Source organism: Myotis myotis, unplaced genomic scaffold (assembly GCF_014108235.1).
Source record: "Myotis myotis isolate mMyoMyo1 unplaced genomic scaffold, mMyoMyo1.p scaffold_m19_p_19, whole genome shotgun sequence".
Classification (NCBI taxonomy): Eukaryota; Metazoa; Chordata; class Mammalia; order Chiroptera; family Vespertilionidae; genus Myotis; species Myotis myotis.
In genome coordinates, this window is record NW_023416323.1 from 27,720,116 (window position 1) to 27,792,204 (window position 72,089).

The 72,089-nt window shown below is 38.0% G+C and overlaps 1 long non-coding RNA gene across 1 annotated transcript; it reads right to left on the reverse strand.

The window, feature by feature from the left end:
* Positions 1-4,355: 4,355 nt before the first annotated feature.
* Positions 4,356-36,941, reverse strand: LOC118674205. Its single transcript, XR_004973600.1, has 3 exons — positions 36,778-36,941; positions 31,488-31,594; positions 4,356-4,446 (listed from the first exon to the last, which is right to left on the reverse strand). It is a non-coding gene; the product is annotated as an uncharacterized LOC118674205 (long non-coding RNA).
* Positions 36,942-72,089: the final 35,148 nt, after the last annotated feature.

A 72,089-nucleotide genomic window follows, 5' to 3' on the forward strand; every position in this document is an offset into this window, starting at 1 on the left:
ATTTTACCTCAAAGTCCAGGGTATTTTAAATACCATAACCCAATTCCCATCCAATTTACTTTTACTGCTTTATTTGCCCTTACTTAATCAATAGCCAGCAAATGTCTATGTGCAGTCTATTTAATCTTGCTAGTTTTAATATCCATAGCCATGATGCCAACAATTCCTAAATTACTTTTTTCCAACTTTAGCTTCATATTAAGATCCCAAGTACCTCTGTAAATGCCCTAATGCTCTCAGTACTTATCTTGAATCATTTGCCGTTTTTTTTCTTTAACATAAAGGCAGAAAGGCAGATGACCAACCTTAAATGTGGGTAACAATCTGTCCCTTTGCAATATGTCATGAGAATTCATACACCTAAGGGGAAAGACCAGATGCCATATTCTTCCATTTTTGTTAAAGGTTCTAACACTATTGATAATAAAGATTTTTTTCAGACGACAAAAGTCACTAGTTCTGCTGTCAGCAATTCTTACAACAATTCTCTGAACTATTTTTCAATTGATAAGACCATTATGTCTAGGCTAATGCAACAACTTGTCTGATCTCCCTATATTCAGAATCTTTTCATTTTAAAATATACTGCCAACTATGGTTACATGTGGGTTTGATTTATTTATTACACCTCATGCTATTTGAAGGTTGCTCAATTGCTTTCTATTTGCTAAGAACAGTATTTTCACAGGGTAACTAATCTTTGTGAATCTTTTCCTCAGGCAGGTGTTTTGAGTCACATTGTAAATGTATCCCGTGAATCATAGTTAAAAAACTTGAAAAATAATGACATAAAGAATCTAAAATTCTATACTAGACAATCAAGATCGATCACAATCTTTCCCCTAACAACAGGTATATGCTTACCGTCTACTACTGGCTTCACAAATACATCACCCCTCTCAAATTAACCTACTTGCCCTGCCTTAAAAAAACACCCAGTGGTTTGCCAACTACATCTTTTTGCAAATAAGCCACAGTGATTACACTAAATATATAATGAAGGGAAAGGGACAAAATAGAACCTTAAACACAAGTCTATCAGAATGAAATGCTTCCCTCTCCATGAAACTTCTTTGTATTACTGTAACAGAGGTGTTGTTCACTTAGCTAACATCTTACAATACCTGCTTTTTTTATGGTGATTATGTAATATCTTTATTTCTCAAATCCCTCTTTATAAATTTATGAATATATGTTTTATGAACTTCATTTAGACTAGTATAATTTCCTCACATTGATTACTATAGTGGTCCTAGTAATCCTCCCTGTGGATCTGCCAGTAATCTTTTCAACATGAAACTCTTACTATGTCATTTTAATGCCAATGGACTTGCAAAAATCTTATTTTGATCATTTTTAATGTCCTAGACTCGTTTATTCTTTCAACAATATACTCAACTATATTTTCTACTAAATAAGGCAGTGTCAAATGTGGGGCACATAAAACTATTCTTAATCACTTGTTGCTATTACTAGTATATTCTGCTTTATTCTATTTTTAAATATATATATTTAAAATACATATTCTTGATTTTTTTCCAGAGAGGAAGGGAGAGGGATAGAGAGTTAGAAACATCGATCAGTTGCCTCCGGCACTCCTCCTACTGGGGATGTGCCCGCAACCAAGGTACATGCCCTTGACTGGAATCAAACCTGGGACCTTTCAGTCTGCAGGCTAACGCTCTATCCATTGAGCCAAACCAGTTAGGGCTTAAAAATATATAGCTTTTTATTGATCTCAGAGAGAAAGGGATAAGGATAGATAGAAACATCAATGATGAGAGAAAATTATTGATCGGCTGCCTCCTGCATGCCCCACACTGGGGACTGAGCTCACAGACCAGGCATATGCTCTGACGAGGAATTGAACCGTGACCTCCTGGTTCATAGGTTGATGCTAGATTTTACATGAAGATTTGTTTTAGTTTGCAGAAGTAAATATAGAAATTTCTCCCTATATACTCTTTCATCATATTTCTGTCACATTCACATGCATTAGGGGTATACCATATATCTGCTCAAAATATCCATCCATGTAATTATCCAATAATTTTCTTCATATTTATATATGTATAAAACTATATTCACACAAATCCTCTCCCTTTTATACCTTAGCCCACCTCTGGATGTTATATACCATTGTTTATCGTCAGTAAAATCTCTGTAAAACCTAGTATAATGTCACGACCCAATGGACATTTAATAAATATTTATTTGTAACAATAATGATCTCACACAGACTTTTTGAAAGTGATTTTGGAAAATCATCAGCTATTCTTTAATATAGATTAATCAACATCTCCCCAGAAGAGATGATTGCCTTCAGTCAGAAAAGAAACAAATATACAGAAAAAACAAGTGAGATCAAGTCTTTAATAAAAACATTTTTTTTAAGTTAAAGATCCAGTATAACATAGCATTAGTCACCATGAACACTTTGGATAAATAAACCTTATGGAAACTCAAGTTAGTGACACAAAATTATACAAAAAATATACTGTGGTATGCACTATGAATTTCAGACTGGTGGTTTTAAATCACTAGCATCTAAGCACTGGTGCAGAGGTGCAATTATGTCAATGGACAGTCTATGAACATCAGTATTGAAGATACAAATTCACTGCAGTAGGCTGATTAGCAATGCTAATGGGCACACTACACAGCCATATAATTAGAAAGAGTTTTACTCACAGTGGTGTTGAGGTTATGGGGTTAGGACAGTTTCCATTTCAAAAGACAGGAGAATCCAGGTTACCATGATGGGGAAAAGTAAATCATTTAATTTTAGCTATTGAAAATAAGATGGCTTATTTTAAAACAACAACTTTTACCTTTGCTTGTGAAAATTAAGGTAGATTATGAGTTAATTCTTCCTCAGCTAAAGAAGATTTTAAAAGGAAAAAGCAAACCCTCAATAGACAAGATAGCTAAAGAATCTCCACATGTGAGACTACATTAGTACAACTGGGTTGTCACCTCATTGTTCACATAAGAGAGTATGGAGCTTGATTAGAGAAAAAAATCATAATGGTGTTAACTCCTTCTCCTGAAATGGAGAGATGTACAGGCTGATGGAAGGTAGAGAAGAGAAGAGAAGAGAAGAGAAGAGAAGAGAAGAGAAGAGAAGAGAAGAGAAGAGAAGAGAAGAGAAGAGAAGAGAAGAGAAGAGAAGAGAAGAGAAGAGAGAAAAGAACAGAAGGCAGTCAGTAAAAAACACTTGGTTATAATGATGAGAATCATTTTCTTTGTGCGGAATCAAACCTGGGACCTTTTGAAAATCCATTTTCATATGTTCTTTATTTTATATTCCTTCTCAGCTACAATGACCTACAAAGAATCCCTAGGTTTGACAGTCTGTAATTAGCCAAGACACATAGTTATCTTTGCTTTCAATGGAGAACGCATTAGGTGATCACTTATACTATTTGCAGATGATTCCCACCGTCTCAAATTTTAGGTGCAAATACACTTAAAGTTTAGAGACAAGCTATTTTATTTCTGACAACATTTATCACAATTGTAGTGAATCACCCTCATCATGATACTTTGTAGTGGGATAAAGATGTGTTGTCACTCTGCTTTAGAGTAAAACTGAATCATTTCTTTTAAGTGTTGCGATATTTGAATTTTATATATATGCCCTGAAATGAAAAAGCATTCTCACAAATCCTTGCATTAAACAGGAAAATTTTGACTACAGTTTTAAGTAATATTCTTAGAGACAAAAGGAAGCCCAAAGTATCTGCTCTTCAGAAGGACTAAAGACTGTGTGCACGTGTGTACACACTCATATATGCGTGCGCGCACACACACATACACACATACACACACACACACACACACACAAACACACCCCACTCCTGCCTCCTTAGAGAGTTATTTTTATTTTCATAATATGGTTAAGTTAGGATTACCCAAGGAAAAAACTTCAAAGGATTTATCATTTAACACTTCAATGGAGTTACTAACAGGAATTATATTGAAGTAGGTCATGCCAAAATCCACCCTCAAACTACAAGAGATCCTACATAAGTCAGCAACCATTTCAAACAACAGTCACAAAAACCTGCAATCATTACCAATGTATGTGGTCTAGTAAACTGAGAATCAAAATATTTGAACTGCAACCCAGACTTCCAATTACAATCCTAATATTATCTCGGCCACCTATAAAATATGTAGATGGTTCATATCATAAAGGCTCATACATTCATATTAACAATAAAGTAAAATTTTGCTTTACTCTTAGTCTATGATGCACCCTCCTACAAAATAAATAAAAGCTAGAGAAACATTAATTCAAGCTGAAGACATTAAACAAAGGAAATTTCTCTTACCTAAATGGAACATAGAAATAATTTCCCAAATTGCAAATTCCTGGAGTTCGTGGAGTGTATTTCTCCTATCTTTTGGAAAATGCTTTCATAATCATTCACAGAGAAGACACTGTAAAGTGTTAATTAATATTAATGATGAAATAGTTTTTAAAATCCAAAGGGGGTTATTTATCAGGTCTTCCTCATTGACCTGTGCATACATGCTGAAAGTTAATTTTTTTTTGTGGGGGGGGGAGGTGTAATACTATTCTCTAATGGAGAGGTATTATAAATATGAATAAAAATATGTAACGCTTCTTACAGAAAATGTTATTTATGAACTAAGCACACGATGTCAGAAGGTACCTATCTTGCTTTCTAAATTTCATGTCAAAAGTTCTTAGTTTATGATTCTTAAAATTGGAAGCTGGACAATGCTTTTTGTTGTTTCAAGAAGTCACTTATCCCTATTTTTGGCTGACAACATTTCTATAAGAAAAAAGCAAAGCATATGTCGTTCTTTTTAAAAAATAATTTTACTTTATATTACTACTAAGATAGTAAGGTTTGTTATCCAAAAGCCAAAATACAGGCTAAGATGTCTACATAGAATATACAGGAAATCTCTCTATAATTCTTTCAGCAGATAAGACTTGTGATGTCCCCGTTCTAAGAGCTTTGACTCCATTCTCCTGAGTGAATAAAAACTATTGAAATTCCTGTTTTTCCCTTAAATTCATGAATTGCCTTTAATTGTGGGACCTAATAAATCCTCCTGTTGATTGAAAATATACTTGTATCTTCATTCAATTAACACTTCTCAGCAATGGAAAGGAGAAAGCACAATTGGATACTTTTGTGCATTTAATCTCATAATAATGAAAAAGTATATATAAAGGAATATCTATATCTATACAGATATATATTACCCTTTCTATACTTCCTTATCTTTATCTTTTCAATAACTCTATCATTTAAGCAGGAGAATAAGTACTATTTCCATATTATAGGTAAGATACAGACGACACTCAGAAAGGTAAGTACCTTAAAATCTCAAAGCTATTAAGTGGCAGATTAGAGATTTGTACTAGCCAGACATGCTTTTCAGTATGCTTCACTGTGACAAAATTATAAGCACAGCTAGAAATATTTAATAATTTAATTTCCTAAAGTATATGTTCCAGTAACAATTTTTAGCAATATCATTATCAGCTAATTTTTGTAATAAATACAAATATTTGTTTACAAATACACTTGTATACAACAAATGAACTTCAGAGAAAAAGTCATTTACATAGATTGCAATATAAATCACTTTTGTAAATAATAAGCAAAAATCTCCCTTAATAAGAATTATTAAATAGTACAAAAGCACTGAGACAAACTATATTAAAAATTGAATTTCTCCCCTTAAGTTTGTGTGTGTGAGGGGGAGGGAGAAGTAGAGTGACTTCAGAAATATGTTGATTTGTCTTAACTAAAATACACAATTTCTATTAAGGTCAAGAATGAAAAGTATATTTTATAGAGGGCATTATGGGATCATCCTAGAGGGCTCCACCAGACCTAATTTATGAAGTAGATACCTATGTCATCTCTTCTTTTGTTCATGCACACATCATCAGCATTGGCTTCCAGTTTTTCTACTATATGCTTTCCAAAGGGTTTTATGTTGTTTTCACTTTACTACTATTTTTTCTAACATCTGTCTATAGTATATAACACTCTATCCATTCTTGCCTGTAATTATCTCTCCAACATTCTAAGGAGTCCCAAGTTTATAAAGAGACTAAATAAAGGGGTAAATATAGCTACAGCCCAATTAAGCCCAGCAATACTTAGAGGTCAAAGTATCTCCAGGAAACCAAACTGGAAGTAATAACAACAACATATATTTGGATAACATTTTAGAGATTATTCTTATGTATTTAAATTTTATTAAAGCTTATTTAGTGTATTAGCCTTAGAAAACATTACATTAACATACAATATCTACTTTTATTACTTAATCGATTCTATTCTATTAAGAAATGATAACCTTCTAAAAATAGAACCATGAATATTCAGATGTTTAGTAAAGTGTGATCCAGTTTGTAGGTTAAATCAAGGCCCTTTGATTTGAATACCCCTACTTGAGTTTTAGACAAAGGAAGAAAGAAGGTGGCAAAATATCAAATCGAGAAAAGCTACAAAAAAGAATTTTTTCGATTCTGGAGAAGAGAAAAAAATCACATGAATAAGACAATGTGTCAAAAATAATCCTGCCTATTGTTCTTTTTAGCCTGACTTTAGTATCTTCTCACTGAAGTATGGATAGGGCCAAGTAGAATGGGTAGAAACGCTGTCTAAAAAGAAATGATAAGCTGGGGATCAAAAGAAATGCTCAATATCATTTCCCAACATCATGCAACTCTTCTATTCTTTCAGATCACCATCTTGCCATATGTACACACACAAACACACATATACACATAGACACACATGTAAAATCATTAAGTTGGGCAAATGTAATAATAAACTTTACTGTTGTCTTTCAGGATACTTAATTTATTCTATGACCATGCAAGAAATTTAGGGCAGATACCATGTTTTTGTTCATATACAGGTACTTAAAATACTCAACAATTAATACATCCAGTCTAGTCGAGTAATAAAAACTTTACATTTCAAAGTGATGGCTACTTTTCTTTCTCAGTTTAGTCCTGCTGTAGGCTGGCAGCTTGCAGTGGGAATGAGGGTGTCTCTCATTTGCAGATCATTTGACTTGGGCGAAGCTCTCTGCGTAAAGCTCCTGAGAAGATGGCAGTTCTTTTCACTATTGGGATCACTGAGCTCCTGTCGGCTGTCTCTACCTGTGATCCATGACATACACTTAAAGCAAACACATTTGCTCCAAAAAACAAACAAACCTGAGAATGTAGCTACCTTCATCATCACGTCTTCAGAGCAGTTGGCCAATCAATTTCAAGCTCCATGCTTTCCAGGCATGAGTCACAGAGCAGTTCTTAAATGGCAACTCCTTGAAGTCTCTTTCTCTCTTGGATTCAGATGAAGAAATATGCTTCCCTGCTCCTTCCCTTTGGAGGTGTGACTGGATACTCAGCACACCAACTCTCCAAAAACTTCCTCTCCTTACTTTCCACTCTCCCAATTCTTTTATATCTTTGACATGGTTAAGAAGCTTAAGAGCCGCATAACTGATTTTATCCCACCTTTTCATTTAAAAACTGGAGGGTGTTTTCATATCTTACTTTGAAATCTTTTATTTTAGGGTTCCAGCTAAAACAACCAGGGAGAGTTCTGTTTCCAAGATCCTAATACCTGTACTTCCAAAGCTGCACCATATTTAGGAGAATTTTTTTTTATTTTTATTTTTTATTTTTTTTACCAAAAAACCAATTGCAAACACTAGCAAATGAATTTTTACTTTAAGATCACCAAATGAACAATACTTACTTACTACCATGTTTTCATTTGTCAATCATATGTTCATCTTCATAACAAATAAAAATGTAGTTATTGGTGATTATCAAGTACCAAGAATAAATGATGGCTCAAGAAAATAGACATACTAGTCTGTGCCCAAAACTGCTAACATTTCCACAGAACAGGGAATCTAGGACATAAACAAGAGCCAGGAGAGACAAATGTCTTTCTTTTGGCTATATTGTCTTAGGGAACTTATAAGCTCTTTAAGAAATAAATAACATTAAATAGGTCAAATGGAGATGTTATATCAAAGAAGATACTGGCTCTTAAAAAGTCACAATAAATAGACTGCATAGGATGATAAATCAGGAGCTGAGTTTAAATCAACAGTTTTAGATTATGGAGAAAATTTAAAATGGACTATCAAGAATTTTCAATGGTGCTTGATAAGAATAAAACTTTGACTTCGGTGGCATTTGGGATTAAAATGCCTTCGGGAGCATCAAAAATCTTACTATTTCAACATTACCCTTTTCTTTATTTCTGAACACTTGAGATACACTAGCCATACCACTATGGAACATTTTTCATACAATTTGCCATTTTAATGAGTCTTTGCTTTGCCTTGTTTATTTTACTTGCTCTTTTACCATTACCTGTTTTTAAGGTAAGCTATAATTAGTTTAAATTTTAAGTATTTGTAAAGGTTTATCTAGAATGAATGATTTCTAAGAAAATATTAATAATAATAATTAAAACTACATTTAGTAAATTCCCATAAAATCCAGAAATAATATAATTTAGGATGAAATCCATCCAGAAACTGGTTTTTGAGCAGTTGTTTTGATTACTGATTGTTCTATAGACAAATTGAGTATACAGTGGGAATGTTAAAACTAAGAGGCAACATTAACTTAAAATTCTTAGCAGAAGTCTTTAATCATGATTTGACTATAGATTTTCATATCTGATTTAATGAATTAAATTTTTTATTTTTTTATTTTTTGCCATTCTCACCGCCTAACATTACTGTGTTTCTGTATTCACTTTCATAGCCTATGGTCTTTAGTACAGATAAGGAAAGACAAATATTTATTAGCCATGGATTTGCCATAAATTTGATCCAATCAAATGCTTAGTAGGCACATTCTTACTGCTAGTTTTCTATCTCTTTTGAAAAAGCACTGGTAAGTTTCATTTTGTTAATTTCAAATCAGCCAATTTCCTAGAATGAATTGAGGGTCCAGTGCCCAATGGAAAAATAAAGGAATCTAACATTGCTCCCTTTTTTTTCACTTCTCCCTTTTGTATGTGTATGTATATGTGTATATATGGCTGTGTGTGTGTGTGTGTATGCGCGCACGCACACACACACACACACACACACACACACACACGAGTGTAAAGAAAACATTATTTTTGCAGTTTTTGGTCTGAATGCTTGTCACTCTATTTGCTATCATTCAATTTACCCCCTTACAAAGAGATAGATGTTTCAGTTGCAATCTCTGCCTCTTCAGAATCTTCATGCAGGCAAGTTTAGCTAATAAATTTTTATTAAATTATCAATTAAATACCAACTCCTACCTCAAGCCTCCTTTACTTAGAATACCATCACCAGATTAGTTTATATAGAGAAGGAAATAACAATAAGGTTGCGAGGGATAAAGATAGGGGTAAAACAGCAATAAAAGATAATTATATAAAAATGCTAAAGATATAACATCTTTTTTTTTTTTTTGCTTAGCTCACTGAGCGTGACAGTTCCAGATTTATGCTATTGTTCATATTTAAACAGATACAGAAAAGAGAAAGAAAAAAGAATGTTTATGTGAGATTATTAAGTAGCACAGGAAAAATAAGAGTTGTTATTACACTGGTTAGGAAAAAAGAAACTCAGTGAATTTTCTTTTCACAGATTTGCCTTTGTGATCTGCAAGGTGCTGTTCCCCTGCTTACATTCCGTTACCCTGGCAACACACTCCTGTAAAATAAAGATTATTAAAGCGCATATGATTATTTTGCTGCTGAGTGAATAAGACAAGCCGCTTCTGAAATGCCTTATCAGAGAAATTCAATTTTAGGCCAAATTGTGTTTTTGCTTCCTTCTAGCTTTCTCTCCCCTCCCCCCCACCTCAAATAAAACCATCATCTCCACAGTTACTATATGTTATTTTGTTACTCATTCACACTCTTAGTATTTTAAACTAGCTTTATTTTAACTTCACAAAAGCATTTTCCCCATGTTTTTATAGCTCCAGTCTATTTTCCATCTATACCATATGTTTGCAAATCAAAACTAGAAGGCAATGTGTCCTTGCCTTGACTTTATTATCTAGTAGTAATAGGAGTATTGGGTTCTACACCAAATATAAATTTATATATTGTGTAATATTTGACCAAAGAATGATGCACAGAGCTAAGATAAGGCATGTAAAGCCATTTTAATGGCTGCATATCCAATTGTACCAGTTGTCTTTGCCTTTAAGTTTAGAGCTTTGTGCTTTTCCATTTGACACTGCCCTAAGGGTAATTTTATAAAGATGGGTAGTTTTATAACCACTTTGACACAGTCACACCTTTTTGCCAGATACTTCTACCTTTGCTATTCAGTTGTTGAAGATAGAGAAAATATTCTTGAGATCTCTAAAATTGTTTAATAACAACCTTCATAAGGTTTGCTAGATCTAGTGATTTTCTTAGAAACTATAGCTTTTAGCCTGTTCAGTGTCAGAACAAAGGTCAGTAAAAAAATAAATTGGTAACAGTAAAATTCTTACTGTATTCATGCTGTCTGTATATGAAAAAGCTATAATTTAAATTCTTTTAAACCAGGAGTTAAATTAGCTTTGAAGTAGAGGTGGAAGAAATGAATTCTGATCAGAAAAAGCAAGGTTCCAACAGAGGCTACACAGAAGACTCTTTACATGTCTTTTTTCTCTTTATTGATTAAGGTATTACATATGTATTCTTATCCCCTTACTGCCCCCCACCCCTCTCACTCATGCCCTCACATCCCCTGGTGTTTGTGTCCATTGGTTAGGCTTATATGCATACATACAAGCCCTTTGGTTGATCTCTTCCCCTTACCCCCGCCCTCCCCTACCTTCCTCTGAGGTCTTTACATGTTTGTTTGTTTTAATTTATGAGGTCTGAGTGGACAAAATTGGCTTTGGAAAACCTTCATACTACACTCACAGTCATGATAGATGACACTTTCTATCAGAGCATGGAAAAAACAATAGTGTACAGTGTTAATATTCTAATAACATGCAATCATTAATTTTTTCTCCATTAACATTCATTTTCAGGCCCAACCAAGTACCACATCCTTACATTGATTAAGCAGGCAGGCTCCCTGGCCTTTTTTTTAAGCTAACGAAAAGTCCTTGCTCATGACATCAATATTTAACAAGTTTTAGAAACTCTGAACAGAATAAGAATGCTGTATGGGTTCTTCTGACAAAGCAAACTAAATTTAGTAGTATACACCAAATCTTTGGTATGCTAACACCACCATGAAACTTATGGCTGTAATTCACTCCCGGCACTGCCCAGAAGGTGTCACCACAGCCTCATTGGCTTGAAGGACTTGGGGACATGTGGGGGAGCAGAAAGCAAAGGGAGAAAAATAGACACAAAGAAAAAAAAAAATCTTCATGCAGACAAAGGAAAATAAGACAATTAGCAGGCAGTAATATTTCCAAATGTAGAAACCCAAACATTTACCCCATGCTAAAGCTACAAATTACTACAGGGGACAGTGAACCTCCACTCCTCAGTAGGAGTAGAAAATGGAAGGCTCAAGGAAGGCTCCTTGAGATAGATATTTTGTGGAACGTAAAGAGTAGGGGATGAATAGGAAATATCCATGTACTGGGCCAGGTCTAAGCTTCTTACCTAAACTGGTTTGCTGCATTATCATACTTAGTTGTATAAGCTGCACTGGACCTCATGTAAAGGAAGATAAAAGAATAGCAAGGAAAAGATGCTTGGAAGAATCAAAGAATCTAAAACCAAGAGTCTTTTATTGAGAAGCTGCACAAATTAACTCCAAATTACTGCCACACTCAGACAAGAGGAAGCTTCAAGGCACAAAACTTGTTGCTACACTCTATCTTGCTTTATTGTGGTGTCTTCACTCGTGTACTAGTAGCTAAAAGCCATCCCCTTTATAGTACTACATCTTTTAATCTCTGCTCTTCCCCCTGTAGTTTAATTAAAAGATAATGAACCTTTTAAAGTAGTCAAATGGAAAATATAAAATTGCACCATTCTATCAAAGCTTAAGATATTCCTGTTCTCTGAGCATGAGAAGAATTCAAAATAACACACTTGGTACTTTATTACACTCCAGTCCCTCTGTGCCATTTCCTCATCAGAAGACTCTTGGAACCAGAAAAGCAGTTCAACCCCAGAATGATAAATAGAGGGGAAAATTTTAAAAACAACAACGATTGAGTTAGATCAATTTGATCTATTCTCTAGGTGTATTGCACTTGATTTTTAATTTATAAAATAATATTGTTGTAATTCTGTATTCCTCCTATGTTTAACTGATATAGGTCTAAAAATCAGTACCCTTTCGTATTTAGGTAGTACTTACTTAATGTGTTGTCAGTTTTAGGGAATATTGGCTAAAAAAACAAGAATATAGCAAATATTAATGGATGATAAGTAAACACAAATACTTAGCTTTCTTCCAATTCTGCAGCCCAAATCTATTAATTTTGACAAAGGGCACCAAGACAAATCCATGCTGTTTGAAATGTTCCATGGGAGTCTTTAAAAATGAAGGTCTTGTCTACTCTTTATAGACATTAAAATGCTTCATCCCAAGGACCCCTTTATAGCAAATTGCAGGCTGTTCTGTTTTATCTGCTTTGACAGGATGAAGGGCTGAGCTGGCCCTAGAGGGAAGGGAGACAGAGTCTGAGTAGTTCAAACTTGAGATTTCCAATAAACCATCTACTACAATTAGAAGAAAGGCATGGAGGAGATTCATTTCAGCAGATAGTTTCAATCCATTAAGACTTATTTTATTCCTCCTTACTTATTTCATCACTAAAAATCTAACTAAAAGCATGTTCCTCCAATGCTCTACTCCATAATCTGCTTAGAGGAGCACTAGCACACACACGTCCTTGGTCAGCTGATTCTTACACCTACTATCTTAATTCTTGACTTCTTGCACATTAAAATCTTTTATAATACTAATCTTGCCCAGTCATTATTATTCTTTATCCTTAAGTTTAATTATCCAGTATTGGGTGAGAACTTTTGTAGCTTCTTTTTTTCTCACTGGAGACAGCTGCATTATTTCAGTTAATAAGAGCTGGCAGGATATAAAATTTAGGTTTAATCCTTTACCTACAATTTCCTACTACAGAAATCTTGCCAAAAACTCCCAAAGACACCACTAAATTCATTAATGCAAACTCTCTACCTTTCTTTTGTCCTTCTATAATTGGGTTCATTCCTTATTTCTTGTACTTCTCATACATTGTAAAATTATGAGAATTAGTCCTAAATCAAAAATTAAGTTCCCAAAGCCACATAATCACAAGTATCCCTCTGTGTAAGTGATCTTATAATATAAAATAAGAAGAAAAGATGGAATAAAAATCTCTTACCATCACTTCCAAAAGTTTCAACAATAACAGAAATGATAATTTATTGGGAAAGATCCCACTATTTAGGAAATGCCCCTCAAACATATTCTAAAACCCTATACTATAGTAAATAAAAAATAGCTAAAAGCTCTGACTAAATACTATTTTGTTCTCAGAAAGTTTCCTGCCGGAAGCCGGTCCATCCTTGCTGTTTCAAGGGACCTGGCATATATGGCATTAATATGTTTGCTCACCTTCTTGGCACTATGTGTTTTAACCAAGGTCTCTGAGAAAGGTTGTTTCCCCAGGTAGGGATTTTCCCCTGAAGTTAGGGAGGGAATAAAACCTCTTAACTAAGTGCCAGGCGGGTAATTAATCACTTTAACTACAAACAATCATGCTTAAGCTACATAATCTTTACTCCCTGGAATGGAGATAAGAAACGCCCTAACCTTTGGAATAGAGATTGATAGGATTGGAATCAACTGGTATAAATACAGATGTAACAAGACAGAACTTAGAAGACAGAACCAAGAGAGACAGAACCTAGGCACAGAACCTACACAGAACGTTCTCTAGAGACAGAAGAACTTCGCTGGAGAGAACATGGCAAAAGATCCTGGACAGAAACTGGCCTCAGAACCTAGAGACAGAACCTAGCGAGAGAACATGGCAAAAGATCCTGGACTGAACCTGACTACAGAAATTGGCAAGAGAACCTGACTAGAACCTGGTGACTGAACCTGGCTGGAGAACCTGGACAGAACCTGGCTGGAGAACCTAGCGAGGGAACATGGCTACAGAACCTGGCTGGAGAACCTGAAGAACCTAGCAAGAGAACATGGACACAGAACCTGGCTGGAGATCCTAACCAGAACTTCGCTGGAGATCCTAACCAGAAATTCGCCGGAGATCCTGAACAGAACTTGGCTGGAGATCCTGGCTAGGCTGCTGATCGACTGAACGCTGTCTCCGTGTCATTCCTTCTTCGCCGACTCCATCCACACCTTTGGGGACCCCTGGACCCGCTGGGGCAGGACCCCAGCAGTTTCCTTTTAAAATTTTATTTATCAATTATAATTTATATTCAATATTATTTTGTTTTAATTTCAGGTATATAGCACAATGATTACATAATCACATACTTCATAAAGTGATCCCCCTGATGTTTCAAGGACCCTCTTGGCATCATATCTAATTATTACAATACTACTGACCATGTTCCATATGCTGTACTTTACAGTCCTATGACTATTTTGTAACTACCAATTTGTACTTTTTAATCCCTTCACCTTTTTCTCTTAATCCCCAACCTTTCTTCCCTCTGGCAACCATTAGTCTGTTCTCTCTGAATCTGTTCCTATTTTGTTTGTTTATTTTATTCTTTAGAGTCCACAATAAGTGAAATCATATGGTATTTGTCTTTGTCTGACTTATTTCACTTAGTATAATAACCTCTAGGTTATCCATGCTGTATCAAATAGAAATGTTTCATTCATTTTATGACTGAGTAATATTCCATTATATACATGTACCACAACTTTATCCACTTGTCTACTGATGGGCATCAGTTGCTTCCATATCTTGGCTCTTGTAAATAATGCTGTAATGAACATAGGGGTGCAGCATATGTTCTTTCAAATTAGTGGTTTGTGTTTCTTTGGATATATATCCAGAAGTGGAATTTGTAGGTCATAAGGCAGTTCCATTTTTAATTTTTTGAGGAACCTCCATACTGTTTTTCATTACTGGCTGTACTAATCTGCATTTCCACCTACAATGCATGAGGGTTCCCTTTTCTCCACATTGTTGCCAACACTTGTTTGTTGATTTATCAATGACAGCCATTCTGACAGGAGTGAGGTGATACCTCATTGTGGTTTTAATTTGCATTTCTATGATGATTAGTGGTGTTGAGCATCTTTTCATGTCTATTGGCCATCTGTATGGTCTCTTTGGAGAAGTATCTATTGATCTCCTCTGCCCATTTTTTAATTGGATAGTTGTTTTGGTGTTGAATTGTATGAGTTCATTATAAATTTTGGATATTGACCCATTATCAGATGTATCATTGGTGAGTATGTTCTCCCATTCAGTATGTTGTTTTTTCGTTTTGTTGATGGTTTCCTTTGTTGTGCAAACACTTTTTAGTTTGATGTAGTCCCATTTGTTTATTTCTTTTGCTTCCCTTGCCCGCGGAGATATATCAGAAAAAAATATTGCTAAGAAAATGTCAGAGACTGTACTGCCTATTTCCTTCTAGGATTTTTATGATTTCGAGTCTTAAATTTAAGTTTTTAATCCCCTTTGAGTTTATTCTTGTATATGGTGTTAGAGAAAGTTTCTTAATTTTCTATAGCAAAACAGCACTCAAATTGTACTAATTTATTAAAAGGGATAAGCAAATGCAAACTTCTTAACAATTAAAATACAAAAGCATAAAAAAGTGAGTTAAAGCACCAGCTTTCAAATCAGACAAAGTTGGATTTGAATATTGGTTCTATTGACTATTGACAAGTTTTTGAGGTTATTTAATATCACTTTTGTAAGATTATTATGATTAAGATAATATAGGAAAATGCTCAGCATAATGTCTGTAATAGATCAAATAAATATTCAATGATAGTTATTACTGAGACAATTTTCCTGGACAAGGGGAACCTATTTGATGATGTAAATATAATGTTCACTTTATATGACTTGTTTTATAATAACAAAATACCATTCCATGTATGAGAACAAATACATTAGGTTGAACCTACTGACAATTTAAAATTAACCTGAAGAATAAATATTATTGGGTTTTTGATATTGAAGATATAGTAACTTCACAATATGATGTAAAATTTTGTATATACCTTTTGCTCAAAATATAAAATGTGGTAGATAAAATATAAATATGGCTAACTAAAGTCAAAAGACATCTATAGGCTTATAAACAAGAAATATGTCTCCATGGACAGATGGAAAGATACATGCAAAACAGTGTGCAGTGCTGAGACCTTGCTTGCTGTACTCTAGAGAGAAACAGTGGGTAGCTAGGAGTTAGGCTCCAGTGTGTAAGGGGGACTAAACAGGTTTCATAGAAATAAGGAATAGACAGGTATATGGTTTGTATTGGGGGATGGTGTGGGGCTACCACTCACATGAAAGATGGCTCACTGGCCAAATCTGTAGAATTTGTACTGTCAGACTAGGCTGAACACCAAGTTCATTATAAGATCTATGTCTTGATAGAAGCCTTGGAGAGCCAGATGCAGGTAACTGAAAGACCATCATAGGGAGGAATGAGTAGAGTCCAAAAGAAAGAACAAAATACTCACAACATCCCTCACTCAAAATAGCCCTGCAAACCCAAATTCACAGAAATCCTATATAATAAAAGCTCAATATGCTAAGTGTCCGGTTGTCCAGTCATCCATTCAACCAATCAAAGCGTAATATGCTAATGATATGCTAAGGCTGCTCAACCGCTCACTATGACATGCACTGACCACCAGGGGGCAGACGCTCCGACAGGTAGGTTAGCTTGCTACTGGGGTCCGGCAGATAGGGACTGAGCGAGATGGGACAGACACACCCTGGAGCCCTCCTGCGTCCCTCCTGCATCCCTCCCTGGCCCCGATCATGCACCAGTGGGGTACCTTGGTGTGGCCTGAGCCCTTGCACAATCCGGGACCCCTCAGGGGATGTTGGAGAGCTGGTTTTGGCCCGGTCCCACAGGCCAGGCAGAGGGACCCCACTGGTGAACAAATTTGTGCACCGGGCCTCTAGTCTAATTATAACAGAGGTATCCAACAGAATCAACAAATAAACAGTCAGAAAATGATTCACTCCAAATAAAAGTTTTCTTGAAACAGTTTGAAAAAAGTTTTAAAAGAAGTCTGCTTAGGATGTTTGAAGACATAAATGAATAATAATTTCCAGTGAAATAAAATAAGAAATTATAAAATGAAAGAGGCAGAAATAAAATAAGAACAGGTAGATGTGAAAAAAATTAGAAGTGAAAATAAAGTCACTGAGATTAAAAACTCAACAGTGTGGATAAACTCTAGGCTGTATATAAACTCTAGGCTGTATATAACTCAAGCTTGTATATAAAAACCTAAGGAATAAAAAAAAAACACCTGTTAGATTTATTAAGTGAGTTCAGCAAGGTTCCAGAATATGAGACCAATATACAAAAATCATTTGTATCTCCATATACCACTAATGTGTAAAGAACAACTTGAAAATAAAATTAAGTAAATAATTCCATTTATAATAGCATCAACAAGAATAAAATACTAGGGAATAAATTAGCAATAGAAGGGTAGATTGTACACTAAAAACTATACAGCATTGTTGAAAATAATTTGAAGGACCTAAATAAATAGAAAGACATTCAAAGATCATGGATCGGAAGACTTAATATTGTTAAGATAGCAATACTGCTCAAATTGATCTACATATTTGTTATAAATCCTAGCAAAATCCCAGATGCCTTTTTGCAGAAGCTGACAAGGTAATCCTAAAATTCATGTGGAAATGCAAGGGACTCTGATTAACCTGAACAATATTGAAAAAAAAGTATAAAGTTGTACAACCTACACTTTCCAATTTCAAAACTTTCTAAAAAGCTATAGTAATTAAGACTGCATTGGGCCCTAGTAGGTTGTGCTCATGGTTGGAGCAAAGGCCTGCGGACTGAAGGATCCTGGGTTCTATTCTGGTTGAAGGTCCATGCCTTTGTTGCAGGCTTGATCCCTGGCACACCGTGTGTAGGAGGCAACCAGTCCATTTGCCTCTCTCACATCAATGTTTTTCCTCTCTCTACTTCTTCTCCTCCCTTCCACTCTACCTAAAAATCAATAGAAAAAATATCCTAGGGTGAGGATTAACAAGAAGACTGTGTCATATTAGCATTAAGGATAGATATGTAGTTCAGTGAAACAGAATTTCACGTAGATCAGTGAAATAGAATTAAGATTCTAGGAATAAACCCTTATGTTTATGGTTAATTGATTTAAAGCAGGGTGCCAAAATAATTCAATGGGGGAAAGAATATCTTTTACAAAAAACTGTGCTGTGACAAAGGAAAATCCACACGCAAAATCATGATAGTCCCTACTTCATACTATGTATAAAATTAAGTCAAAATAGATCAAGAGCTAAATGTAGGAGCTAAAATTACAAAATTCACAGAAGAAAACATAAGAGTAAATATTCTTGACCTTGGCTTACACAATTATTTCTTAGATATGATACCAAAAGCATAAGCAATAAAAGTTTAATGAATTGGACTGCATCAAAATTTAAAACTTTTGTAACTCAAAAGTCACCATCAAGAAGATGAAAAGATAACCTACAAGAAAGAGAAGGTATTTATAAATCATATATCTGATTTATGTATTCAAACTGTAAAAAGGACACATAAAATTCAATAATAAAAATAACAAAAACCCAATTTTAAAAATGGATAAAAGGTTTCAATAGAAATTCCTATAAATATAAAGTAATACCAATAAACATGTGTAAAGTTTCCCATTAGTCATTAAGAAAATGCAAATCAAAACCACAATGACATTTCATAACCTCTAGATTAATTACGATAAAAGCCAAAAAATAACAAATATTAGCAAGGGTGAAGAAAAATTGAAAACACTGGTACATTGCTGGTGGGATTGTACAATACTGCAGCTTCTTTGGGCAGTTCCTCAAAATGTTAAACATAGAGTTATCAGATGACCCATGCCCCCAAATTCCAAAATATACCCCAAATAAATGAAATATATATTCATACAAAAACTTGTTCATAGCAGCATTATTCACCATGACCATAAAGTGGAAACAAACCAAATGTCCATAAAATGACGCATGGGTAAGTAAAAGATAACATTATTCAGCAGCAGAAAAAAGGGAATGAAATATTGACACATACTGCAATATGGGTAAATCTCAAAACTATTATGGTAAGTGAAAAAAAAGCAGCTACAAAAGACCACATATTGTATGATGGCAAATACTGGTATACAAAAGTTCAGAAAAGACAAATCTATAGAGACAGAGAGTAGATTAGTGGTTACATAGGGCTGGGGCATGAGAAAATGGAAGGATGAGTAATGAAGAGTGACCACCAATAGGTACAATGCTTCCTTTGGGAGTGATAAAATAAAAATATCTATAATTATATTTTAGTGATGGTTGTAGGATTCTGTAAATATATTAAAATCCACTGAATTACATACTTTATATTGCTGAGCTTTATGGCATATGAATTATATCTTAAGAAAGTATTTATAAAATGACTGAGAATGGGGCTGACATGAAAACTGGCACAAGCACTTTGAAGAATTATTTGGCAACATCTAATAAAGTTCAATATTCACACATACCTGGCAATTTCACTCTTAAGTATATAACTAGGCACAAGGAGACAGGTCCAAGAATCTTCATTGTAGCATGACTTTCAATAGTTGAAAAAAAACAGAAACTATCCAAATGTTTATGAAGAGATGAATGGACAAATTGAGGGCATATTCTTAAAATGGAATACCACATAAAATGTATCAATGAAAATAAATCTCAAAAATAGGATGTTAAGGTAAAAACAAACTGCAGAATGACAAACATAGTGTGATACCATTTGTAGCTCAAAACCATGCCATACAACATCACATACCACTTTTGGATAAAAAAATGTATAATAATAACATAAAAATTCTTAGGAATAAAATTCATTAATTTCGGGGTACACATTACTTCTTTGAGAAGGAAGGTAATGGGATTTGGTAAGATGTGAATTGTATCTATAATGTGTAATTGTTATTATTTAAAAATTCTGCAGCAATCATGACAAAAAAGATAAATTATTGATAATAGGCATGTGGGTACTGCATATTAGTCTTTTTCAGTATGTTTAAAATATATTTTAACACAGACACAGTGGCATAATCCAATAAATTTAAAGATTCCCTAAACCGGTGGTTCTCAACCTTCCTAATGCCGTGACCCTTTAATACAGTTCCTCATGTTGTGGTGACCCCCAATTTCATTGTTACAAACTGAACATAATTAAAGCATAGTCATTAATCACAAAAACAGTATGTAATTATATATGTGTTTTCTGATGGTCTTAGGTGACCCCGTGAAAGGGTCATTCGACCCCAAAGGGGTCGCGACCCACAGGTTGAGAACTGCTGCCCTAAACAGTAAAGCTTCTCCAAAGGAGTTTTCTATTTTCCAATTTCTACAGCAAGGGCAAATATTACTTACTTGAGCCAGCATTAAAGTACTACTAACAGTCAAAGTACTCACTTAGTCAAAATGTTAAATTTTTTTTAAAAGGTGAAATTATTATGCATGAATTCAAACACTTTGAAAATCAGATGCTCTCTGGCCTTCCCACTAAGTGTCACCTGACAAGGTCATTGTTTCAAGAATATAATAATTATTCAGGAACGAGAGAGAATATTCAGTGGGGTATTCTCCTTACTGTTTTCTCAGTAGAAACCACAGAAATGACAAGTGTAATTAAATCTTTTTAAAAAATTACCTATGAGCCGAAACCGGTTTGGCTCAGTGGATAGAGCGTCGGCTTGCGGACTGAGGGGTCCCGGGTTCGATTCCGGTCAGGGGCATGTACCTGGGTTGCGGGCACATCCCCCAGTGGGAGATGTGCAGGAGGCAGCTGATCGATGTTCCTCTCTCATCGATGTTTCTAACTCTCTATCTCTCTCCCTTCCTCTCTGTGAAAAATCAATAAAATATATTTAAAAAAAAAAAATTACCTATGAGTTTAAGTTGGGAAGAAATCATTTCTAACCTTGTGAACTTTCACACTCCACTGCACTAAAAAAAGTTCTTTCAGTTTTCCTTCATATCAGCAATGTATCTGACAGCTAAATAAATAGAAATTCTTTACTTTCTACCTTTCATAGCTACTCAAAAGCAGTAATTGTGTTTGCCATTATTCCACTTACCAAAGATATGAATGAAGTATAATATTTAACACTAGTCATCACTTTTCTAAAAGAGCACAATGCTTTAATAAAAACATTGCTACATATGAAGGGACTCATACAATGTATGACCTCTTATGACTGACTTCTTTCACTTATCATGCTTTCAAGATTCACCCATGTTACCAAATGTATCACTACTTCATTACTTTCTAACGTCAAATACTGTTTCTTGCATGAATATATTACAGTTTATGTTCCCATTCATCAGTTGGTGGATTTTTAGATGATTTTCCTAATGTCCCTTTAGGCTTATCTTATTTTCCGCTTCTGGCTTCCAGTATACTCTCTCTTTTCTTCTGGTTATTCCTGCTAAACTTTTTGTCAATTTTGTTGATCATTTTGAAGAACCAAATTTTGGTTTTGTTGATTTTCCCTATTACTTTTCTATTCTGTATTTTTATTTCTGCTCTAATCTTCATTATTTATTTTTTTCCTGCTTCATTGTGTTTAGTTCTTCTTTTTATCACTTCTTAAGATTAGGTTATTGATTTCAGCTCTTTTCTTCTTTATTTAATACTAGAGGCCCAGTGCATGAATTTGTGCACAGATGGGGTCTGGCTGGCCCTCCCTGATGGGGAGGCAATTGAGGGCCAGGCCGGCCAGGAGGAGGGGCCGTGGGAGGTTGGCTGGCCAACTCCACCCCTGATTGGGGTGGGGGAGCCAATCAGGGGCCGGGCCGGCCGGAGGGAAGCTTTGCAGGAGGTTGTGGGGGGCTGATTGGGCTGGTTGGCAGCCATAGTGAGCAGTCATAGGGACCAGTCATTCCGGTCACTTGGCATTATACCTATAAATTTCCATATAAGCATTGCTTTAGCAGCATCTCATATAAATTTTTCTATGTTTTGTTTTTCTTTCATCTCAAAGTATTTTCTAATTTCCTTTGATTCATTGGTTTCTTAAAAGTGTGTTATTTTACACATATTTCTGGATTTCTCAAATTTCCTTCACTTGTTCGTAATTTTATTCCAATAAGTTGGAAAACATACCTTGTTTAAATTCAGTCATTTAAATTTAATAAGACTTGTTTTATGGCCCAATATACCATCTACTCTGTAGATATTTGGGTACACTTGAAAATAATGTGTTGGATAGAGCCTTGTTTTTTTAATCCTCACACAGGATATGTTTTTATTAATTTTTAGGAAAAGAGGAAGGGCAGGGAGGGAGGGAGGGGGGGGAGAGAGAGAGAGAGAGAGGTGTAAGAAAGGGGGGGAGAGAGAAACAAACATTGATGTGAGAGAAAAACATTGACTGGTTGCCTCCTGTATGCAGCAGGAATCCCCACAACCTAGGTATGTGTCCTGACAGGGAGTCAACCCGCAACCTTTTGGTGTATAGGACAACGCTCCAACCAATGGAATCACTAGGCCAAGGATGGATGGAGTGTTTTATAGAGGTCTGTTAATTCTTGTTAGTTGGTAGTGTCATTAGGACTTCTATTTCCTTGTTCATCTTCTTTATAGTTGTTCTATTACTGAGAATGGGATATGAAGTCTCATTTTATTTATTTATGTATGTATGTATGTATGTATGTATGTATGTATGTTAATCCTCACCTGAGGATATTTTATCTTTTTTTTTTAGGGAAAGTGGAAGAGGGTGGGAAAGACAGAGAGAAACATCGATGTGAGAGAAACACATCAATTGGTTGCCTTCTGCATGCACCCTCACGTGTCCTTGACCGGAATTGAACTCAGGACCCTTTGGTCTGCAGGTCAATGCTCTATCAACTGAGCCAAGTCGGCTAGGGCTCTATTATTTTATTTTGGAGAAAGAAACATCGACTGGTGTCCTCTTGTATGTGCCCCAACCGGGGATGGGACCTGAAACCTGGGTATGTGCCCTGACAGGGAACGAAATCCTCCACCTTTGGGTGTATGGGATGACACTCTAACCAACTGAGTCACACTAGACAGGGCTATTATTTTTGAATTGTCTATTTCTCTCTTCAATTCTGTCAGTTTTGATTTGAGTATTTTGGGGTTCGTTATTAGTTCATATATGTTTATAATTTTTCTATCTCCTGAATGGATTAATACTTTATTATAAACTAGATGCCTAGTGCACGGATCCATGCACTGGTGGGATCCCTAGGCCTGGCCTGTGGCGATCGGGCAAAATCGTCTCTCTGACATCCCTGAGGGGTCCCAGTTTGCGAGAGGCCGCAGGCCATGCTGAGGGCCTCTAGTATGCATAAAGATCTTTGGTTAATCTCTTCCTGCCCTTCCCCCTCCACCTTTCCCTCTGAAATTCATTAGTCTGTTCCATGTTTCCATGCCTGTGGTTTCCCCTCCTGGTGATCAGAGCGCATCATACCTACCAGTCAGCCAGTTGAACAGTTGGGCACTTAGGCTTTTATATATATAGACTAGAGGCCCGGTGCACAAAAATTTGTGCACTCGGTGGGGAGGGGGGTCCCTCAGCCCGGCCTGTGCCCTCTCGCAGTCTGGTACCCCTCGGGAGATAACGACCTGCTGGCTTAGGCCTGCTCCCAGGTGGCAGAGGGCAGGCCCAATCCCTAGGTGCAGCCCCTGGTCGGGCTCAGAGCAGGGCCGATTGGGGAGTTGGGGTGCCGCCCCCTGTCATACACAGAGCAGGGTGATCGGGAGGTTGTGATTTCACCCTCAGTCACACTCAGGGTAGGGCCAATTGGGGGGTTGGGGCACCATCCCCTGTCACACTCAAGGCAGGGTCGATGGGGAGGTTGCGGCGCCACCCCCTGTCACCCACAGAGCAGGGCCGATCAGGGGGTTGGTGCCGGGGTCCAACCCCAGCAGGTCCAGGGGTTTTCAAAGGCGTAGACGGAGTCGGCGAAGAAGGAAGGACACGGAGACAGTGTTCAGTTGATCAGCAGCCAGCCAGGATCTCCAGCCAGGATCTCCAGCCAAGTTCTGGTGTGGATCTCCAGAGAGGTTCTGCATAGGATCTCCAGCCAGGGACTGTGTCCATGTTCTCTTGCTAGGTTCTCCAGCCAGGTTCTGTCCAGGTTCTCCAGCCAGGTTCAGTCACCAGGTTCTAGTCAGGTTCTCTTGCACATTTCTGTAGTCAGGTTCAGTCCAGGATCTTTTGCCATGTTCTCTCCAGCGAAGTTCTTCTGTCTCTAATTCTGTGTAGGTTCTGTCTTCTTAGCTCTGTGTTCTAAGCTCTGTATTCTAAGTTCTGAGTTCTAAGTTCTGTCTTCTAAGTTCTGTGTTCTAAGTTCTGTGTCTTGCTGTCTTGTTACATCTGTATTTATACCAGTTGATTCAATCCTATCAATCTCTATTACAAAGGTTAGGGCATTTCTTATTTCCATTCCAGGGAGTAAAGATTATGTAGCTTAAGCATGATTGTTCGTAGTTAAAGTGATTAATTACCCGCCTGGCACTTAGTTAAGAGGTTTTATTCCCTCCCTAACTTCAGGGGAAAATCCCTACCTGGGGAAACAACCTTTCTCAGAGAGGAGACCTTGGTTAAAACACATAGTGCCAAGAAGGTGAGCAAACATATTAAGAACAGTATGCCATATATGCCGGGTCCCTTGAAACAGCAAGGATGGACCGGCTCCCGGCAGGTTGGGGTGCCGCCACTCTCACACTCAGGGCAGGGCTGATGGGGAGGTTATGGCTCTACCCCGTCACACTCAGAGCAGGGCGGTGGGGGGTGGGGGGTGGGGCGCCGCACCCTGTCACACACAGAGCAGGGCCGATCAGGGGGTTGGGGCGCCGCACCCTGTCACACACAGATCCGCAGGGCGATCAGGGGGTTTGGGCGCTGCCCCCTGTCACGCTGATCCCGGTGCCGGGAGGCCTCGCGGCTCCGCTGATCCCGGTGCTGGGAGGCATATTACCCTTTTACTATATAGGGTAGAGGCCTGGTGCATGGGTGGGTGCCGGCTGGTTTGGCCTGAAGGGTGTCCTGGATCAGGGTGGGTGTCCCCACTGGGATGCCTGACCAGCCTGGGTGAGGGGATGATGGCTGTTTGCAGCTGGTCACACATCCTTCAGGGTGGGGGTCCCCACTGGGGTGCCTGGCCAGCCTGGGTGAGGGGATGATGGCTGTTTGCAGCTGGTCACACACCCTTCAGGGTGGGGGTCCCCACCGGGGTGCCTGGCCAGTCTGGGTGAGGAGGTGAGGGCTATTTTCAGGCTGGGGGTGACTGAAGCTCCCAACCGCTCCTTTTTTTCTTTTTCTTTTTTTTTTATTCTGGGCCAGCTTTGACTTTGAGGCTTGGCTCCAGCTCTTAGGCCTCCGCTGCTGAAAGTAGGTTTCTGGCCTTTGCTTACAATGTTGCGATCCTGCTGGCTGAAGCCCGGCAGGTTTCTGGGGTTTTGTTTAGCTTCTATGTTTGTTACATAGTTGCTTGCAGCTCAGAGGCCTGCAGCGGCAGGCGGGGAACGTTGGAGTCCTCCGTCACTGAAGCAAGCAAGCCTCATGTTAGTTTCAAGCTGCCTGGCTGCCGGTCGCCATCTTGGCTGACAGTTAATTTGCATATTGCCCTGATTAGCCAATGGGAAGGGTAGCGGTCGTACGCCAATTACCATGTTTCTCTTTTATTAGATAGGATTGTCCTTATTGACTCTATAACAATTTTTGTTTTAAAGTCTATTTCGTTAGTATAGCCACTTCAGCTCTATTTTGAGTACTATTTTTCTATGGTCTATATTTTTCTATTCTTTACTTTTAACCTATTTGTGTCTTTGAATCTAAAGTGTGTCTCTTATAGACATCAAATGATGGAATGATTTTTAAAATTCATTCTGCAAATCTGTCTGTTGATTAGAGTGTTTAATCTACTTATTTATATTTAATGTAATCACTACCAGTAACATAGGATTTACATCCTCTATTTACCTATTTGCTTTCTATAGGTTTCACAACTCTTTTATTCCTTTATTCCTCTATTACTGTCTTCTTTACTTCCTGCTTATATAAAACATCAAGTCCACACAGAGATGAGATCTTAAGGTCTGCTCAGGTATTTCTGGGGCCTATGGCCTTCTAGATTTCCAGGAATAAGCTCAATTTTTTAAGACCTCCTATAGATGTGTCAGTCCTCAGATTTCCAATTTATGTACTGCAATCACCCTTTGTCAGTCCCAACTTACATCACCTCTTAGGGCAGCAGTGATATTAAAATTTTTTCCTATTTTCAATAATTACCCCAGGAACAGAGTTTTGTTTACTGACTAAACTCTGAATCAGATCAACTAAAGTCAAGTCCTGTGAATAGGGCTTATTCAGGGACCTGCTGGGGATGAGGCTTGTTGGAGAGCTCCAAACGCATGTGCCCCTTTCATAAGCTGTTAGGCTTCTGGTTTATGCAGCTACTGTGGTTCTGAGGGTGATGGTTTTCAAGGATACTGTGGAGCTCGGGTGAGATTATAGGAACAAAGCAGGTCAAAACACCACAAAGCTTGTTCATATCAAGATTTAGCCATTTTTTCTTAAGTGCTCCTTAGATTGTTGAAAGCCTTTGATTAAATTCCAAAGTTCTCAAAAAGTTGAGCTTGACATATTTTTGCCAGAATTTCTGTTCATTTAATGGAGAAGCAGATTTTCGGAGGTCCTACTGTGCCATTCCAAAAGTGCTTTATACTATTCATCTTAAATGTATTATTTCATTTTTTTAAATTTTTAAGACATATTCTTTGCAATCTAGTGTTGTTTCTGTGTCTGCTTCATTTAGATACTTAGCGTCACTCTCTCATCATTTTTCCCTAGCTCCCCCTTATCAAACAAAGTCACTAAAAATATCCTGTGTCCAAATTGTACTCTTGGTATACTATTTATCTCTAGTCTGAGTACCTAAAAAGTACCTGGAATGTGTAGGTATGAAATAAATACTTAATTGAATATAAGAATGAATGAGCACCAATGCTAAAATTTTTAGCTGGGATGCCCCTTACTCATTAATACACCAACATATAAAATGCCTGTATATGTAGAGAAAATAGGTGCCCTGAATCTTAGATTGGTCAAACCATTCTTGGAACATTGAGATTTATTCTGGGCACCACATATTCAGGAGAGGCAGTGATGAATGAGAGTGAACCTAAAAAAGGAAACTAGGAAGATGAATGGGACAAAACCCAGATTATAAGAGGAAATGTTTAAGTAACTTAGGATGCTTAGTCATTAGAAGATAAGATTAAGAAAAGTGATTAAGGTCCTCAAATATGTGAAGACCTTTCTGACTGGGGGGACGAGGTTTGGGGGGGAAGAAGCTATGGCATTGTTCAATAACTTCACAGAACAGAAGCAGAACTGATGGTAAAGTTACAGAGAAACAAACTTTGAAAAGAATTTCTTAACAATTAGAATTGTACCAATAATAAAATAATAGGCAGATTCTAAAAGTAGTAGGTTCTCACTAACTTCTCTCTTAAATTTCTCATCTGTAAAATATGGATAATTAGTATATACCTACATTCAACAGTTATTTATACGTATTAAAAAGGCTTAAACCACATTACCACTCATATAGTACCTGGTTCATAATACACATTCAAATAATATTAGTTCTCTTAAAAAACTAGATGGTCACCTTTGAGAATGAGTTAACTTCATTTTTAAGACAAATTATTTCCAACTCTAAGATATTTTTTGGGGGGGGGGCAGGATCTAAATGGAACTTATCACATTTTATTTTAAACTGGCCATACTATTGCTATGCTCTTATAGCTCCACACCTCTGTCCTTTTTATTTTCTTTCTTTTTTTTTATTCTCCAACCCAGGTCAGTCATCACATTCTCTCCCATTCCATATTCTTTCAAATCTTCCTTTCTGTTCCTCTGTCATTATTATAATTCTGACTACAGATGGTCCAAAACTGACCTGTAGAAACACCTTCTGAATAAGTCTCCCAAACTAGACCATCCTAAATGTTCTAACCATTTTGTCATATAAAACTCCCTAACATATCATTTCCCTTCTCAAAGTCTTATTCTTTTCCAAGTTATTTTTACCTTCTTTTAGTCCCTCTTACAGTGTTTATCACATATTATACCTGAATCAACTGAAAATTTTACATAATTTGTAAGTGGTCTTCTACCCTTGTACATGACATGTTTATAAAAATTTGAGTGTAAGTGGAATTTGCAAAAATGAAATCATAAAAATAAAATGTAGTATTATCCACACAATAATATTACTCAGAAATACAAAGAAATGAAGTATTGATTCATGCTATAACATGACTGACCTTTAAAACATTGTTAAGTGAAAGAAGCCAGTCACAAAAGACCATATATTATATGATTCCTTTATATGCAATCTTCATAATAGAAAAATCCATAAAGACAAAGAAGTAGATTAAAGGTTGCCTGGGACTAGAAAGATTAGGGGGAAATGGGGAGTGGCTGCTAATATGTATGGGGATTTTTCCTGGGGTGATGAAAATGTCCCAAAATTTATTGTGGTAATGGTTGCATAACTTTGTGAATATAATTAAAATCATTAAACTATACTTTCAATGGGTGAATTGCATATTATGTAAATTGTATCTCAAGAATTCTGTTTTAAAAGTAAAATCATAGTTTTATGTTTATGAAAGGATTCTATTCCTCAGAATTAAATAGAGATAATGAAGTACCTATTATTAAGTATATAATATTAAATATATACTTATATATTTAATATATTATTAAATACAATTAATTACCATTCCTTTTAGGCATAACTTTGACAAAAACAGCTCTAATATATTTAAGAGTACTGTGAAATAAAACTGTGCTTTTCAAAATTGTTTTTTCAGGAGTGAACAAAATAAATTCTTTTTAGAAACCCAATAAAGCAAAAATAATCTGAAGTTGCCCTGGCTGAAACAGAGTGAAAAATCAGAACTCTCCCACTCCCACTCCTGCCCTTTCTTCAATATTGGCATCTAAGGAACCTCTACAGGGTTTGGGGGGGTGGGGGGAAAGAAGTTGGAAGTTGCAACAAAAAGCAACACAAATCCTACATAATAAAAGGCTAATATGCAAATTGACTGAACAGTGAAATGACCGGTCTCTATGATGCGCACTGACCAACAGGGGGCAGACACTCAATGCAGGAGCTGCCCCCTGGTGGTCAGTGTGCTCCCACAGGGGGAGTGCTGCTCAGCCAGAAGCTGGGCTCACAGCTGGCAAGCACAGCGACGGTGGCAGGAGCCTCTCCCACCTCCGCGGCAGCACTAAGGATGTCAGACTGCCGGCTTAGGCCTCTTCCCCGCATCAGGGGGACATCCCCCGAGGCCTCCCAGACTGCAAAAGGGCGCAGGACGGGCTGAGGGCCTCCCCTCCCTCCCCAAGTGCACAAAGTTCATGCACCGGGCCTCTAGTAATTGAATAAACACAAAGAAATAAAAACCCTGCAAACTAAATTGTTTTCTATCCAGCAGGCTACCATGCCATAATAGCCCAGAATTAGTATTATAGAAACATATAAATTCTTTTTGTGTAAGTTTGAATTTTGCCTCTATGATTAGAGTTAAGGCATGTTGTTTAAAAGTGTGAATTGTTCTAAAGTCAAGATTTACCTTTAATTTATGTATGTGTTTTTTTCTTATATACATGGATTAGGAACTTTAAAATTTTATTTATAACAAGAACAAATATGTAAACATCCCCAAACTAAAAAAACAGTTGCTCTAGTTCTGTGACACTAGAAGAGTTGCTTTCTTGGCACAATACCATCTATAATAATAAAAGAGTAATATGCAAATTGACCAAACAGCCGAACAGCAGAACGGCCATCCAGACGACCTTCCGGACAAAGTTGGGGCAGGGTTGTGAGGGCCAAGGCAGCAAGGGCTGCAAGGGCCGAGCCCCCGGGCATGAATTTTGTGCATTGGGCCTCAAGTTTAGTCAATAAGAAAAAAAGGGCAGTTTTCAACTCACTTGTACTTATGTAACTCATTTCTACTTGTATGGCTTATCTTACACACTATATTATTTATGACATATTATAATTTATACTAAGTTCTAATTATAACAAAATAAGAACTGATCATATATATGTCCCTCAAAATTTTTAAATATATTTAAGGGTTAAGTAGAATAAAATTGTGGTTTCAACATTGTTTTTTCATAGGTGGACAAAAGAAATCATTTTGGACACCAAATAAAGCCAAACAATCTTCTCAAGTTCCCCATTTCTACTTAACAACTCGAAATCACCAGACTGGCACATATACTGAAAATTATATTTGTCTTTCTTTACACTTATAGATTGTCCAAGTTATGTTCTTTCCCCCTTAGTAATATATTTTGGATCTTCTTCCTTTCTTGTTCCACAGCTACTAACTCTTCTTGAATCAGGTCTGCTTCTCCCACCTTTTCTATTTACTGCTTTTAGAATAGTCCTCAAGTGCTATTTCTATCATGTTATTTCTCTATACAAAAATTTACAACTGTTCTCTATAATTCAAATTCTTCTCAGTCTCTGTGTGACTATTAATTTTATATCCACTTGATAGGGCCATAGGATAACTGGTTAGACATTATTCTGGGCATTTTGGGATGAGATTAACAATTAAATCAGCAGACTGAGTAAAGCAGATTTTCCTCCATAATGTGGGTGAACCTCATCCAATCAGTTGAAGACCTGAACAAAACCAGGAACAAGTTAAGACAGAATTTTCCTAGCTAACAGCCTTCAAACTGCCATATCAGCTCTTCCTGACCGATGGCCTTTGAACTGAAACATCAGCTATGTAGATTTTGGACATGCCAGCCTCCACAATTACAACAAATACATGATATCAGATTATTATTCCCGGAACCTCCGATCCTCCATCCTATTGGTTCTATTTCTCTGGTGAACTTGAATATTCTCTGTCTATTCCAACTCTGAGGTCCCATTCCACCAGCTCGTTTCTTATTAGATCTCAATATATTCTCCATTCCACTGAATCAAATTTATTTGTCACATTCTACATAATTTACACAATTCCATCTAAACTTTATTAAATAACTGATATGTATCTACACCCCTATATTTACTTTTTACATATTTCTCTCCAGCTAAGCTGTTAAGCACTTCAAGGACAAGGGCCTCTATTTTCTTTACTCTTTTACAGACAGATAATAACAATGGCAAATCATTTGAAATATAGTATATATATATGTACCTTAAAACATAAATATATGTATATAAAACTTACCTCTTAAAGTCTGGTACATATTTTAATTTGTTTTTGCTTAGAATAATCACACTTTGTGTTAAAACTGCCATTTAAAAGAATCCTTCTTCCACGTTCAATTTGCTCAGCTGGGACACAGAAGAAAGTTAAAGACAAACTTTAGCCTAAGATAATTTAAAAGTATAATTGACAGAATGTTTTAATGTTGGGATGAAGTGCATACTTTAGTCTATATTTTTCAAACTCAGTTATATTGCTTTGCTAAAAGTAAACAGTACCTCCAGGATACCATCTGGTAAAAATCTCTTTGTGGATTAACCTAGAAAAGGAAGTGAATGAATTTTTATATATTACATAGTTGTGGTTGCAAAACTGCAGCAAAAATATGTTTTCAATGCACTGGTGTAAGTGAGACTTCAGAATTCAGCTACCTCATCTGATTTGATCCAAAAGGCTTGAAATATTTAAGGCCATATCTCATCAACATGGAAAGGAAGGTGGTTTTTTTTCTGCTAGCATTCTTATGATTTGGGGACAAACATAATAATCCAGGAAATTAAAGTCCATGAGCTGTAAAATATGAATTTGGTCTTTCAAAATTCATTAATTAAAAAAAAAAAACATGCGGTCCCATAATGATAGGACATAGCAAGACAGGGAAGTCTGATACCATTTATCACAAGTGGATGAGACCCAACGATGTTATTGTGTGCATCTCTCCCAATGCAAGACGGTCAGATTAGTTTTTACTATTTAAAAAAAATAATGTGGCATCCAAGCCTTGATCTAGTCCAATGACTAGAGCAATGGAACTTCCCCTCACCTCTCTAGGGAATCCATTTCAGAGACTAATAGATTTCACTGTCAGGAAACCTTTCTCGGATTCAGTCTTAAATTTCCGTTACTTAATTTCATCCCATTACTTGACTACATAAATCCCTTATTTTACCTTTAAAAATGACTTGGCTTCCATGACATTTGCATCTTTCAAATATTTGTGAAATGTTATCATAACTAGACTCAGTCAGAGGATGGACAAATGTTCTATGTTTTGTTATTTTAAACTCTTCCTACAAGTTAAAGTCTGAATTCCATTATACATTTATTTTCCAGTTTGAATGCTACTCAATTTACTTATTTGAGGCAGTTATGCCCTAAACTGCTATTCTCATTGCGATCTCAACAGTACCATTTAAATAACTTTTATCTTCCAGCCATATGATGTGAAGCTTTTGCATATACAGACTAAAATCTCATTGACTGATTTTACTCATATTGCATTACAAGATCATATATTATTTGCTACCCACTATCATCTGAAAGTCTCTTGGTATTATTGCTTTCCAAGTACTGTATATCCTGCCAATTGAATGGCTGTGTTTCTGATTATTTTCCCCCAGATGTATTAGCTACATTTTTCCAGGTTGAATCACATTTCATTTCCTGCACATATTTCTAACCACTTTAGGTCCCTTTTATCTGCCCTCACTGGTTTTGTCAACACTATCCAATTTAGTATCATCTGCAAATTTAATTAACATGATGTATATCCTCTCTTATAAATCATTAATGAAGTTTTTTTACAGTTTGTTTATTTTTTAAATTATAATGCTGCTTAATGTTTATAGTCTTGCTATATTCTTAAGAACATACCACTTTCTTGCCACTTAATATTTGTTTCCTTATTTTAGGAGTGGCTGATGGTGGACTAACAGAATCATGTTCAGTGTCACTGTTTTCCTTTTTTGAATATTAGTGCTAAATTATCCTTATGACTGTTCCTGTGCAGAATAACAATGCTTTTACTGGCATATTACTATCCTTCTGAAATTGCTACATTCTAACATCATGACAGCCTTACTATGATGTTCTCATGTCCATGCTATAAAAATAATCAGATCTCTTACAGCAAATTCTGTTGTGGAATGAGTTGTTTAAATTTTAGATACAAATTTACCAAGACAATATTCTATTATAGTAAATGAGTGAAAATTAATTTAGAATGCTTCTATTTTAAGTATTTTGGAATTGGTAACTGAACCAGTTACCAAGATGAATATGTTTCATATGAGTTGAGCAAAACTATTTTGTTCCTCCTTTACATTTATAACTGTAATTTCTTTTTAATATATTGGTTATTTGTAATTCCTTCCCTGTATTAAAACCTATTTTAATTTTATTTTTATGAGGAAACATATCAGACTTCTAAAGGTGTGTTTTGAAAACATAATATTAGAAACAACATGTGTGTACCTACCACCCAGGTTAAAAAAGGCCATTAACAGTAACCTTGGCAGCTACCAGTATATATCTTTCCAATTGCAGCCCCTTCTCTCCCTTAGGTGAATTTTATGAAAATAGTTAATTATTTTTGTTTATACAACTATGTGTGTATCCTAATAGTTAAGATGTATTTTTTCAAAAGTTGAATATCTGAAGCATTTTAGTTATCAATTTCCATCTTATATGAATTCATTCTTTTTTTCTTAGTATTTTTTCCTATATAAATATCTTGTGATATGGTTTCAATAATTTTGGACGAAAGCATACATTTTTTTCTTCAGTTTTTCCTTTACTTAAATCCCTAGTGTTAAGCTTTATATACACTTTTCTTTTCTTGTTCTTCTTATTTTTAAATTCATTCACCCTAACATATGTAGTTTTGGACAGTTTCCTGTGCTGCCTCTTTCTCACTTATAGATGTATACATAAACATATTTTTTATGGCGTAAGTGCCAGGAACCAATTCCAGCATGTCATAATTTTAAGACTTCCATCAAAAGGTTGATGAAACTTAGGGACTCAACAGGGTTGAGTCACACATATAGTCACCTGTTGGGAATGGCTGAAGGCATTTCCCCAAACCTGAATAGGAAACTGATTGTGGCTGCCAGACAGTTAAAGGGCATCTTAATCTACATGTTATTGCCTCCTACTAGCCAAACACCTGAACAGCCAGTAGGCTATTCCCCCATTCTGACAATGGACTCTGTACCCTTTGATACCTTACCCATTGAAGTGTATTATCTCCACCTTGCCTTAGGACAAATTGTGTTAATAAAAGCAAGGGTCCTAGACAAGGAGATGCACTCTCTTCAGTTCCTTTAGCTAAAGGTCCTCTGACCCCCAATGCCTTTCAAAATTACATCTCGTCTCCGGACTCTTTATTAGTCTCTGGATTTCTATGCCATCTACGCACAGCCCCTTTTCCAGATTCCTGAACCCTTCTTGATGCTGGGACATGAACCCCGGCACTTAAGTATGGCATACAGGTCTGATTTTACATACTTAAGTCAATCAGAGGATCCCTCAACCTTCTTTTCAGTCAAGTCTTACATTTCAGTGTATTTGTTAAGGGATTCGAAAATTCATCTAAATATACAAACTATATTTATTCCCTAACCTTCTACTCTTTTTTAGTTATCAAAATTTTCCTTGTGTAGTTTTTGGTTCCATTTTAATTTCCATTTCTTATGTCTATAGCCATGAACAACTTTAACATATTCCCATCTTTAAACCAAACTTAACTCAAATTTCATCCTTAAATTGTAGAGATATGACACAGTAGAAAGCGGATGAGTCTAGGGTTCTTTCATATTCTGCCCATTATTTTGTTACTGCTTTTTAAAAAGATTGCATGTGACATTTAGAGAAGATATTCAACTCTGTTTTGGTTTACAATAGAAAAATTTGAAATAATAAAAATTTATAATAACTAGGGATCTAGCTAAATAAAACATAAGTACAATCCTATAGTGGAATACTAGGAACCTAACTGATATTGGTAATTATCAACTTCACCCTGTTCGTTAGAGTCTCTTTGTCTAGTAATATCTGGGTTATAAGCATCAACCACACAGGGTTGGCCCACAGCACTTGGTTAACAAATACAAGGTTACAAAAGTCAAGTCACCACATTCTGGCCCCACAAAAGGACTGACCCATAAGAGGGATAATTCCGTGGTACCATTCACTCTCCATGGCACCCCATGGGATCACGCTGAAGGTGAGACTTCTTTTGAAATCAACCACACCTTTGCCTAGCTTCTTCCTCTGCCCTTTCTTGTTTTCCTCACTTTCTCTTAACAAATCACTGAACAAGCTTTGCTTCTTGAGCTTTGCTCCTAGGGGATCCAACCTAAGAGAACTGGTGGCAGAGTGGTCCTAAAAGGACACTGTAAGGGTGAGATTCTGGAGCTGATTCACTCACTGCAATGCTGGCTGCCAACAAGGATAAAAGTGGTCAGTGATGTTGGTATGCTATGGCAGTGCACCTGCTAAGACTTTCTCCTGGGTGCACTGAGATGGAATACATGTAGAAAATAATTCGTTGGCTTGTACAGTATCTCCAGATACTGCACAATATCAGATGAGATTTCAGGAATAGTCATTAAGACACAAGATGACTGCAGCTAAGGATGTTAAGAAACTATGTGACTATCAGACAGGACATCTCCACTGAGTCCAGTGATGGCATCTAGAACAACAGAATAAAATGAGATTAGGGAAAAAGACTCCCAACTTGGCACAAGCCTTCAATTAACATGGAAAAGTAACTTGGAGATTGGTAGATGATTACAAGAAAGCAAGATGGTCAGATTGCTGAAAGATAGTTGTGTCACATTTATTTTTAGCAGAGGACAGCAAAATGATAGATTATAAGCAACAAAAAGGAACCTGAACACTACTGAGCAATCAATGTCCCAGAAATCTGTCTGTACAATGAAGACGACAAAGTAGTTTCTGCTCAAGAGGGACCCAGGGGTAGTCAAATTCTTGCAGCAGCTCCAAATAAAAAGCCAGTGCAAGAATTATTCTGTGAAAAGGCTGAGGACTTAAGGTAATTTTTTCTCACAGGACAAGTTCCATAGGGCACAATGAACGGTTGAGGAGAAGCAAAACCATTGAAAGAGCATGAGACCAAGCACAGAACATTACTTGGATGAGAATTTAAGATAGAAAGAAGGACTACAAGGGTTAGTATTTGGGCTTTCAACGAAGGAAGATAGAAATATGATGGAATAAGGAATGTTAGTCAAACTAAAAATGCCTGGTACTATAGTTAACATTGTTCAAAAATTCTTTATTATGAGCTTATTGACTATTGAATCCATGATAACAATGAAAATTAAGTTTTTATAAAAAACCATTCAATTTATTATAAATTAATAAAAATAAGAAAGATACTTCAGATATACTATCTCATTACACCCTTTTGTGACAAATGAGAAAAGTAAGACTGAGAAGCTAAATAATTTTCTCAAGGTTGCACAGCTATTAAAGGAAAAAGTAATAATTTTTTTAAACTCACCTCTGCCTGAATAAAAACTATACTTTTATAATTATGCCTACCAGATGTTCAAGGTTCCAAATGTAAATTTAATAGGAACTGTTTAAATTGAGTCCTCAGTTAAGTGTGAAGGGCTTGACCAGCAGATGAGGATCTTTGCAAAAACTGTGCGGGTACCACCAAAGGATTCCTAGTTCAGATATATTGGGGAGGGGGGGGAAGTAAGTAGTTCATTTTTTAGAATCTTTTTTCTTAGCAAAAATCATAAGAGCCCCTAAAGCAGTGGTTCTCAACCTTCCTAATGCCGCGACCCTTTAATACAGTTCCTCATGTTGTGGTGACCCCCAACCATAAAATTATTTTCGTTGCTACTTCATAATTGTAATGTTGCTACTGTTATGAATCGTAATGTAAATATCTGATATGCAGGGTGTATTTAGGCGACCCCTGTGAAAGGGTCATTTGACCCCCAAAGGGTTCGCGACCCACAGGTTGAGAACCTCTGCCCTAAAGGGTGGAAGGACTTTCTTAATGGTTGTGGCATAAATTGGTGGCTTAGAACATTAATCCCAGAGAGAAGTAAAAATTCATTATTGCCCAAGGAAGACCCCCAATCACTTCGAGGTGGCATCAACCCATTTTTGAAGCTAGAAAAAATATGAGCTCCGACTTAAACTAACTGGGGGGAAAAAAGCAAAATTTCACTTTGAGGATTATCAAGACTAGTTTGTAGTCTCCGTTTTTCCATTTCATTTGTACAACCATTAGAAGGTGGCAAGGGTTTGGAAGAGTGGCTTAAAACCAAATTAATCAGTTTTCCACATCTGGCATTTTTGTTTGGGGAAAAAGTAATTGAGATTGTTGGCAGAAATGAGTTTCAAATATTTATTTCAATAATACCTCTCATATAAAACCATTATTTCTTATTGTACATAGATTATGTACACACACACAAAAAAAACACCCTTCAAAATGCAACTGGTCTCAGTACCATTTAGAGCAAATAGTTTCTTCTTAATACCACTACCTTCTTTAAGAACAAAATAGAGCTGAGAAAAGTACTCTGAGGTTTCTTCATCTTGTCAATGGCAAAAGGGCAAAAATCAGAACACTGTTTCACCATATTAATTTTTAAAGTCCAATTAAAGGTAACATCTACAACCTTTTTTCTGTGTGCTTGCCAAATATTTTAAAACATTAAACACAAAGTGCTGATTGCAAGAGAAAACAAAAGCTCTTGCTGCTATACTCTGCCAGTGATAAAAGCTTTGTCCTTGGGGGCTTGGCTAACATTTAGTCACACGATGCAATGTATATTATAAAAATTTCATTCTATTCCAAGGGCTTTTTAATCCAAGTGACCAAACAAGGCCCAATATTATCATCTCTGATTTCATTATCCTATCTAATAAAAGAAAAACATGGTAATTAGCATACGACTGCTACCCTTCCCATTGGCTAATCAGGGCAATATGCAAATTAACTGCCAGCCAAGAGGGCAGCCAGCAGCCAGGCAGCTTGAAACTAACATGAGGCTCGCTTGCTTCAGTGACGGAGGAAACCAACGTTCCCTGCCTGCCTTGCCGGCCTCTGAGCCTACAGTTTGAAACACTGTAACAAATATAGAAGCTAAACAAAACCCCAGAAACCTGCTTTCAGCGAGCCGGGGTCTCAGAGCTGGAGTTATACATTGTTTCGATTATAGAACCGAAACAAACCAGATACCTGCTTTCAGCAGCGGAGGCATAAGAGCTGGAGCCTCAGAGCTAAAGCTGGCCCAGAATAAAAAAAAAGAAAAAAAGGAGCAGTTGGGAGCTTCCATCACCCGCCAGCCTGAAAACAGCCCTCAGCCCCTCACCCAGACTGGCCAGGCACCCCAGTGGGGACCCCCACCCTGAAGGGTGTGTGACCAGCTGCAAACAGCCATCATCCCCTCACCCAGGCTGGCCCGGCACCCCAGTGGGGACCTCCACCCTGATCCAGGACACCCTTCAGGGCAAACCAGCTGGCCCCCACACATGCACCAGGCCTCTATCCTATATAGTAAAAGGGTAATATGCCTCCCAGCACCGGGATCAGCGGAGCCGAGAGGCCTCCCGGCACCGGGATCAGCGTGACAGGGGGCAGCGCCCAAACCCCCTGATCGCCCTGCGGCTCTGTGTGTGACAGGGGGTGGGGCCACAACCTCCCTATCGGCCCTGCTCTGTTCGTGACAGGGGAAGGCGCCCCAACCCCCTGATCAGCACTGCTCAGTGCCTGATAGGGGGAAGCTCCCTAACCCCCAATCGCCCGGCGGCTCTGTGTGTGACAGGGTGTGGTGCCCTAACCCCCTGATCGGCCCTGCTCTGTGTGTGACAGGGTACGGCGCCCCAACCACCCCCCCGCCCCACGGGCCCTGCTCTGTGTGTGACGGGAGAGAGCCATAACCTCCCCATTGGCCCTGCCCTGAGTGTGACAGTGGCGGCGCCCCAACCCCATGATCGGCCCTGCTCTGTGGGTGATAGAGGGCGATGCCCCAACCGCCCCCCACGGGCCCTGCTCTGTGTGTGACGGTGTAGAGCCATAACTTCCCCATTGGCCCTGCCCTGAGTGTGACAGGGTGCAGCACCCCAACCCCCTGATGGGCCCTGCTCTGTGCATGACAGGGGGCGGTGCCCCAACTCCCCTATCGGCCCTACTCTGTGAGTGACAGGGGGGAGCTCCCCAAACCCCTGATCGGCCCTGCTCTGTGCGTGACAGGGGGGAGCTCCCCAACCCCCTGATCGACCCTGCTCTGTGCGTGACAGGGTACAGAGCCCCAACCTCCCTGATGGGCCCTGCTCTGTGCGTGACAGGGGGCAGCGCCCCAACCCCGACTGGCCCTGTTCTGTGCGTGACAGGGGGTGGTGCCGCAACCTGCCCATCGACCCTGCCTTGAGTGTGACAGGGGGCGGTGCCCCAACCCCCCAATCGGCCCTACCCTGAGCATGACTGAGGGTGGCATCGCAACCTCCCGATCCGCCCTGCTCTGTGCATGACAGGGGGCGGCGCCCCAACTCCCCAATCGGCCCTGCTCTGAGCCCGACCAGGGGCTGCACCTAGGGATTGGGCCTGCCCTCTGCCACCCGGGAGCAGGCCTAAGCCAGCAGGGCGTTATCTTCCGAGGGGTCCCAGACTGCAAGAGGGCACAGGCCAGGCTGAGGGACCCCCCCGAGTGCACAAATTTTTGTGCACCGGGCCTCTAGTCCTATATAATAAAAGGGTAATATGCAAATAGACCGAACGGCAGAACAACCAATCAAAGCATAATATGCTAATGATATGCTAAGGCTGCTTAACCACTCGCTATGACATGCACTGACCACCAGGGGGCAGTCAACTGGTCGACCAGTCGCAATGATGTGCACTGACCACCAGGGGGCAGGCAGTTGACCAGTCACTATGACGTGTACTGACCACCAGGGGGCAGATGCTCCGACCAGTAGGTTAGCTTGCTGCTGGGGTCCAGCTAATCAGTACTGAGTGAGATGGGCTGGACACTCCCTGGAGCCCTTCTGCAGTCCCTCCCAAGCCCGATCGTGTACCGGTGGGGTCCCTCAGCCTGGCCTGCACTCTCTCGCAATCCAGGACTCCTCGGGGGATGTCAGAGAGCCAGTTTCGGCCTGGTCCTGCAGGCCACTCCCCTTGGGAGGGTGCCAGACGCAGGGCTCATGGCTGGCAAGTGCTGCTATGGCAGCACGAGCCTTTCTCGATCAGGACTGATTGGGTGAGAGCCTGTGGCAGGCACAGCGGGGCCAGGATGAGCAGGAGCAGCAGGTAGGAGCTGCAGGTGGCATTGAACTGCGGGTTATGACCCGATCCCTGCAGGCCACCCAGAAGGACCCCACCCGTGCACGAATTTGTGCACTGGGCCTCTAGTCTATATATATATATGTAAAAGCCTAAGTGACTGGCTGACTGGCAGGTAGCCATGACATGCAATGACCACCAGGGGGAAGACACTGAACACAGGAGCTGCCGAGCGAAAGCAACTTTGCAGAGTGCCCTCTGGCACTCCAGGACTCCTTGGGGGATGTTGGACTGCTGGTTTCAGCCCGATCCCTGCAGGCCAGGCTGAGGGACCCCACCTACCGGAGGGACCCCGCTCACTCCGCAGACGCCCTTCAAGCCCCAGTGCCACCCCAGGTGCAGCCAGCTGGGGAGGGACTGTGGCAGATTGGTGTGTCCAGCCTATCTTGCCCAGTCCTGCCCTGCTGGCCACCTTCTAATTAATTTACTTTCAATGTGCATGAATCTGTGCACCAGGCCTCTAGTGTCAGATAAAAGCATAGGCATCAGATTCTGAAGAATATTAAACAAAAAAAAACCACACCCAAACAAATCTGAAAAAGTCTGAGCTTAGAAAATAACTGCTTTAATAAAAATTGTTATATACTCTTAACTACACATTAACTTACATATCTTCATAATTTAATTCTAGGAATATGAGATTTCTACATTTGGACAGACTCTCAGATTCAGGGAATTTAGGTAAGAATATGGATTTTATACCCACATTACTACTACTCACCTTGCCTCCAACTATATCAGTTAGGAATGACTAAAACCATCTTGACTTAGTTTAGCAAAATGAGGAATTTACTAAAATGATACTGCAGGAACCAAGATGGTGGCGTAAGGTACAGACCTGTGCATGCTGTCTCCCACAACAACATTGAAACTACCAACTATAAGACAAACAGCTATCATTCAGAACCATGGGAAAGCTGGCCCAGTGGAAGTTCTACAACTGGAAGGAAAGAAAGAAGAGCATTGAGACTGAGTAAGATGTTCAGAGGCGCCAAGAACAGAGGTACGGAGTTGCACACCAGGCGGGCTGCAACTGGATGCACGGTTTTTTTCAATAGGAAGGGGTTACAAACTCTCGAATCCACTGAGCTTGTTTGGGGCGGGATTCTGAGGTCCCAGACCCCTACGGGGAGAGGTGGGATGGCCTTGCAGCGGGTAAGAAAGCGAAGGTGGCTCTTTCGCGGAGCTGCTCGCCGGCACTTGGGGACGCGGAGACCCTGAGTTGCGGAAAGGCGAGGAGTCGCGGAGATGCCATTGCTGTTTGCTCTGCCCTGGTGATCCCCAGAGACCCCGCCCTATTCAATTTAACCAAGCTGTGCCAGTGGCACAAAAGGAACCACCTGCGCTTTTGCAGCCTAACCCAACAAATGCAGACTTCAACTCCTCACATCCACAAGGGACACACTCAAGAAGCAGAATCAGGTTCGGAGGAAGCCTTAGCCAAACTCGGCTGGGCCGGCGACATGGAACTGCTTCACCAGCAAACGCACAAGCAGGTCCACCAGATCCAGTCTCACATGGGATGCCAGGAGACGGCAGACAAGCAGTCTGTGCACATAGTAGAAAACGAAATCCAAGCAAGCATACCAGATATTCAGCCAGCAAGAACGCCTGGAGATTTTGTCCAGCAAGGAGCCGCCCAACGGAAGACAGAATGCCAAACTTCGTGTTGAACAGTTAAAGTATGATGTCCAGCACCTGTATACTGCTCTTAGAAACTTCCAGCATCGGCGATACACAAGGGAGCAGCAGGAGAGACAGTGAGAGGAGCTTCTGTCTCACACCTTCACCCCCATTGTGCGATGTGGCGCCCCCTGTGAGGCTGCGACGGGCCCCGCGAGGCTGCAGCGGTCCCCGTGAGGCTGAGACGGCCCCTGTGAGGCTGAGACGGCCCCTGCGAGGCTGAGACGGCCCCTGCGAAGCTGCGACGGCCCCTGCGAGGCTGAGACGGCCTCTGCGAAGCTGTGACGGCCCCTGCGAGGTTGAGGCGGCACCTGCAAGGCTGTGACAGCCCCTGGGAAGCTGGCGGAACCGCGTGAGCCACCCAGACGGCTTTGTCGATGGCCTGCGAACCAGCACGCAGCCCCACACACAACTATCACCCGAAGGGCGAGAGGGGCAAGAGCAGTTGTAGCGTTGCTTTCTCCTCACTTTTGGTAGCGAAATCCTCATTTTAAACAAAAGAGGACATATCATTTTAAAAAGCCGTTACGTGTCTCTGTACCCTTTCTGAGTAAAGTGTGAACAAGTTGTGAGAGAACTTTCTGAACACAGGGACACGTTGCGGATGGAAATAGCTACATTTTCCACGTGTATGACCTTTGATCTAGCAACAAAAAGTGTACAGCTATGGATGAGGACAGTGGGGGCGGAGGGTAAGGGCAGAGGGTGGGGTGGGAACTGGGTGGAGGGGAGCTATGGGGGGAAAAGGGAGAACTGTAATAATCTGAACAATAAAGATTTATTTAAAAGAAAAAAAATAAAATGATACTGCAGTATCTTACTAAGTACAAGGAAGAATTCTACAAAATGAAGGACAAAGACATAGTTGAAACTCTAAAGATTTGCTTTTTCTCATATCTCATCTATTTCTATGAGGCATCTTTCTGTGAGCCTGCAGACTCTATCCAAGCTACCAAGTATCCTCGCAGTCAGAAATTGCTATTGTGGTGTTTTCAACTGTGTCAAGAACCCAGACAAAAACAATTTTCAGGAAGAAAAAAAAAGTTTATCTTTTCTTGTATAAAATGTTTGAATTCTCCAGATTTTAAAATTAAAGTTACCTTCTTTGTTCAGAAATAGAAAATGGTGTGACTTTATTTATAGCTCTCTTTTCTATTTTATGAAATAGTAATTTAAATTTTGTCATTTTGGTGGCAGCATATTTTATAAAATGGCTATAAAAAGCTTATTATTTAGATCACCCCAACGTGTTTTATTAAAAGCACCCACAAAATAAATTATCCTTATTTGATTTCTTTGTTCTACTACCATTAGTACAGAAAAAGTAATGTAATAGGAGTCTTTGTATTTAGAATTTATCTTATGAAATATTAAGTTTTCCATGAAATACTCCATTTAAATCTCCATTGATTTCCTTCACCCATGGGTAAACTATTGTTATACTCTTTTCAGGCAAGGCTTCAATTAGTTTTTTTATCCATGTAAACAAGCATTTTAGTAGTAGATGAAAATAGACACACATCCACGTGTCATTTCTTGAAAAGGATTGATATTTAGCTCGAACTAGGCAAAATATCACTTGAATTTGTTTAAACATTGAGAAAGGATAAACCTATAACCAGGGAAAGCCAAACCAGAATTCTAAATCAATCAAATGAATTCTTCAGTGTATTTCTAGTCATCAACAACTATCCAACCAAAAACCTGAATACTTTTGCCTTTATTCTCTATCTTTAGTGTGAAAGCTAAAGAGAAAATTTATAGATAAAACCAGAATGATCTTGGTTTGGGGGATTAGGAATATATTATAAGTAATTTAGGTTACCTTTTATTTGTTTGCTTGTTTATAATTTATTTATTTTGCCCAAGTGTATAAAAATTGGGGCTATGGGTGAATGAGGCAATAGCTAAAAATGCCTAAAATAAACGGTAGCAAAATTCTGCCTCATTAAGTTAAAATTAATAGAATTAACTCAAATATTTCTCATATGATATGAAAATGTCAGGGAGAAAACATACATGATTAGGCTCAAATATATTCCTTTATTTGAAAATTCTATACATTCCTCTCTCTAGAGCTTCCTCAAAGAGAAAAATAGTGTGAGTTGTAAAGGTGGAATGCTTTATTGAGAACATAGAAGAAAAAATAAGAATTACCAATACTGTAGGTTCAGAAAGACTTACTTTAGAGACTATTTTCTACTAATACAAAAATCTACTGCTTTAAGAAAGGACATTGATCCACTCCGATTATAAAATGCACACAAAGCCTTTATACTATTCATAGATACATTAATATGTATGAAATATAAAAACATGCATAAGAATGAAAACACTAGACTTGTGAAATACTAGAGAAGGAGGAAGGAAGAGAATGAGATAGGAGAAAAATCCAGTGGGAACAGTGATTTTATTAAAAATTCGTGCACAGGTGGGGTCCCTTGGCCTGTCTGGAAATCAAGGTCTATTGGGGGGCGGGCCGGCCAGGAGGAAGGGCCGCAGGAGGTTGGCTGTGGGAGGCTCCTGCATTAAGCGTCTGCCCCCTGGTGGTCAGTGTGCGTCATAGTAACTAGCCGACTGGTCATTCCGGTCATAAAGGTCACTTGATAGATAGATAGATAGATAGATAGATACTTAATTTGAAAAGAAAACAGAAGGAAATCAGGCATAGTGCTAATCTGATCTAATAAAGAGGGAATATGCTAATTGACCCTCATGCCATCACAAAGATGGCAGCGCCCATAGCCAATAAGGAGGGAATATGCTAATTGACTGCCATTCCCTCAAAGATGGTGGTGCCCAGACCCCTCAGCCCTGCCATGGCAGCAGGTGCATGGCAAGGCCAGGCCTGCCCCTAGGCGGACCCAGGCACTCTGTGTGCCTGCCTCTGGAGTCCCCCAGTCCCTTCAGACCCCAGCTGCTCAGTGCTAGCCCGAGGCACAGGCAAGCCTTGGATGGCGGCTGCCCAGCCAATGCCCGAGGTGCAGGCAAGCCTCAGATGTCGGTTGCCCAGCTGCCCAGGGCTGGCCCGAGGTGCAGGCAACCCTCTGCTGTAGGCTGCCCAGCCACCCAGGGCCAGCCTGAGGCGCAGGTAACCAGGGCTGGCCAAGGCTTGTGCTGCCAGCAGTGGCAGCAGCAGAGGTGTGATGGGGGTGTCGCCTTTCCCTGATCGCTGGGTTGCCTCCCGCCTCAGAGGGCTCCCGGACTGTGAGAGGGGGCAGTCTGGGCTGAGGGACCCCCCCCTTCCAGTGCATGAATTTTCTTGCACCGGGCCTCTAGTATTTTATAAAGCTGGAAATAGGTCCATAAGTGTTCATTATTTTATACTCTATCCTTACCTGTATATTTAAAATATTTCACAATAAAATAAATATAATGCCATGTACAATGACAAAAAGGTATACACAATAAATATAGCAAAAATATACAAAAGATTAATTCATTTAAACTTTGAGAAAGGACTTTTTAAAGACTTTATTAAAAGACAGTAAGAAAGATATAAATAAATGGAGAGATAAAAATGCATGTTATGGGTATAGAAAGGTCCTGCATTTTAAAGACTGTAATTTACCCATAAATTAATCTATAAATTTAAAAAATTTCAATAGCCTTTTCCTTGAATTTGACAAGTGATCATAAAATATATATGGAAAAGCAAAGAGCAAAGAATGGCCAATCTACTCATGAAGAAAAACATGTTGGAAGGACTGTCCTACCAAAAATCCTCTTCCAAATACTGACACTTCTTCCAGCCAAGATACAGATACAGTGGTAGCAGGCACAAGGATTAATGAGCAAAAGAGGGAATTCGGAAATAGATTAACCTATTATGAAAACTTCATGTATAGCACTGCTGGCACTGATGATCAATCAGGGAAGGTAAGGCTAATCAATCCCACGGAGGGACAATTGGGTTTCAGTATGGAAAATGGATGAAATCAGTTCCCTATGTCTCACCATATATGGAAATCACTTCCCGATCCATTACAACATTAAATTTGAGAGGCAAACTATAAAAGTTTTAGGAGATAATCTGCAACAGAATTTTTATATTACAGTTGGGTAGGGTAGGATTTATTAAACAAAAGACCCAAAGCACTAACTATTAGAAAAACAAAGATTGATAATTGGACCACATTAAAATTAAGAACTTTTGTAAAATGAGGTGAATAAAGTAAACAGCAGTGTGGTGGTTGCCAGAGAGAAGGGAGCTTTGGGAGTCCTAATATATGGTAATAGGAGAAGATTTCAGTTTGGGTAGTGGGCACATAGTGCAATATGTAGATCTTGTGACATAGAAACCTACGCCTGCAACCTATATGATCATGTCCACCAATGTCATCCCAATATATTTAATTTTTTAAAAACTTTTAAAGATAAACCACAACCTAAGAAAAGATTTATGCAATATATATACATCCAATAAAGGACTCATAACCAAAATGTTTAAGGAACTCCCACAAATCAATAAGAAATGACAAAGAAAACTCAACAAAAGAAAAAAGCTCTTCAGAAAAAAGAGTCAAATTGGTTCATAAACATATGAAAATCTTGTTTGCCTCTAGACTTTAGGCTTGATCATGTGATTTACTTTGGCCATTGGGAAGTTAGTGGACATGAATAAAGCAGAGTCTTAAAATGGCTTGCAGTGCTAGGCCTGGTCTCTTGTATTCCTGCTTTTCGCCATAAAAAATAACATGACATGTTATTTAAAATAACATGACATGTTATTTAAAATAACATGTTAAAAAATAACATAAAAAATAAGGTGCCAGAAAATGGAGACACATGGAACATACCTGAAACTGAGCCACTCACTGGAGCCAAGTCTAGCCTGAATTATCTGAATCGTGGAAAACCCACAGACATATCTGCTGTTATAAGCCATCAATTTTCAGGTGGTTTGTTACACGTTATGGTGAAAATTGCAAACAGAAATAGAAAACTGCCAACACCCAGATGACCCTTATCTCTTTTTCTTATTTTTCTTCATAGCACTTAAATTTAAAGTACTATATATTTTACTTTGTTTATTGTCTGTCTACCTACATATACACATATACACATACACACACACACACATACACACACACACACACACAGAAAAGCTCTGCGAATGAAGTAATTTTTGTCCATTTTATAAACTGTTATTATCACAGAACTAGAGGCCCGGTGTATGAAATTCGTGTGTGTGTGTGTGTGTGTGTGGTGGGGGCGGGGGAGGGGGGAGGGGTGTCCCTCAGCCAGGCCTGCGCCCTCTTGCAATCCAGGATCCCTCTCATAATCCTGGATGCTGCATGCACCAGTGACCATACTTTTCATACAGGTGTATGGGCAGCTACATTTTTTTTTGCCCTGATTATAAAAAGTAGTACATGAAATGATCCTTCTGAGGCAGTAGTACCATTTTCCCCATCTTATGGGTAGAAAAACTGAAGCAGAGAGAAGTAATTGACTTTGTCAAAAAGTTTTAAGTGTCAGAATCAGGGCTGACCATCAAATGTGCAAGCCAGAATCAATGCATGTTATCGCTGCATCATCCTGTTTTTTTCCGTGTTAGACTAGCCTTGCCAGGTTTTAATTTTTAAATCTAACAGACTGTTCCCAATATATAGGGTAGGGTTCCTAGGCCTGGCCAGCAATCAGGGCTGATCTGTGGGGTGATCGGCGGAGTGACTGAGAGGTCCCCGCTGGCAACCGCCTTGGCTGGAGGCCTGGTGATGCCTGCTGGCCGGCCCCGCCCCCTGCTGCCACTGCCAGTCACCTCCCTCTACAGGTCGACCAGCGGGCAGGGTGATCAGGAAGCCCCCGCTGGCACCTGCCATAGCTGGTGACCTGGTGCCGCCTGCTTGCCAGCAACAACCGGGGGCAGCTCCGGCATAGAGCATCTGCCCCCTGGTGGTCAGTGCACGTCAAAGTGACCGGTCATTCTGCCATTAAGTCTATTTGCATATTAGGGTTTTATTATATAAAATGGCCAATAGGATGTCACACAGAAGGTGTTCAACAAATATTTGTTGAATGAATAAATCATCAAGAGAGACAAAGTCCCTACACTCATGGAACTTACATTTTAGTGGAGAAAGCCTGAGAATTAACAAGTATATAAATAATATTTAAATAGTTATAAATATTGTGAGAAAATAAAAGGAGGAATAGAATATTGGAGTACAAGTAGGAAGGGTTGCCATGGGCTGTCATGTAGCTGAGTCCTTAATAAACAGCCCTATATGCATCTGGGAGAAACACCATAGAGTGGTAGGAAATGAAAATAAAGGTAGACAAATACCTGATCATATAGGGCTTCATGGACCTCAGAATAGTCTTTGGATTTCATTCTAATTAAAGCTCAAAACCTTTGGAGAATTTTTGTTGTTGTTGTTGATATTTAGAGAGAGAAAAGGAGGAAGGGAGGGAGGGAAGGGGAAGGAGAGAGAGGCAGGGGAGGGAGGGGGGAGGAAAGAGGCGGGGGGGAGGAAAGAAGGGAGGGAGGAAGAGAGAAAGGGAGGGAGGAGATAGAGAAACGTTGATTGGGTTGTCTCCTGTATATGCCTTGACACAACCTGGGTATGTTCCCTGATTGGGAATAAAAACCACCCTCTTTTGGTGTTAGGGACAACACTCTACAACTGAACCACACCAGCAAGGGCCTTTGGAGAGTTTTATGGAAGGAAAGTAAATGTTTTTAAGGTCAGTTAGATTGTTATATAGATTGTAGGGGCAAGAAGCAAAGTAGGGAGATGAGTATGATGACTAGGCCAGGATAGAGGTAGTAGTGGAGGGGGTGAGGTATCTGGGGTAGCTTTTGAAAGTAGCACCAACAGGACTTACTGATGGAATGAATGTGGTGGACAAGGGAAGGAGAGGCATCTGGAAGCTGGAGAGAGAAATTAACAAAGAGGACCATTTTGTTTCTGGTTTGAACAATTTACCAAATAGTAGTTTCATTAATTGAGTTGAAGATGAGCAGTTATGGAGGAAAAGACATCATAAGCTCCATTTTGTACCTTTATTAATCAACTTCTCTATACAAGGCACTGGGCTACATAGAAGATACAGGTATCAATGCTGAAAAACACTTCTGTCTTTGTCAGTTGCGAAGTAGAATCAATAGTTTCACTGCTATCTAGATACTACTGGACACAACTAAGATAAAATAAATAAAACTGTCCATTGCGGATGCTATTAGTTTTCCTTTCTTACTACAAGAATCCTGGTTTGCTTGTTTCCTTTAGTTTGGTGTGGGAGCTATGTGACTGAAGATAAGTTATCTCATGTACCATTTCTTTTTTTAAAAAAAGAGAGAAAAAAGTACATATTTGAATTAGCTTGCATATACATTTTTTAAATTTCTAGGACAAAGAAGAAACTAAACCAGTGGCTGGGGGAGGGGAGCATAAAGTAGAAGAATGAAGGGGATGGGATGAAAAGAGGGAGTTTTCACTACATACCCTTTTGCACTTCGATGGTTTAAGATTGAGAATATATTATCTATTTAAAAATATATTAAAACATTTTAAATATACTCATCTTCCTAAATTCCCTCACAGCTAAGAACGATCAGGTGACAGTACTAAAAAGTTCCTGAGGAATGTGATTCTTTCCTGATAAACACAAGCTTAGTAAGATTAATTTTGCCCTTTGCTATTTCTCCCTTCTTCCCTGGGATGCAGATATAATACCTGCAGTTAGAGCAAGCATTTGTGACTGGTAAAACAAAAGTTTCACACTAAAGATGGAAGAACTGGAAGTTGCCAGACAGAACTTGTGTCCTTGATGAGTTCCTTACGTAGTTGAACCAGCTATGAGCTGCCTACTTCTGGACTACTTATTTTATGAGAACACTAGAGGCCCAGTGCACGAAATTTGTGTAGGGGGGGTCCCCTCAGCCCAGCCTGCACCCTCTCCAATCTGGAACCCCTCGGGGGATGTCCAACTGCCGGTTTAGGCCTGATCCCTGCCTAAACCGGCAGTCGGACATCCTTCTCACAATCCTGGACTGCTGGCTCCTAATCGCTCACCTGCCTGGTTGCCCCTAACTGCCCCCACCTGCCGGCCTGATCACCCCTCACTGCCTCTGTGTTCCAGCTTGATTGCACCTAATTGCCCCCTCCTGCTGGCCAGGTTGCCCCCAACTGTCCCCTCCCTGCCAGCCTGGTTGCTCCTAACTGCCCCCACCCCCCAGCCTGGTCACCCCTTATTGCCTCCCCTGCTGGCCTGGTCACCCCCAACTGCCCCCCCCCGCTGGCCTAATCACTCCCAATTTCCCCCTCCCCCCCCCCCCGCCAGCCTGGTCGCCCCCAACTGTACTGCCCTACTGGCCTGGTTGCCCCTAACTCTCCCCACCCACTGGCCTGGTCACCTCTACTGCCCCCTCCACCCCCAGCCAGCCTGGTTGACCCCAAGTGCCCCCCCTGCTGGCCTGGTTGTGCTCATGGCCCCCCCACCAGCCTGGTCGCCCCATGCAGCATGCTGTTCAGTTGTTTGGTCATACCTCACTAACCTCCACGCCAGCCTGGTCATCCCATGCAGCCTGCTTGTGCAGTCATTTGGTCATCCCTCAATAACCCCCCTGCCGGCCTGGTCATAGGCAGCCATCTTGTGAGGGATAAGGGTTAATCTGCATATTACCTCTTTATTATATAGGCTATTGGGTTAAGCTATTGTAGTTAAGATAAAGACGTAACTGACATAGTCTTAGAACTCACATTCAAACCTATAATGCAAAAAAGGCCAATTGGTGGTCACAATGACAATAAAAGGTGCCAGAAGAAACATAATGTCCTCAAGGCACTTCTGAATCAATGTCTAAGAATAGAAAGAATGGTTTTAACAAGTAATCATAATTTCCAAGTCTCACAATTTACACATTTGGCATGTGTTTGGATTGCTAGGTTCCTCATAAAAGCAGTGTGAAAGTGTCCAATTGATTTCTTCTCTTATATGTCATAGGAAGATACTGTGAAAAGCACAAGGTTGAAGATCTAAAGAGAATTCTGGTTCTTGGACAGGTCTAACCATAACCTTTAGGTATAGCTCAGGATTTGGTATAAAATCATTCTGTTAACATTGAAATTTTAAAATAAGAATTACAAAATAGGCTTTTTAAATGACAAAGCTTCAGGTACTATTTTAATTGAATAGAATATTTTAAGATGATGATCATATATTTTAAGATAAAATGATAATATTTTAAATTAACTTTGTAATAAGGATTATTCTATATTCACTAGTGACCTGTCGTGTGAAATTGCATGAGACGCAGGACCCCTCCTCTCTACCCTGCCCCCCCCCACACCATGGGACCACCCCGAGTCCCGGAGTCCCGCCCCGCATGACCAGCAAGCCATGGGATGGCCCCAAGTCCTGGAGTGCCGCCCTGATGTCCCGCCTCCAGGCCGCATGCAGCAGCTGCTGAGCCCCGCCCCTGCAGCGCGCATGTGGGGCTGTGGAAACCCCAGCAGAAGCCACTTGAAGCAAACATCAGGACCCCCGCACCCCCAGAGGCCACAGGAACTCCGCTGGCCCCGCCCCCACTGTGCACACTGCCATCTTGTGATGGTGTGATGGAGTGAGGGTCAATTTTCATATTACCTCTTTATTATATAGGAAGTTTGATTTCTTGCCTTTAATTTCTTTCATAGGATGCTATCTTCCTATAGCACCTATAAGAAGAGACATCCTTTCAATCCCTCTGCTCTGGAATGAGGCATGCCATTAAGTTTAACACACATTTTGGTCCTTTTATTTATAACACCATAGATATAAAAAGAAACATTTTTGAGAAATATAGCTAGTGTAAAATCAAATATTGCTGTGATAATGACAGCACATTTCCTTCTTACTAAAAATAATTTTATTTTAAAAACTTTGGGTGGTGGGAGCACAATGCAATATGTAGATCATGTATCATAGAAATGTACACTTAAAAGCTATATGACCCTGTGAACCAAAGTCACCCCAACAAATTTAATTAAAAATTATTAATATAAAAATAATATACTAATATAAAAATATATTTATATAGTAATATAAAAAAATTTTAGTTATTTTTCTAAACTAACTATCACATGGGCAGGATATTGTAAAAACTTGAAAAAACACTGAACTGTTGAGGAAAAAATTTCTAATATTTGGATGAGAAAAGAAAAGTAGAGGAACTCCTTCTTTGCTCTAAATATAATTACTTAAAATAAGTTGATCTTAACTATTATGATTTGTCTGTGGAATTAATTTCCATCAAATTGACCAGATAGTGGCAAAAAGTTTTGAACTCTTGCTTATTTTCAGGAGCACATATCATTTCTTTGCTGCAAGTAGCCATGTCAAGTGGTTGCCAATTGACTTAGGCGATTCTGGAGATTTTGATAACAGAACTTCGACTGCTAGATACATGGTTTTAAAGTTACACATTCTTGGAAATAAATAAAGGTAGTCAAATCCAGGCAGAACTGTAATCCAGGGAATCATTTAATGAAGATTTACTGATATGAAAAACACAGTCAACCCCAAATTTATCTCTAACAGTTAAGAAAAACAAAGTTCAATAAAAAACATTTTAAAATTTTGATGAAAATCAAAGAAAGTAGTAAAAGTTTATTAACTAAGAAATGAGTGTTCTCTAAACAGTTCTTTAGGGAAGATTTTTTGTTTTGTTGTTTTTTCCTTTAGCTTTGTGCTAATCATCAGCATTTAGGAAAAGCAGTACAAAATACTTACTCCAAGACTATCTGATTGCCACTTTGATGAAGCCATCTATAAGAGGTATATAAACTTTAGTTAAATAAAGTAGATAGTTATTGAAAAAAAGTGCATGCCTGTATAATTATCACATCTATGCTATTTGAGAAATCCTGAATATAATTTCATAAATGGTAATGCAATATACACTGTATTCCTGAGAAATTCTATATGATATACATTGGTCATACATTTCATTCTCCTAAATGTGTTATAGATTCTCAGACCTGAAATATGAAATGATGCCACAGGGAAAAAGAACACACAAAAAACCAATACCAAAAATCCTAACAACCCTTTCCCTCTACCTTCTCACAAAAGTTCTAACCCATAACATCTATAAACAAAAATCCATATTTACTATCAGATTCAGGTTCTACAGTTCAGCTTATTAATGTTCCATAGTTCAAGCCCAAACAACTGTCAATACCCTTAAGATTTGTAAGGAAAGAAGCAATTAGAAAAGGTATTTTGAGTTTCAATTTCAGTCACCCCCATGAAAATATATATGGAATATAAACTGAGATGTCACATATTCCTAGATAGTAGAATTCCATTCTCCCTAGTGCATTCCTTGGTGGTGAGTAAAAGGACACAGAAAGATGCATTAACTGTTTCAGGCCACTTGGGAAATATTTGTTGAAGGGCACTAAGTGTGCCCTAGTGCATGACTATCTCAAGTCATTCAAGCACTTGGGAGAAAATACTCCATTGTTGTTTAACATTTTAACATTATTTACTAGATTTTGCTTTTTAAAGAACTGTGTCTAAAGTTTAGGAGATGATATTCAAATGGAATTATATATCCAGGAGTTACTAAGTCTCAGAAAATAATAAAGCTATCAGGCAACCATGAAGCTCAAAATTGTATTACCTTGATAATGTAATCTTAAGTGTTTGCATATAAAATGAGACCATTTGTTTCAACTGATTGTGACACTATTTTAAAAAATGAAGAGAATACACATACACACACGCATAACATACAGCATAATGTAGGAGAAAGAGAATAAGTAAACATTTCAAGTAGCATTAAATGTATGTTCAAATGTGATTAGATGACAGACTATCATATCAAATATCCATCTTAAAATTTCAGCACCTTAGTGGTTAAAACAGTAAGGGAAAAACAACATTGTTTTGCACTTAGAAACCTGTTTCTAATCAACTGAGCTACTCCTATGGGGTCAAATAAAAATGATTAGCTTATTAAAAGCATAGCTTTGCTATTTAATAAGCAAAAATGATTGAAAATTCTGCTCCAGATCCTGATAATTTTAGTGTTTCTAGTTAAGCCTGCAAAATTGCATTCATTATTAGTGTCTAGATTCATTAACAATTCAATTTATAGATATTAATGCTTATAATGCATGCTTCGCTTGCCAAAACTTGAAGAGAAATTGTTTCAATTAGCTTTCATGGATCACAAATCCTACCGGCTGGGTATTTTTAGACAAAAGATACAAGCACATCCCCAAGCAATGCTAATGCACAGCTGGGACTCGTGTGTAAGGTCACTTGAGCAAACAGTTTAAAAGGAAAAACAGTAAATGAGTTTTACCCAGATGAGCAAGACAGGAACAGTCTTCTGTTTCCAACCAAATATTTGAAAGGCATATACGCATCTTAAGAATAAATGGCAAAGGGGGCATAAATGGTGATGGAAGGAGATTTGACTTGGGGTGGTGAACACACAATACAAAATAAGAGATGATGTATTATAGAACTGCACACCTGAAACCGATATAATTTTATTAACCAATGTCACCCCAATAAATTCAATTAAAAAACAATGTGAGGAGTCTCAGTGAGAGATCTTAAATTGTCCCTTTACAGAAAAGAACAGGAATTTCTTAGAAGTTTCAAGCTTAACAGAAATGCAAATTCTGCCACTTGTACAAGGGCCGTACTCTGGTGGTGGAAGAATAAAAACTATATTGATGTCCCAAATGATACAGATGACACAGATAATTAATAATTCTTCATTTCATTTTGGGCTGCATACAATTCAAAGTTGCTATTTACTATCAGTGGCAAAGGCTACTCTTTGTAGAAGAAATATTCTTTGGAGGATATCCACCTTCTCCAGGTACATTTCTCTCACACAAATCTTCACGTAAATAGAGAACAGCAGCCCACCCTTGCACTCTTTACTTAGTATAGCGTAGTGTAGCATAAGGGTGGTACAGTGCAGTGTGGTTGTTTGTAGCTTGTTGTTTAATGGAGTATCAAGAGAATGGGGTCATTTTCACCTTAAAACTAAAATATTTCATTTGTCTTCAATGAAATAATGATTCTTGATTGCCTAAAGAACTACAATTCTAAGACCTCCAAGGATCCTATGAGAGCATCTTAGAGAATGTTAAAGCTAGTAATACAAAATCAAAATAAGGTTTTAGAAGACCACGAGGTTCTGGAAAAGTAGTGAAACTCTAAACTTTACTAATATTAATGTCATAACAGTACAATTGGTAGAGAGAGAGCATGAAAAGCATATAAACTCTTCAGGAACATTTTAGATGAGGAAGTATGAGAAGATGAAAGTGTCACTTCTAAAGCTAAACTGTACTTAGGATTAAATCTTAGATATTGGTATGGAGAAAAAACAAATGCATGCCTAGAAAAAATATTCATTATTATTATTTTTTTTTAGGTTTAATAGTGGTATGACGCAACACCTCTCATTGACAACTGGGAATCTATTATAAGTCATAACTGTCATAAAAGGCACTTAATAAAATTCAAAAGAAAATCAAGATTAAAATTTAGATTTCTGGAAAAAATGTACGTATGAACAAAAGGAAATGTTATCGCCTCTAGAAGGTTAACAAAACTTAAGTATGAGAATGAATTAAAGGATGGTGAAAAAAAGGGGGGGAGTTTAGAAAGAAGAGTAAAAAATTCGGTTTTTGATATAATTATTTAGAGAAAGGCCTAATAGACTGACAGAAAAAGGACCAGGCTCAAAAGCAATATGTACATGGGACTAAACACAAAAATTAATAATGTAACCTATTTGTTTACTCAACCAGCATGGCAGTATGATTGCAGAAATATATATATAAATTTCTCACACTGCCAAATCCATGATGAGTAAATTATTCTCAAAAAACTACAATTTATTTTTAAGCCCAATAAGTTATTAAAAAATTAATTATCCCAAACACATACACATACACACATACACACACACACACACACACACACACACACACACACACACGAAATCATTAGCACTACCACATCACTATTCAGGTCAATAATTCATTCTTTAGTATTAGAATCCATAGGGGCCTGCTTTGCTTTGCCACACTGAAAATAGAGAACAGCAGGGATCCCTGTTACAAGAAGCTCACTCCTCATTCTTTCATAAGCTTCCTCTAGCTTCTAGGTGCTCTGATTATTCTTTTGTCTCTCTGTGGCTAACCTATTACTTAAGGTACTTCTATCTCCCTGCTCCTCCCAAATCTCTATAATGGATGCAAAGGTTAGTGACTCCCTCAGGAATAGTAGCATTTTCAGCAAGGGGTGTGGTCAGATAGTCCTGGGATTCCCATTACTGTTAACAGGAGTTAGAGGCTACAGTCCCTCATTGAAAATCTAACCCAGGGTTCTTCTGATTCTGAGAACTACTAGTACATTTTCACATAACCTATACTACCTACAGAGCCAATATAGTTTAGGTTATAAGAAAACAAAGGATGTCTAGAGGATAACAATATGTAGCAATAAATATAACAGGGTATGCAGATTACCAGAAATCCAAATGGTCATATATTAACATTACAAAGCAGTTTGTGAAGGTGGCTAAGTGTAGAGATCTGAAGCTAACCAGATCTCATAATTTTGAGGAAACATGTTGGGGGTTAGATGGAGAGGGGTAGTCAATATTACTTCACCCATAATATACACATGTCAGTGCCTTTTCTACAATGACTTCTCAGAGAAACAAAAAGGATATTAGTTCAATGTAGTATTGCACAGAATAAAGGATATAAATATTATAACTTCAGAAAAGCAGGCATACCATCTTACCATGTATCCCCATCTTACCATGTATTCAAATACTTACTGAATTAATAGATAAATCATTCCTCACAATGTAGCCTAAGTTTCTTTTTACGGAAAACAAAATAACAGTAGTTTCTTTCAAGGGTTGTTTGTGAGGATTAAAAGAAACCAAGCAGTAATATGAGATGATAACATGAGGGGAAAGCAAAATCTGAAATACAGAGAAGTATACAGGGACTCTTTGCATTATCTTTGCAACTTTTCTGTAAATCTAAACTTACCCTAAAATAAAAGTTTAATTTTATAAAAAGTTATTAAGCAAAGCACTTAAATCAGCATCTAATATGTGGCTGGTATGATCAACAAGTATTTCCTGACCCCTGCTCTCAACATCACCACTCAGAGGAATCAATAGCATGCTAGTGATGTTGACCTAGGGGACTAACCAGCTAACCAACAATTCACAGTAGAAATTTACTGGCCATATCTATTTGTTAGTTAGTTCTTTAAACATATAATGGCTCTAAATTATTTTGAATATTCTCATTAAATACTACTAAAAATCTCTACCACTACCACCTCTCACTTTTCCTTCCCACCCCCCCTTATATACTTTTTTTACCCTCTTATAGAGTTGTTTCTTTGTTGTCCTCCAAAGTGATACCCATTGACCCTTCCTGGAACGTTTCAGCGTTGACACCATCTTAACATATGGTAACTAAAGCTACTGTTTTTGAAAGATATGAGTTTGGCTTTATTAAAAATCCCACTCTGGTAACCACACATTCTGATATCCTAAGCCTAGTATTCATAAACTAGAGGCCCGATGCATGAAATTCATGCAAGAGTAGGTCTTCCTTTCCTGGCTGCCGGCACCAGCTTCCCTCCGGCACCCGGGACGCGGGCTTCCCTCTAGCTGCTGGCAGGCACCTGGGGCCCAGGCTTCCCTCGCAGCCCCAGCTTAGTCCAAAAGGATGTCTGGTCTAATTAGCATATTACACTTTTATTATTATAGATAGGATAGCAGTTTAGTTAAAATATAAAAATATTCACTCCCTTGAAAAGAAATGTTTCCATAGACAATTTTCCAATTAATGGTGGAATAATTGCCAAATGTATACTTTTACCTGAGAGTTTTGGTGCTGTCTATTCTTGCAACTGACAGTTATATTTTTAAGTTCTTTAGGAGAAATGAATTAGGAATTCTTTCTAGAAAGCAATCTTTCTTTTTTTTAATATCAGAACATTTTTTTAAAGATTTGACATTCATTATCAGTTTATCTCACTTTTGAAAAATATACAAAACCATTCCTGAAGGCTTATAAGCAAAACAAATATAAATGAAATAAATTTCTCCAGGACTTCTACTAAAAACGGGAAATGCATTATCATTAAAACACACACACACTCACACACACACACACACACACACACACACTAATTTTCAAAAAACATTGTTTCTTTTAAAATGAAGTAAATTTTTTTGTTTTTGTTAATGTTTTAAAAGTAACAATAAAGCACTGACATATTCAAATTATACTTTTTATGTAGGCTTACAATGTATCAGACAGAAAATACTACTTTTTAAAGTGAGAATCATAGAAACAAAAGATATACTTTGACACATCCAAATACTTTCAATTATCTAATTACTAGAGGCCCAGTGCATGACATTTGTGCACTGGGGAAATGGGGGTGTCCCTCAGCCCAGCCTGTGCCCTCTCACAGTCTGGGACTCCAGAGGGGTCCTTAGTGCTGCCACGGAGGTGGGAGAGGCTCCTGCCACTGTGCTCACCAGCTGTGAGCCCAGCTTCTGGCTGAGCAGTGCTCCCCCTGTGGGAGTGCAATGACCACCAGGGGGCAGCTCCTGCATTGAGTGTCTGCCCCCCGGTGGTCAGTGCCTGTAATAGGGACAGGCCATTTCACCATTCGGTCGATTTGCATATTAGGGTTTTATTACATAGGATAATGGCAACATGCTTATTTACTTCCTTACTCATTTTCTATTCCCAGTCCAGGTCTTTGCTTTATCTAAACTTTTTGCAAAACTGAAAGGAAATAAAGATTAAAAATCAAACTGAAGAAAAAAAATCAAAGTGCAACAGAACTTCCATGATCAATGTTGTGACGATATATTTAAATGCCAGTTCAGTTGGGGGAAGGCATAGTCTTTTACCTATTCCTACGGTTCTCGAACTGTGTGGTCTCAGGACCTCTTTTATATTCTTAAAATTATCAAGGACTCCAAAGTTTGCTTATGTGGTGATAACAATTTATATTTACAATAATGGAAATTAAAATGGAGAAAAATTAAAAATGATAATTAAATAATTTAAGACAACAACAAATCATTACATATCACCAACATATTTTTTGTGAAAATATTTTCCCAATTCCAGAATATACCCATATTTGTTTCATTTGAAAGTACGGTTTTATAATTTGAGCATCTAGGGAAAGTGATGCTTCAGGAAGAAGTATCATGATTATTCCCAGCTCAAGAAAGTGAAGTATGGTAAAATGTACTCGACACCAGTATGATACATATGGGATCTGAGAAGACAATTTTCTCACATTTGAATATGACATTGTATGGTGTGGTGTTTTGTTGTTTTTTTTATTTTTGGTAAGATTTTATATTAAGGGAAACAAAATTGTCTAATTGATTATGATTAGAATAAGTACAGCATGGCATCTATTTGGATGCACTGGTCCTTTCCTAGAAGAACTCCAAGTCATCAAAGTCTTAATAGTTAAAACATAGCTTGTCTTCTGTTTAAAGTTCTTTAACTATCTTGACCCTATGGCAGGATATATTTGGCATTATAGAGCTGTTAATTAAAAGCTAGACTGGAGTTCCTCTCAAATTGAAGACTCTGGAGAAAAAGTATGCACTATCCTATATAATAAAAGCCTAATATGCAAATTGTCCCTTTGGGTGGTCATTCGACTGGGAGACCGCTAGTTCGACACTCGCTATGATGTGCACTGACCACCAGCGGGCGGTGCAGAACATGGCAGGCATCAGTGACACAGCACTGGCAGCGGGTGGCAGTGGAGGCGCTGCTGGCTCCGATAGGCCCCGATGAGAATGGGACCGCAGTGGGATGGTGGAGCAGGTGAGCGGGCAGCACCAGGCCAAGGCGGGTGTGAGCAGGGTCCCAGGTGCTGCCCAGGGCCCAGAGATCAGCTGGGACCTGCCCTTCCACACCAGACGCTTGCACTTCAATTGCTGGCCAGGCCTAGGGGCTATACCCGTGCACGAATTTTGTGCATCGGGTCTCTAATAGACAATAAAAAGTATTTAATTTGTTATTTCCAATAACCTGAGACTAGGATTCAGTCCATTAGCTTCAATTTGAGGTTCTATTCAATACTGAATATTACTAAGAATTACTAGAATTTACCTTGTGGGATACCAACTAGATTTCCAAAAAAAAAAATTTAGTCTGAGCCAGATAGCTCAGCTGGTTAGAGTGTTGTCCCGATACGACAAGGCTGTGAGTTCAATCTCCGGTCAGGGCACATACAAGACTCAACCAATGAATGCATAAATAAGTGGGACAAAAAAATCAGTTTCTCTCTCTAAAATCAATAAATAAAATAAAATTTTCAAAAAAATAGTAAAAAGAATTTTTTTTTTTTTTTTTTTTACCTTGTAGAACAGAATTAGCTAGACCTCTATATAAAAAGGCAAAATTTAATGAAAGGCTGATTTCTCATTTTATTTCTGGTCAAGCAAAAGATTTATGTCTATCAAGTAAAGGGATATATACCAATCTTACATGCAAGGCATATACACTGTATTTGTAGTAATCAGAGCTGTTACTCCATGTGCTTTACCTGAAACTAAAGTAAGCTTTTGCTTGGCAAACAGTGTTACCTCATTTAATATTATAGCCTATTGATTACAAACGTGGCTGATTAGATTCTCTATGGGTAGGACCTAGAAATCTCTGTTTATAGAACACTTTCCTGGTGATTCTAAGGTAGTCAATCAGATAAGCTTGGGTTTAAACACACTGCCTGAGAGTTGAGAGAGAGGAGAGAGAGAGAAAGAGAGAAAGGAGAGAGAGATTATAACAGGTTTCCACATAAAAATGTATTTTTCTTTAAAATAGAAACTCTTTTACAATAGCTAAACAAACATAACGGATACAACCACCATGTTTCTTTTGGTTCCTTTAAGGCAGCGGTTCTCAACCTGTGGGTCGCGACCCTTTGGGGGTCGAATGACCCTTTCACAGGGGTCGCCTAAATACATCCTGCATATCAGATATTTACATTATGATTCATAACAGTAACAAAATTAGTTATGAAGTAGCAATGAAAATAATTTTATGGTTGGGGATCACCACAACATGAAGAACTGTATTAAAGGGTCTTGGCATTAGGAAGGTTGAGAACCACTGCTTTAAGGGTTGAGTCAAATTCATTCTCACCCATTTGCAATTACTATTGTCTCTGGCTTCAACATTCTTTTTCATCACACCCCTTTTCACTCAACTCACTCTTCCTTTCAGCCTCTTGGTCTCGGGGCAATCAGTTTAATTTCTTAGCCTTCTCCATCTCCAACTTCCCCCTCCCCTTTTTAACCCATTTCCCTGTTTATTTCCTTGACACCACTATCGCAATCTAGAATTGTATTGTCTATTAGTCTCTCTGCTCACCATCAGTCTCTCCCCACTAGACCTTGTCTTTCTTTTCATCATGATTTGATAGAGGGAAGGTTATGTTAGCCAGGAATTTGGGGGGACAAGCAACAGATACCAATCACAGTTCATTAAACAGATAGGCTACCCAGTCATAAACAAAGTCCAAAGCAGCATGCTACAGAACCAGTCTGGTGAGAAAACTATTGTTTTTGGCTCTGGGTGTTTACACTGCTGATACCACCAGCAACGTGGAGTCTGGTGATAGAAATGGTGCATTGCTTCTGTTGCCACAACCCATCCTTTAAAATTGTGGGTTTTTTAAGTCTTTATAACACCAGGTCTAATGAAAAATTTTGCCTCTTTGGCAGAGCTTGGGGTATAGGCCTGCCACCCTTTCAAAGAGCCTGGGAAAATTAGCACCTTGTGTTTTCAGCTTCTATAGTGATGGATGGGCTTGGCCTCATACATGTAAAAAGGAGGTTCAAATGCTACGTGGCCAAAATGAAGGATATAGATATAGGCTCTCAAATATTCCTTGAATGAATAAGTCCTAAAATACACTGGGAAAAAAAATTAGAGTAAGTTTTAAATAAGTGCATGTAATTATAAATTTTCAAGTATTTAACTGCTATCAATTATTCTTTCTTCTAATTCTGGCTTCCTCCTTCCAGGCTTGGATAAAAAAACATCTGTCCCCCAACAGCTTGAATTTTCTTTAAGCATGATGTGAGAGGGTCTCCAGGTTCTCCTTACATGAAGGACTTGTTGCCCAGCTGTTGGGAGGGTGGTCAGCCATCACCTGACAGGGTTTTCTGCTATGCCCTCAAATGTAAGAGAGTCACATTCCCTAAGGCTCGGCGCCCTTTCTCAGACCAACCTGCATCTAATGACTGATCAAAATGGGAGAAGAAAGGCTTGAATCCCTTGCCCCAACTACAATGAACTCTATAAAGCCAATCAGGCCCAGAGCTCCCCAGGGGTCATTCCAGGCTGGCATTTGGCTTTCATACAGCTTGATTTCTCCCACTACCCAGCACTGTTTTCTTCCCCTGCCTTCCACCATGTTGATTCCAAGAGTCCTCCTTCATAGATGCTCTGCAAGCTAAATTCCCTTTCAGACTCTACATCCTGGGGCACCCAGCCTGGGACAGTTGGTACCAATAGAAATCCAAGAAAACAGGCATTCAGATGGGGTTTGGAACTGAAACACTAGGAAACTTTCTAAGGTGACATAAGTATTCTAAACTTAAATTGCGTTAGTGTTTAAATTTGCATAAACTTATAATTTGTGTACATTTGTTTAACCAAATAATTTTAAATAAAAATAATTGAAAATTAAAAAAATAAATATTTGTGCAATTTGTTTCATAAAATAAGATGTATTTTATTGTTTATAAATTATACTTAAATATTACATATAGAGAGAAGGCAGAAAATTAAGAGTATCATCTTAATTGGGTGACTTCTAGTTCTTTTCACAGTGAACATTGATATATGATACAAAAAAGATATCAGATAAGAAACAAATATCAGCTAATATGTAGTCAGTAATGCCTTCTGGTCTCCAATGAAATGTGTTAGTAGTTGGAATAAAGACCTTTTGTGAAGCAATCTCATTGTGAGTATATAATTGAAATAAAACTGTTTAAAGATAAAAATGATTAGGTTCAAACAACAAATTGTTAAGAGATCATGTGTTAGCTACTAGATTCTATCTGAATAAGATACATCATTAAGACAGGAAGATAAAGTGATTACCAGGACATTTTAATTTTCTCCTTGAAGCTAAATAGCTTTTCAACATAAATAAAAATAGCAGGTTCTGCTTGAGAAACTATTTCGTGTTCAGTGCTTTTTAATTTTCCTTTTGCCCTGACCGGTTTGGCTCAGTGGATAGAGCATCGGCCTGCAGACTCAAGGGTCCCAGATTCGATTCTGGTCAAGGGCTTGTACCTTGGTTGCGGGCACATCCCCAGTAGGGGGTGCGCAGGAGGCAGCTGATCGACGTTTCTCTCTCATCGATGTTTCTAACTCTCTATTCCTCTCTCTTCCTCTCTGTGAAAAATCAATAAAATATATTAAAAAAAGAATGTTAATAAAGTTCCAGTGAACACAGACCACACAATTAAATTTGAGGGTAATATATATACTAAGCCACAAATACTTTCAAGGGTCAGAATTTGAATTCCGTGGTGCCTTTTATTTAATAAACTAGTGTCCTGGTGCACAGATTCCTGCACACTGAAAGGAAATTAATTAGAAGAAATATTTTAATATTGCTATTCACCATTTCTCTATAATAGAAGTGTCAGAGATGAAAGAAAATTAGTAAAGTGTATATGAAAATGATATATAAATTGATTAATACATAAACAATAACATGATATAACAACAAAAAACATGATATAAAAACAACAAAAACATGATATAAAAATAACAAAAAGATGATATAAAAACAACATTGATGAAAACAATGACTGATAAATTGATTAAACTTATTCTCATATCTCCCTGTATACCACATTAAGAGTGAAAACACTTTCAGAATGCTTGACTAATTTCCCTTGTGATGAAATATTTACAACTTTAACTTTAATGTCGCATCCTCTTCCAACTCGAGAGAAAGTAACATATAATTGACCATTTCCGAAAACGGGTTCAGGTAGGAACATCCCTACTCTGTCTAGAGCTTGTCCTTGTGATTTATTAATAGTCATCGCAAATGCTGGCATCACAGGAAACTGTCTTCAAATTAATTTAAATGGGAGGCCAGTGTCAGACGGGGACAAATCGATTTTTGGAGTCAGAACAACTGAGACTTTTTATGTATCATGCATACACGAGTAAACATTTTTATTTTATTTTATTTTATTTTTTAAAATATATTTTATTGATTTTTTACAGAGGGATAGAGAGTTAGAAACACTGATCAGCTGCCTCCTGCACACCCCCCACTGGGGATGTGCCCGCAACCAAGGTACATGCCCTTCAGTCCGCAGGCCGACGCTCTATCCACTGAGCCAAACTGGTTAGGGCGCGAGTCAACATTTTTAAATTGCCAGTGTGTATGGTATGTACTGGCCGGTTGGACAGCAGAACGTACGTATGTATGATCGGTCACCTAGCCTTTTATATATATATATAGATGCAAAGAAACTGATGGAACATTGAATATTTTCAACCAAAAATTTTTAACAGAAACCTAGAAATATCAACCAAAAACCATTTTCTAGTTTTATTTTTAAATGTCACTATCTAGAAATCTGGATTATAAAATTTTTAGATTACATTTTTACTCTTCTTTTCCAGTAACTTTCCCCGAATACCTATCCCCCAATTCTACGTTTAAATAAGCAGGATATAACACTGAAGATATCTCGCAGTTATGTTGTTTATGATTATCATTTTCAGAGTCTAGGTAGGAAAATGGAATTGAGACATAGCTTGCACCTATTTCAGGTTGTAAAGCGATAAACCAAAAAACAAAACAGGAATTCGGAACTTTACCTTCCTACGAACAGATTCTAGATTGTAGCCTGAAATAAAAAAGCACCCAAACATCCTGCATTAAAAAATTATTTAGTTTAGAAAATAAGTTAAACCACCTTCATACAGAAGCAAGTTTCTTGGTGTGACTTAAAGTTAGTGAGAGGAAGCCACTCCCTTATTAAGACATATCCAACTATGGAACTAATGTGGAGTTCCAAAATTAGTAACAGTTTTATTATTACCACAGTGGGGAAATAAATTATGTTTTTTTGCTCTGTTACTCAATCTGGTTAATTATCCATGTAAAGTTATTCTTGGCTGTGCCAAAGCCCAAACTCTAACTTTAACATCGTTAGGGTTAGAGGAGAGCGTTTTTCTGCTAAAGGGGGAAAAAGTGGGCTTAATTCTTATACAGATGCTACACTTTACTGACTCAAATGAATTTGATCCAACAACCACTAACATTGAACATTCTGGTTTCAAAGCTAATTAGATAACTTGCCTTTTTTAGCTAGTCAGACAACCTACATGATAAGAGGTACACTGGCTTTAGTCCATAACAATGGCAGCATTCAAAATGCTGGAATAGGGACAGGAAAAAGAAGAAATTCAAAAAGTACTCAATCTGAAGCTTCTATGAACATCACTGTTTTGGGGGAGTTTACTTAGGCAATGAAGCACAACCAACAATTTACAACACAATAGTACTATTATAAATCATGACAATGCAGAGTCTGTCAAACCGGATTAAAAAAACATTCAGTTATATGCTCTCTACAGGAGATACACTTTAAATAGGTTAAAAGTAAAAGGCTGGAAAAAGATACATCCTTTACAGAGAAACCATAAAAAAGCTGAGTGGCTATATATTAATACTAGACAAAGGCTTCAAAACAAAAATAATACTAGAAATGAATAGGGATATTTTATAATGGTAAAAAAAGTTAACCCATCAGGAAGATTTAACTATTAAAAAATATGTGCTCCTAACAACATGAGGGAGAAAGTGAACAGAATTGAAGGAACAAATTGAATTAAAAAAAATAGTGTTTGGAGACTTCAGTACCCCACTTTTAGTAATGGATAGAACAACTACAAAGGAGATCATGAAGGAAATGGAATGCTTGAACAACACTATCAAACATCAGGACCTAACAGACATCTATCCATACAGCGCTCCGCCCAACAACAGCAGCATAAACATTCTTCTCAAGTGCACATGGAACATGCTAAGAACAGGCCACATATTAGGCCACAAAATAAGTCTCCATAAATTTAAAATGAGTGAAGTCTACAGAGTAGATTAAAAGTAGAACCTGGTAAGAAGGAAATTTGGAAATCCGCATAGTTCGCCCTTATCTCTGGTTTTATTTTCTGTGATTTCACTTACCCGTAGTCAACAGCAAACTGAAAATACTAAATGGAAAATTCCAGAAATAAAACAATTTATAAGTTTTAAATTGTGCACTGTTCGGAGTAACATGATGAAATCTTTTCCATCACGCTCCGTCATGTTGAAGATGTGAAGTATCCTTTTGCCCAGCATATCCATGCTGTTTATACTTCCTGCTCATTAGTCACTTAGTAGCCATATTGGTTATAAAGTTGACTGCCATGGTTTCACAGTACTTGTGTTCAAATACTCCTTCTTTCACTTAATAATGGCCCCAAAGTACAAATGTAGTGATACCTGCAATTCAACAATGACAGCGAGAAGCTGTAAACTGCTTCCTTTAAGTGAAAAGGTATGTATGTGTAGAAAAAAAAAAATATATGTATATATAATATACATATGGTTAATATATATGTATTATATATATATGGTTAATATATATAATACATATATATATATAAGGTTCAGTACTATCTGCAGTTTCAGCCATCTGCTGGAGGTCTTAGGACATATCCCCCATCGGTAAGCAGGGACGAGTGTATGTAAAAAATAAAAACAGAATTAAATAACCTATTAGTCAAAGATTAATTTCTAATCAAAATTAGGAAATACTTTTAAATGAATAAAAGTAAAAACGAAACAGCAAAATTATGAGAAAAGTATGGGATGCAGCTAAAGCAGTGCTTATATAGAAATTTATAGCTATAATGCCTATATTAACAAGATCTCAAATCAATAGATCAGCCTTCCACATTAAGACACTAGATAAAAGAAGAGGAAACTAGACCTAAAGCAAGCAGAAATAATAAAGATTAGAGTGGAAATTAAAATAGAAAAAAAAGGCAGATAAAAATTAAAAACAAAAGTTGGTTCTCTGGAAAGAGAACCTGTCAAACCTTCAGCCAACTGACCAAACGATTTCTTGGGCCTTATACGGCCCATGGGCTGGATGTTCCCACCCCTGACCTAAATAAATGAAAAGACATCTTATGTTTGTAGATTGAATAACTTAATATAAGATGACAATACTTCCCATGTTGATTTACAGATTCAACTCAATCCATATCAAATTAACAGCTGCTTTCCCCCACCACCCAGAAATTAATCCTAAAATTCATATAGAAAGGCAAAGAATCCTCCAGAATCCTTAAAAAGTTATTGTACATATATATATAAAATGAACTGAATGTCCATAAATTAACCTTTATATTTATAGCCAACAGATTTTTTTAAAATAAGAGTACCAAGACAATTCAATGGGGGCAAAGTCTTTTCAATAAACAACTGGATATCCACATGCAGAAGAACGAAGACAGAGCCCTTCCTCAGACCATATATAAAAATTAACTCAATAGATCATAGGTCTAAATATAAGAACTAAAACTATAAAATTCTTAGAAGAAAATTTAAGGGCAAATCTTTGCAACCTTAGATTGAGCAATGGTTCCTTACAGATGACACTAAAAGCATATGGGACAAAAGAAAACAGTATTTTGGGATTCATCAAATTAAAAGGTGTTATGCTTCAAAGGACACTATCAAGAAAGTGGGGGGAAAATCCCACAGAAGGAAAGAAAATATTTGCAAATCATATGTCTAATAAGGGACTTGTATCTAGAATATATTTAAAAACTCTTATAAGTCAATAATAAAAAGAGAATTGAATTAAAAATGATATCTGAATAGACATTTCTCCAAAAAAGATACACATATTGCTGACAAGCACATAAAAAGATGCTCAACATCTTTATCCATTAGGGAAATGCAAATTAAAATCACCATGGGATACCTACTCACACCCATCAGTATTAGTATCATTAGCTAGTATCAAGGAAAAAAACTGGAAAATAAAAACTGTTGGCAAGAATGTGATGTAACTGGAATCCTTATACATTGCTGGTGTTAATATAAAATGGGGCAGCTGGTTTGGAAAACAGCCTGGCATTTCCTCAAAGGACATATGAGCTAGCAATTTCATCTCTTGGATAAGTATATATCCAAGAAATGAAAACAGATGTCCACACAAAACCTTTTACATGAATGTTCATAGCAGCATGATTTAAATAACCAAACAGCAGTAACCATTCAATGTTCATCAACTGAGGAATGGATAATTAAAAGGTGATACTGTGATAATGTGATAGCGAGATCTTATTTTACATTTAATCCTGTGAAGGACATGATCACTTTGGTTTTTTAAATAAAGATTTACTGTATTATCAGTGTAGATAATCAATTGGGGGTGGGGGGACTGGGAATAGGAAAAGGAAGGACATTAAGAGATAGCTGTTATAATCTGAAGATACTTGAACCAAGGCAGTAACAGGTGTGATAGAAAAAAATTGGATAAATTTGGGAGACATTAAGTGTCTAGAATTAATGGGACTCAGCGAATAATGGAGAAAGGAGAATAAATAGGGATGAGTCATGGCTAACTCCTACTGCTGACGAATACATTCAACTATCACTTTCTCCAAGAAACTTTTCCTGAATCCACAATTTGAATTCTATGTCCCTTTTAGTGTAACAAATGCATATGGTACACACCTCTGTCATTGTATTTACCACATTTTAATGTGCTGTGTAATTCGTTGTTCATGTTTCCCCAATTAGTCTCTATTATTGAGGGCAGGAACTTTATCTTAGAATGTCTTTTTAGTGCTGCAATCCAGAACTTAGTGCTTGGCACAAAACATTAAAAAATAAAAGCTCTTGAACTGAAAAATGGATGTAGAAGGTGTGACCAACTGGGAGAGAGAAAGAGAATACAACAAGGAAAGCAAATTTAGTTTGAGGAAGGAACATGCTGAGGTAAGATAATAATGTCAGTTTTTCATATGTGCCTATAACACATCCAAATACAATTGTTAGGTAGAAAGCTGAAGATCAAGAGAAAGGTTTGGAATTGAGTTAGTAAGTATCAGGATATAGGAAGTACAGGCAATAACCAAAGCCTTGTGCATGTGGACCAAATTGCTTGCAAAACACGCAAAATAGGAGTAAAGCTAGATAAAAATAGATTTTTGGAAAACTCTGATATTTAAGGAAAGGGCAGAGTAATTGCAGTTCATAAAAGGGGTATAAGGAGGGATTAGAGGAAAAAAGAGAAAATGACATAAAAGAAATAATTTTAAAAAGGGCTAATAGGTATTTATTGGACTTGGCAAAAGTCACTGGTGAGCTGGGGAGGAGCAGTTCAGTGGATAAAGAGAGATGAAAATGTATCCTACGGTTGAGGAAGAGAAAATGAGAGATCAGGAAGCGAAAACAGAAAAACCAAGAGGCATGATATAAAGGAGAAAGGTTAGCTAGTAACTAGAGAGTAATTCCAGATAAAGGGGAAACTTTGTATCATCTTTTGCTTTTTTGTGTTTATCATCTCAATTGTTTATACAGTGGGGGCAAAAGTAGGTTTACAGTTGTGAGTACACTAAACACAGTTTATTCTTCTATTATTTATTTATTTATTATTGTATTATTTTCCATATGAACATACTTTTGCCCCATTTGTATACACTGAGAAGTCAATAGAGAAATTGAAGGTGAAAAGGGGAATAAACTGATAAAGTCAATCACTGAGAAGATAGAAGGGGATAAAAGCACAGCTTTAGACAGTAAGGATACATAAGGGTAGGTTTCTAAATGTAGGGGAGCAATAAGGGTGTAGTAGGAGATAAGGGAATTACCTCCTGATTGCCCCCACTTTCTTGGTGAAGTAAGAGGTGAGGTAACATGCTAAAAGATAATATGGAAGTAGTAAGAAAGAAGCCTTGAGGATTGTGACAAAAGGTTTAAATAACTGTTGAAAGACTGGAACAGGAAAGCTGAGTTGGAAATACAGAACTGCCATACAATACTAGGGGTCCAAATGAGGTAGAAACCCAAAAATCTAAACTAAATATAGCAGTCTTCAAGAACATGTGTTTTCTACCTCTAGCCACAAGGGATACAAAAGTAAAAGTTAAATAAAATGGAAGTGGAAAAGAAAGAAGTGAGTTATATATGTGCAAAAATTCATTAAACTGTACATTTCAGGTTTGTTTACTTAACTGTTTATAAGTTGTACCTTAAAATAAATGTTAATTTAAAAATTCTATATGTTTCATTTCAAGTGCCCTACCCTCCCATCCCCAAATCAAGAGGCAAAAATGAACCTCTAACACATCTATTTAAAAATAACATGTTAAAAGACTAACAAAAAGACTAAAAAATGAAAACAAACAAAAACCTGGGGAAAAGACCTTCTTTCCCCTCAAATGCAAGTTTTTAATATGGAGCAAATTTCAGACCACCAAGTATAGTCTGAGGTGGGTATAGAGCACCAGTTCCCACACAAAAATTGTTATTGTTGGCATTAGCACTTTAATCCAAAAAGGACACAAATTCTGCTCATGTTTGAATAACCCTTGCCGACAAATTGATGCCATAGCAGCAGGGCTGCAGGGAGTAATTTCAAAAAATTGAAGGGAAATGTAAACGGGAAAAAACTCAGTAAATAAATTTCCTCTTACTTAGAACCTAGGATAGGTCCCTTAAAAAAAAAAAAAAAAAAAAAAAGCAGCTTTTTATCTTTCCTCTTTTTCCAAAAGCAGCCCTCAAGGGCATTAGAGAACATCTGTAATTTACATTGAAGGGAGAAATACCAAAGAAATACAGATTCCACAGCTGTTAGCCCAGGGGAAAACTCAAATCAAGCAAATCTCTAAATAAGGTATGAAAGGCTCTGCTAGTGGGCAGCTAATTGCCCAAACCAGGAGTATGAAGTGGGCACTTGTCTGTCTTTCTGGAAAGCTACCTTTTGGCTGTATATGGGCAAACCAGAACAATTCAAAATTCCTTTGCCAATTAAGATATACCCAAAGAAATTTTGAAATTCTGCCTAGTCACCACCTACCCCATGAACATAAGAAGGGATTTCTCATCATTTTAATATTCATCTTCTTTATCTACTCAATATTACATGTTGGTTTAACAATATCAGCAGAGTAAAAGCTCTCAAACTGTACAACATCGAAAGTTAGTACACTAGATTACGTGGATTCAAATCCAGCTTCTTTATTTCCCGTGTTATCTTGGGAAAGTTACTTTACATTTATGGGCCTCAGTTTCCCATCTGTAAAATGAAGATAATATTACCTACTCATGGAGCTGTGAGGATTAGACAGTCAATACATCAATACACAGACACAAATATTAGATACACTGTAAGTGTCCCATAAGTCTTCGCTTCTAAGTCCTTTCTTTATCAATTTGAAGCAAGTCTATCTTTGACTATGACTTCTAAAATTTTCATGGCACCTAGCATTAATTGATGTAGCATATACCTTGTGAATGGCTGATAGGCAGAAAAGGGTCTCAAGCTGTGGCATGATGAATTTCCTGGCCTATTCACCAATACATAGCTAGCAAATATTAATAACTCCAATGTAGAAATATATTCAGACTTATGATTTGAAGGTTAAAGGCTCAATACACCAACTCCATTTCCTCTGACTAGTAGTCCTCTTCCACATAATATATGTGTTTACTGTAAT